The sequence below is a fragment of the Phalacrocorax carbo genome, chromosome 8, assembly GCF_963921805.1.
Source record: "Phalacrocorax carbo chromosome 8, bPhaCar2.1, whole genome shotgun sequence".
Classification (NCBI taxonomy): domain Eukaryota; kingdom Metazoa; phylum Chordata; class Aves; order Suliformes; family Phalacrocoracidae; genus Phalacrocorax; species Phalacrocorax carbo.
The window spans coordinates 1-61,695 of record NC_087520.1 but is presented as its reverse complement, the minus strand read 5'-3'; the positions used below and the strand labels follow the sequence as shown (position 1 = coordinate 61,695).

At 55.2% G+C, this 61,695-nt stretch overlaps 9 long non-coding RNA genes across 9 annotated transcripts; all 9 read left to right on the top strand.

Moving 5' to 3' along the window:
* The first annotated feature begins 7,077 nt into the window (after positions 1 to 7,077).
* LOC135314557 (uncharacterized) lies at positions 7,078 to 11,073 on the top strand. The gene is made up of 3 exons (XR_010374073.1): positions 7,078 to 7,143; positions 9,383 to 10,706; positions 10,928 to 11,073. It is a non-coding gene; the product is annotated as an uncharacterized LOC135314557 (long non-coding RNA).
* On the top strand, positions 7,388 to 8,975 carry LOC135314556 (uncharacterized). The gene is made up of 3 exons (XR_010374072.1): positions 7,388 to 8,561; positions 8,783 to 8,828; positions 8,938 to 8,975. It is a non-coding gene; the product is annotated as an uncharacterized LOC135314556 (long non-coding RNA).
* A 2,682-nt stretch (positions 11,074 to 13,755) lies between the features above and the next one.
* LOC135314555 (uncharacterized) lies at positions 13,756 to 15,558 on the top strand. The gene is made up of 4 exons (XR_010374071.1): positions 13,756 to 14,998; positions 15,220 to 15,265; positions 15,375 to 15,431; positions 15,518 to 15,558. It is a non-coding gene; the product is annotated as an uncharacterized LOC135314555 (long non-coding RNA).
* Positions 15,559 to 16,299: 741 nt separating this feature from the next.
* On the top strand, positions 16,300 to 19,850 carry LOC135314621 (uncharacterized). Its single transcript, XR_010374112.1, has 8 exons — positions 16,300 to 17,143; positions 17,365 to 17,410; positions 17,520 to 17,576; positions 17,663 to 17,702; positions 17,792 to 19,290; positions 19,512 to 19,557; positions 19,667 to 19,723; positions 19,810 to 19,850. It is a non-coding gene; the product is annotated as an uncharacterized LOC135314621 (long non-coding RNA).
* Positions 19,851 to 20,591: 741 nt separating this feature from the next.
* LOC135314620 (uncharacterized) lies at positions 20,592 to 23,117 on the top strand. Its single transcript, XR_010374111.1, has 5 exons — positions 20,592 to 21,435; positions 21,657 to 21,702; positions 21,812 to 21,868; positions 21,955 to 21,994; positions 22,084 to 23,117. It is a non-coding gene; the product is annotated as an uncharacterized LOC135314620 (long non-coding RNA).
* Positions 23,118 to 23,143: 26 nt separating this feature from the next.
* On the top strand, positions 23,144 to 24,866 carry LOC135314619 (uncharacterized). Its single transcript, XR_010374110.1, has 5 exons — positions 23,144 to 23,582; positions 23,804 to 23,849; positions 23,959 to 24,015; positions 24,102 to 24,141; positions 24,231 to 24,866. It is a non-coding gene; the product is annotated as an uncharacterized LOC135314619 (long non-coding RNA).
* A 17-nt stretch (positions 24,867 to 24,883) lies between these two features.
* On the top strand, positions 24,884 to 29,158 carry LOC135314618 (uncharacterized). The gene is made up of 9 exons (XR_010374109.1): positions 24,884 to 25,727; positions 25,949 to 25,994; positions 26,104 to 26,160; positions 26,247 to 26,286; positions 26,376 to 27,874; positions 28,096 to 28,141; positions 28,251 to 28,307; positions 28,394 to 28,433; positions 28,523 to 29,158. It is a non-coding gene; the product is annotated as an uncharacterized LOC135314618 (long non-coding RNA).
* A 2,569-nt stretch (positions 29,159 to 31,727) lies between these two features.
* On the top strand, positions 31,728 to 32,726 carry LOC135314617 (uncharacterized). Its single transcript, XR_010374108.1, has 4 exons — positions 31,728 to 32,166; positions 32,388 to 32,433; positions 32,543 to 32,599; positions 32,686 to 32,726. It is a non-coding gene; the product is annotated as an uncharacterized LOC135314617 (long non-coding RNA).
* A 12,893-nt stretch (positions 32,727 to 45,619) lies between these two features.
* On the top strand, positions 45,620 to 55,108 carry LOC135314616 (uncharacterized). Its single transcript, XR_010374107.1, has 3 exons — positions 45,620 to 46,898; positions 47,027 to 47,104; positions 54,815 to 55,108. It is a non-coding gene; the product is annotated as an uncharacterized LOC135314616 (long non-coding RNA).
* Positions 55,109 to 61,695: the final 6,587 nt, after the last annotated feature.

Below are 61,695 nucleotides of genomic sequence, written 5' to 3'. Positions count from 1 at the left end.
TATTATTAATACTGTGCTCTCGTTTTTCCTAATACCTGTCGGGTTTTTTTAGATTTCTTCCTTTAGCCCATTTGCTGTGTTTATTTTGCTGTGTTTTCTTTCAAGCACATGTATGTCTTCCTCTAACACCATCGCTTTACAGATTTTCTTTCTCCATCTGTTTGCTGTCCCTATGTGTTAATTTTTATCTTCATATCCATAATCCCCCTTGTTTTTGAAACTTTGTCAGTTTTTACTCCTTTTGCTGTCTTTTTGATTTTTTTGTTCTCTTCCCTTAGCGTCACAGCTTTTAAAATTTCCTTTCTCTATTTATTTTTGCCCTTCCTTTTCTTAGTATCTCATGGTTTATGTCTACTTTTATTCCCTTTGCCGTTTCTTAGAATTTTTTCTTGCCCTTCATTACTACCGCTGCATTTAAATTTTCTTTCTGCTCCCGTTTCAGTATGCTGTCCCTGTCTTCTCGTTTCACCCTTCAGTTTTCTAGCATCCCTCAGTTTTCAAATTTGTTTCTACGTCTCCAATTTAGCTGGCATTTGGTATTTATGTTTTCCCTATTCCTTTATTGGCTAGCCATTTTAAGATTTTCTGCCTAATTTTATCCATTGGCTGTATTAACATTTTAATTATTTCTCATCTTGCCTTAGCGTCACAGCTTTTAAAATTTATTCTTTTATGTCATTGGCCTTTTACTTCACAGTCTTACACGTTCCCCGACAGCACATTTTTGTCGCCATCGCACCTCTCTGGAGACATCTCTTCCCGAAAAAGAGCATTCTTTTTCTTTTCTGCGCCAGATAGGATGCCTCCCGAGACCTTCCTTGTGCTCTGCAGCATTGTGGTACTATTTCGTCTCCTTCTTAATCCCTTATCCCCCTGAGCCTTTCACGACCCCTCTGCTCCCAGTCGGCGTGTGTCCCGAGAGCCCCTTTCCGTCCCACAACCCTGTTTTAGCTCAGTAGCGGATTTTGGTCTTCCCTTGTTATCTGTGAACCCAGTTGTCAGGCTTGCTTGTGCCTCAGAACGCTCTTAGCATACTATCTGCTGACTACGGTACCTCCATCCAGTCCCCGGCGTCCCGAGGAGATCTGTAACCTGGTGACACCCCTCCAGAATTTAATATTGTGTCCCTGAGCATTCTTTTGTCTCTGCGCCTCATTCAGGACCTCTCTCAGGGTGCCGCAACACCTGTCTCTCCCTTTGAGGTCACAATCTGCGCACTTTTAGCTTTACCGTGGAACTCGTGCCCCTCTCTCACCATCTGAAGATGTCCTGAGTCTGTAGATGCTGCACACAGCAGTCATTCTGTCCTTCTGTTTGTGCCTCTATTTGTTCCCTGGCTTTCTGGCATTGCGTTTACTGAGCTCAGATCCCCTTTGGATTTTATTGTCACATCCCCAGATATTTTTCTGTCTCTCTGCATTCCTCGGGACATCTTTTATCCTAGTCACAGTCCTTTCTGACACTTCCCTCAGGCTCCACATCCACCTTGTAGCGCCTTTGTCACAGAGCGCTCATTTGTTCCTCTATGCTATGTAGGAATCTTCTGTTCAGTCCTTGGCCGCCTGAGACCATCTGTACTCTGCTCAGATGATCTCCCAAGTTCCTCCTTCTTGTCCAAAGCTGTTTTTCATCTGCTACCCCACCCCCACCCCCCTACCCCCATCCTCAGGGTCACAACATAACTCAGGAGCCCAATCGGAATGAGAAAGCAAGTGCCACGAGATTAACAATTACAAAATACCAGCAACTTATTTGTGCAGCTTCTTATCTCCCTTACCTTCTTTATCGTTACATCAGAGCGTCCCATACCTTTGTTACGCAGCACTCCTTTCTCTCCTCTGCCATCTCTGTTTGGTACTTTTGTCACTCAGTTGTCTGTAGTTTGCCTACATGCCCTCCTGAGATTCCAAGGGCCGGGCTGCGTCTCCAAGCATTCGTTTAGTAGCCTGCCTCTTTTTAATTCCTCTAGTCTCTATAAGTGTCATCTGAGCCATTTCTTGTACTCCATGGCACTCTTGTAGCGCTTTAGGTCCCTTTGTGGGGATTTTTGCTGGTGCTTTTCACAGCACTCTTATCTTACTCTTTGCCATTTAAGATACCTTCGTTCAGCCCCCAGCCCCCTAATAGCATCTGTACTGTGCTGAAATACTTTTGGATCTCCTAATTTTTATCTCCAAGGCTTCTTTGGTGTCTCGGGCTCCCTCGGGCTTTCTCTGCTCCTTTTGCCGAGTTCCCATGAGACATCCCCTATGGCCCAGGACTCTGTTCTAGCTCAGAAGGGCACTTTGCACCCCTCTTTACCCTTCGGCTCTCTTCCTGAGTTGGTATCTGTTACCCCGATCAATTTTTTTTCTCAACTCTGTGCCTTCCCCCCTCCCCCGAGGATATCTGTTAGTTTGTTCAAGACCCTTTTGAGCTTCTTGCATTCTCACCACTGCTTTAGCTTCTTTGGTCCCTTAGATACCATTCCTATCTGTGCTATCCCTGAGACAAAGGCTCTCGTTCAGTCAGAATCTTGCCTAAAGCCATCTTTGCACTCTGCCGTAATCACTCTGTCTTATAGTATGTTTCTATTTGGTATCTGGTGCCCCAAAAAAGTCTATAGTTGGCTCAGATCTTATCTTGAGATTCCTGGAGAGTTGATAGCGTTGATCTATTGATATCAACACATGTCTCAATGAGTTTTAGTTGCACTTCCCCATTTATTCTTAATTTAGCTACTTAGATATTATATATAGTTATATATTATATATACTGCTTATATATTAATTAAGATGCTTCTTATAACATCTGAGACAATTCCTGTATTTCCCTTTCTATTTTTTTGTCCTTTGAGACTGGTATCAGTCTCTTAAGGAAATGAGGTCGAGAGTGTCAAAGTTACTTCAAATTAGTAATAAATTACAATAAATAGTTTAATTTGAACCAGAGATTTAAATCTGCTTTGTCATTCAGTGCTATCTAGGCTATAGCTCTGCTAGTACATAGGTAGTACGCGTGCTTTTGCTAGAAAGAAACCATAACTCTAGGGTGGGCTTTTTTTCCCTTCTTTTAGAGCAAAGTAAAACACACAATTATCAGTCATAACAATGTTATTGTATTCAAGGAGCTGCTCTTCTAAGAAAAACCAGCACAACATGTTTTTTTCCTATGTACATCCTAGCAAAATGAAGTTCAGTTTCTTACCTGGTCACATTGCTGATACAATATACGTAGTTGTAGAAAAAGAAATAGTACTGCAATTGCAGTAAACCCTACTATCTTTATCTTCTTCCATGCTGTAAACATAAAGCACTTGAGAAAACTTCCTGCTGTTCCTTCAGCTGCCTTTATACTCTGCAGTGGTTCACCCCTCCCCTTTCCCAGGTGATTGTGGGAAGGATGGTGGGCGGGGGCCGGGGTATAAGAGCCACAGCCCCTAGGCAGAGAGCTCACTTCTCTCCTGGGCTTCTCTGATGTTACTTTACTTAATTGTAATTTTTAAGATGTATAATTTTTTTTTTGATAGGTGTGTTTTGCTATTTAAAGAAATGTAGATGTTTGTCAGAGGTAAGGATTTTAAAACTTGGTAAGGTTTGGTGGCATTTAAATTTGAAATATCATTAGTGTCTAAACTTACTATTTTTTTTGGTCATCTAATAGTGTATTGGAGTGGTAAGATGGCTTAACAATGTGTTGTTGTGGGTCTTTTTGCGTTTTTTCTTAATTGTAAGCTTATTTATTTTACTGTTGGAGTTCCTTATTTTATCAAAGAATAAATCTTGGGGTTATAATCATAAGCTTTCTTGTATAATCTAGAAGGTGTTGACATTAACTCTTAATGGTATTAGTAATAAGATGATGTGGTAGGGGTTAGGGTGAACATTCTGTATGCACTTGTACATGGGAGTTGATATGTGCTGTTTCTTTGTGCAAAGAGTAATACAAGTATATAGTTAATATCCATAGACTTTTGTAAAATCTTGTGTAGCCTTTTGTAGAGCCAATAGCTAAAGGCAATGTGAACGGACAGTAACTTCTATAGTATTTTGTAGATATTAAGGGGGTGACTGTAGCTGGCAGCTAGAGTGCTAGCCAAGATTACACCTTAAAGGTCCTCAGGTTTGTCCATGCATAGGGTTTAATAGTCGATTTAATGTATTTGTTCTAATGGCAGGCAGTAGTTGGGCTCTAGATGGTGTTCCTACATGGGAATGAGACCCGGGGATTGGTTAAGCTATTGCAGTGCATTCAGGTGACTTCTACCATGTTCTATTTTCCACATGCAGAGGTGGAGTTGTGCAGAGTGACAGAAGAAAACAAGGGAAATGCTATAAGAAGGTAGGCCAGTATGTGGTATATAGAGGGTAGATGTAACTGATAGCTGAATGACCCTCTGGTTTTTTAAGAGGGTTTGAAGGCAGTAAAGAATAAGCCAAGTGCAATCTGGACACGGGAGGGGACTCGGGGAAGGTGAGAGGCGATTGGTGCACTGAAGTAGGGGCTCTTTTTGAGGTGTTGTATTGATGGTGAAGTTAAAAGTGACCCGAGTTACTTGTATGTTGCAGGTGGTGGGTGAGCCTCAAGGTGACAGGTGGAACTACAAAGCCCAGGCAGGCAAGCTGTAAAAGAAAATGAGTGTGAGAATGGGACTCAGTGAGGGTAGGTTGCTGTTCTGGGCAGTATTTCAGCATGTAATTTCTTCCTTAGGTCCTTACATACACTCCATGTAGGCTTCGTGAGGGAGATAGATATGCTGTGGTGAGGAGACATTGGAGAGGGTGAGGCAGTTGAAGGCCGGGTGTTTAATAGCAAAGCCTTATCCAGCAACTCAATTGAAGCATTTGTCTCTGGTGGTTGGTTGTGTGCAGGCTGCCTTTGGGACTGGATGTGTCTTTCAGGTGGGCTGGGTCACAGAGAGGAGGGGCGTGGAGCCGGTGACCTTTCTTGGAACCGCAACGGTAACTTTGTGTATCCTGTGGTATCTCTAGGGGGCTGCAAGGGATGGCATTGTCCAGGTCCAGAATGGGCACGGAGCAGCCGGGTGCATGTGAGGTGGACGATGTTGCGGGGTAGGTCCTTTGAAACTGATGGGATGCTGACAGCACTGCTGCATGTGGATTTTTGTTGTTTTTGTTTAGATGATGAAAAGGCACCTGGCACCTGGAGGACCAATGCAGTGGGCTGAATGTGCGCTTGTCCTTCAGAAGGATGGATGGACCGAGACTCTCGCCCCCCTGAAAGCTAAGTTGAGGCAACGGTGCTGGGGAAGGGGTCGGGGGAGGGAGGGGTTTGAAAGATGGCACGGCGGAGCAGGCTGTCTGGGAAGCAGTCCCCTTTGAGCAGGGAAAAGGAGCGGGTTCCTATTCAGCATGACAGGAACGTGTGCCGGGCAGGGTGGTTCCGGGCAGTGTGTGTTATTGTGCAGCGTGTGTGTTGTGTTGGGTGTCTGCGACCTTCCTCGGGTCTTGGTCGTTCTCTTTGTTCTTTAGGAGCCAGGCAGGTGCCTTGGCAGCGTTCCCAGGGCCCAGTGAGGCCCTAGTCGTGGGCTCGGCGCCCATCGGGCGCTTCTCTTTTGGCGTCGCAAGCTTCAGGTGTCGATCGTTTTGGCGTCTCGGACAGTCGTCTTGCGCGGCGTCGTTCCCGGCTGCGTGAGCAGCGCCGCTCTGTCGCTGTGAGTTTTTTGGGACTGGCATTTCTTCCTCGTATCCTTAAGCGGTTAGGTCTTGAAGCCGGGCTGGTTGCGCACCCGTTCTCTCGGTTGTGAGAGGAAGCGCTTGTCACGGGCCATGAAGCTGTCATCATTTTCTGGTGTTGCCGTAGGGCCTGCTGATGTCACTGTCTGGGTCCCGCAGGTGGTCTTGCTGGACGGGGGTTTCTGTCTGGGTGTCGTCGTTCTCTCCGAGAGCTCCCTCAACTTTTGGGGTGCTTTGCTTGTAGCGTTCTGTGTAGCATTCTTCTGTGTTTGTCTTGGAGCCGCCCTGCCCGGGGGTGTAGGGTCTGGGCTAGGTGGCCTGGTGCTGGGAGCCTATGGTTCAGGTGTATTTGCCCCCAGGCTCTTGGGCGGGGGGGAGGTTTTGCAGCCATTCTAGTTCGAGTGGCTGTTGTCGGTGGGTGAGGGAAGTAATTCCTGTGGGTTTTGTGGGCCCCCAGGGAACAACCGTAGGTGTCTCGGAGAGGGAGCTAGTGTTCTAGCTGAGCAGATAGCATGTCAAGGGTGTTCTGGCTTGTCTGTGCGCTGGGCTTAATGTTTGATGTATTGTGCTCATGTTTAAGAGCCGCCCTAGTTGGGCTCTTGAGGGGTGTTCCTACATGCGATCGAGACCTGTGTTGTGGTTCAGCTGTCACTGTGCATGCAGGTGACATGTTTGGTATTGGTTTGGCAGATGCCGAGGGAGGAGTCGTGCAGGGGGATGGAGGACGGCGCTGTAAGCAGGTCAGTTGGTGTGTGATGTATCCAGAGGGAAGACGTGGTGGTTGGCTCTACTAGCCCATTACAGTATTTTTTCTTTGAGGGTGCATGCGAGGAGCCGAGTGGGATCTGGGCACCAGAGGGGAATTCCCCAGGGTGAGTGGTGATGGGTGGGCTGAAGTGTAGCGATATGTCCTGAGGGGTCGCCTTGCAGGCGGTCGAGAGCAACATGTGTTTGGGTCGTGCAGGTGAGGGGTGAGCCTCAAGATGGCAATGGGATCTGATGGAGTCCAGGCAGGTGAGCTGTCGAGGACCAGGTGTGTGTCTGAGATGGGGGGTCGGTGTTGGTATCCTGAGACTCCCGCAGCGTCTGAGTGGGTCCTCTTTTGCTTGGGTTCTTGCAGGTGATGCACGCAGGCTTCAGAGGGGAGGCGCCGCATGCCGACGAGAGGTCCGAGAGGTGAGGGGGTCGAAGGCCAGGCTGTTGCTTGAGAGCAAGGTGTCGTACGGCCACTCAGTTGAAGGGTTTGTCTTTGGGTTTGCAGGCTGTGCCCTGGCTGCCTTTGGGACTGGATTCACGTTTGAGGTGAGCTGGGTCGCAGGGAGGAGGGGGTGTGGGGCTGGTGGTGTTTGCTCTTCCTTTTTTGGAAAAGTGATGGTAACTTTGTGTATCCTGTGGTATCTCTAGGGGCTGCAAGGGATGGCATTCGTCCACGTCTGGAATGGGCACGGAGCAGCCGGGTGCGCGTGAGGTGGACGATGTTGCGGGGTAGGTCCTTTGAAACTGATGGGATGCTGACAGCACTGCTGCATGTGGATTTTTGTTGTTTTTGTTTAGATGATGAAAAGGCACCTGGAGGACCGATGCAGTGGGCTGAATGTGTGCTTGTCCTTCAGAAGGATGGGAAGAGGGAAACTCTTGGCCCTTGAAAGCTAAGTTGAGGCAACAGTGCTGGGGAAGGGGTTGGGGGAGCGAGGGGGGGCACGGTTGGCTGTGGCAGGAAGGGGTTCTAAAGAGAGCGTAGGGGAGAGGGTTGTCTAGGAAGCGGTCCCCTTTGAGCAGGGGAATGGAGCGGGTTCCTCTGAAATATGACAGTAGTGTGCCCTGGGCAGGGCGGTTCCAGGCTGTGCGTGTCGTTGTGTAGTGCGTCTGTGTGTTGGGTGTGTTTGACCTTCCTCGGGTCTCGGGTGTTCTTTGTTCCGCAGGATCTCGAGGCAGGTGCCTCGGCAGCGTTAGTAGGGCCCGGCGAGGCCCTAGTCGTGGGCACGGCGCCCATTGGGCGCTTCTCTTTTGGCGTCGCAAGCTTCCAGCGTGGATCGTTTTGGCGTCTCGGGTGGTTCTGGCCGGTGGTCTTGTGCCGCGCCGTTCCCGGCCACGTGAGCGGCTCTGCTCACTCCCAGTCGCTTTTAGGGACTGGCGCTTCTTCCTTGCATCTTCAGGGGCTGAGGTCTTGAAGGCGGGCTGCTTGCGCATCCGTCTCGTCAGTTTTGAGAGGAAGCGCTTGTCCCCGCCCACGAAGGTGTCGTCGTTTTCTGGCGTGGCGCTAGGAGCACGCTAGGGTCCTGCGCCTGCTCTTACCGCATGGAGGTTTTCTGTCCGTGCGTCGTCGCTCTCGCCGACCAGCTTGGCTTGTATTTTGAGGCGTGTTGTTGTTGGCGTTCTGTGTAGGGTTCGCCTGTGGTTGTGGTGTCTTGGCTTGGAGCCGCCCTGCCCGGGGGTGTCGAGTCAGGGCAAGGTGGCACAGGAACGATGAGAGGCTATGGCTTATGTGTCAAAGTGCCTTGCTTCTTTGGGGGAAATGATGTGTGGCCCTCCTAGATCGAGCGGCCGTTGTCAGTGGGTGAGAAGAAGAATTCCCATGGTGTTTTGTGGCTTCCCAGGGGCTGACGGTAGCTGTCGGGGAGAGGGAGCTCCTGCGTCAGCGGAGCAGAGAGCATCTCAAGGGCGTTCCGGCTTGGAGGTGGGTCGGGCGTAATGCTTGGTTTACGGTGCTTAGATGGCAGAGCAGGCCTAGCTGGGCTCTCGATGGGCTTGCTACCTGGGAACAAGGCCTGTGGAATGGCTAAGCTATTGCTGTTCATTGAGGGGACTTGTTTGATATTTTGGCAGATGCCGAGGGAGGAGTCGTGCAGGGCGACGGAGGAGGGCCGAGGATAGCGCTGTAAGCAGGTGAGTTGGTGCGTGGTGTATGTAGAGGGAAGTGGTGACTGATGGCTCTGTGAGTGCAATATGGCATTAATATTTGAGGGTGCATGTGGTGGGCCAAGCGGGATCCGGGCACCGGAGGGGAACTGCACGGGGTGAGCAATGTTAGGTGCGCTGAAGTAGCGATGTGTCTCTTTGGGGCTTTGCAGTTAGAGTCATGAACAACCCATGTTTGGGTCTTGCAGGTGGTGGTCGAGCTTGAACATGGCAGTTGGAACTGATGGCGTCCAGGTAGGTGAGCTGGTGAGGAAAAGGTGCGAGTCTTAAACGGGGATTGGTGTGGGTAGCTTGACGGTTCTGCAGCCTCTCAGCAGGTGCCTTTCTGCTTGGATTTTTGCAGGTGCCGCAATCAGCCTTCAGAGGGGAGACGACGCATGTCGACGAGGGGTCCGAGAAGGTGAGGCGATTGCGGTCAAGGCGGTGGTTCCGTACCAAGGTGTTGTGCGGCAAGCGGGTTGAAGCGTTTCTGTTTGGTTTTTTTAGACTGTGTGCGGCTGCCTTTGGGACTGGATGCGCGTTTGAGGTGAGCTGGGTCGCAGGGAGGAGGGGCGTGGGGCTGGGGAGATCTTCCTTTGGAAGGGCAGTGGTAACATGGTCTCCTGGTATCCCTAGGGGCCACAAGGGAGGACAACAGTGTGAGTTGGGCACGGCCACAGAGCAAGTGAGCAGAGCAGCTGGGCGCATCTGAGGTAGACGGATGCAGCGGCCTAGGTCTTTGTAGAGTGATGGGATGCTGACTGACAGGGCTGTTGTGTGGGGCTTGTGATAGTTTTTGTTTTTTTCAGATGACGAAGAGGCAGCTGGTGACTGGAGGAGTGACGTGTGCTTGTCCTCCAGAAGGAAGGGAAGAGGGAGAGACTCGGCCCCTTGAAAGCTAAGTTGAGGCAACGGTGCTGGGGAAGGGGTTGGGGGAGCGAGGGGGGGCACGGTTGGCTGTGGCAGGAAGGGGTTCTAAAGAGAGCGTAGGGGAGAGGGTTGTCTAGGAAGCGGTCCCCTTTGAGCAGGGGAATGGAGCGGGTTCCTCTGAAATATGACAGTAGTGTGCCCTGGGCAGGGCGGTTCCAGGCTGTGCGTGTCGTTGTGTAGTGCGTCTGTGTGTTGGGTGTGTTTGACCTTCCTCGGGTCTCGGGTGTTCTTTGTTCCGCAGGATCGAGGCAGGTGCCTCGGCAGCGTTAGTAGGGCCCGGCGAGGCCCTAGTCGTGGGCACGGCGCCCATCGGGCGCTTCTCTTTTGGCGTCGCAAGCTTCCAGCGTGGATCGTTTTGGCGTCTCGGGTGGTTCTGGCCGGTGGTCTTGTGCCGCGCCGTTCCCGGCCACGTGAGCGGCTCTGCTCACTCCCAGTCGCTTTTAGGGACTGGCGCTTCTTCCTTGCATCTTCAGGGGCTGAGGTCTTGAAGGCGGGCTGCTTGCGCATCCGTCTCGTCAGTTTTGAGAGGAAGCGCTTGTCCCCGCCCACGAAGGTGTCGTCGTTTTCTGGCGTGGCGCTAGGAGCACGCTAGGGTCCTGCGCCTGCTCTTACCGCATGGAGGTTTTCTGTCCGTGCGTCGTCGCTCTCGCCGACCAACTTGGCTTGTATTTTGAGGCGTGTTGTTGTTGGCGTTCTGTGTAGGGTTCGCCTGTGGTTGTGGTGTCTTGGCTTGGAGCCGCCCTGCCCGGGGGTGTCGAGTCAGGGCAAGGTGGCACAGGAACGATGAGAGGCTATGGCTTATGTGTCAAAGTGCCTTGCTTCTTTGGGGGAAATGATGTGTGGCCCTCCTAGATCGAGCGGCCGTTGTCAGTGGGTGAGAAGAAGAATTCCCATGGTGTTTTGTGGCTTCCCAGGGGCTGACGGTAGCTGTCGGGGAGAGGGAGCTCCTGCGTCAGCGGAGCAGAGAGCATCTCAAGGGCGTTCCGGCTTGGAGGTGGGTCGGGCGTAATGCTTGGTTTACGGTGCTTAGATGGCAGAGCAGGCCTAGCTGGGCTCTCGATGGGCTTGCTACCTGGGAACAAGGCCTGTGGAATGGCTAAGCTATTGCTGTTCATTGAGGGGACTTGTTTGATATTTTGGCAGATGCCGAGGGAGGAGTCGTGCAGGGCGACGGAGGAGGGCCGAGGATAGCGCTGTAAGCAGGTGAGTTGGTGCGTGGTGTATGTAGAGGGAAGTGGTGACTGATGGCTCTGTGAGTGCAATATGGCATTAATATTTGAGGGTGCATGTGGTGGGCCAAGCGGGATCCGGGCACCGGAGGGGAACTGCACGGGGTGAGCAATGTTAGGTGCGCTGAAGTAGCGATGTGTCTCTTTGGGGCTTTGCAGTTAGAGTCATGAACAACCCATGTTTGGGTCTTGCAGGTGGTGGTCGAGCTTGAACATGGCAGTTGGAACTGATGGCGTCCAGGTAGGTGAGCTGGTGAGGAAAAGGTGCGAGTCTTAAACGGGGATTGGTGTGGGTAGCTTGACGGTTCTGCAGCCTCTCAGCAGGTGCCTTTCTGCTTGGATTTTTGCAGGTGCCGCAATCAGCCTTCAGAGGGGAGACGACGCATGTCGACGAGGGGTCCGAGAAGGTGAGGCGATTGCGGTCAAGGCGGTGGTTCCGTACCAAGGTGTTGTGCGGCAAGCGGGTTGAAGCGTTTCTGTTTGGTTTTTTTAGACTGTGTGCGGCTGCCTTTGGGACTGGATGCGCGTTCGAGGTGAGCTGGGTCGCAGGGAGGAGGGGCGTGGGGCTGGGGAGATCTTCCTTTGGAAGGGCAGTGGTAACATGGTCTCCTGGTATCCCTAGGGGCCACAAGGGAGGACAACAGTGTGAGTTGGGCACGGCCACAGAGCAAGTGAGCAGAGCAGCTGGGCGCATCTGAGGTAGACGGATGCAGCGGCCTAGGTCTTTGTAGAGTGATGGGATGCTGACTGACAGGGCTGTTGTGTGGGGCTTGTGATAGTTTTTGTTTTTTTCAGATGACGAAGAGGCAGCTGGTGACTGGAGGAGTGACGTGTGCTTGTCCTCCAGAAGGAAGGGAAGAGGGAGAGACTCGGCCCCTTGAAAGCTAAGTTGAGGCAACGGTGCTGGGGAAGGGGTTGGGGGAGCGAGGGGGGGCACGGTTGGCTGTGGCAGGAAGGGGTTCTAAAGAGAGCGTAGGGGAGAGGGTTGTCTAGGAAGCGGTCCCCTTTGAGCAGGGGAATGGAGCGGGTTCCTCTGAAATATGACAGTAGTGTGCCCTGGGCAGGGCGGTTCCAGGCTGTGCGTGTCGTTGTGTAGTGCGTCTGTGTGTTGGGTGTGTTTGACCTTCCTCGGGTCTCGGGTGTTCTTTGTTCCGCAGGATCGAGGCAGGTGCCTCGGCAGCGTTAGTAGGGCCCGGCGAGGCCCTAGTCGTGGGCACGGCGCCCATCGGGCGCTTCTCTTTTGGCGTCGCAAGCTTCCAGCGTGGACCGTTTTGGCGTCTCGGGTGGTTCTGGCCGGTGGTCTTGTGCCGCGCCGTTCCCGGCCACGTGAGCGGCTCTGCTCACTCCCAGTCGCTTTTAGGGACTGGCGCTTCTTCCTTGCATCTTCAGGGGCTGAGGTCTTGAAGGCGGGCTGCTTGCGCATCCGTCTCGTCAGTTTTGAGAGGAAGCGCTTGTCCCCGCCCACGAAGGTGTCGTCGTTTTCTGGCGTGGCGCTAGGAGCACGCTAGGGTCCTGCGCCTGCTCTTACCGCATGGAGGTTTTCTGTCCGTGCGTCGTCGCTCTCGCCGACCAACTTGGCTTGTATTTTGAGGCGTGTTGTTGTTGGCGTTCTGTGTAGGGTTCGCCTGTGGTTGTGGTGTCTTGGCTTGGAGCCGCCCTGCCCGGGGGTGTCGAGTCAGGGCAAGGTGGCACAGGAACGATGAGAGGCTATGGCTTATGTGTCAAAGTGCCTTGCTTCTTTGGGGGAAATGATGTGTGGCCCTCCTAGATCGAGCGGCCGTTGTCAGTGGGTGAGAAGAAGAATTCCCATGGTGTTTTGTGGCTTCCCAGGGGCTGACGGTAGCTGTCGGGGAGAGGGAGCTCCTGCGTCAGCGGAGCAGAGAGCATCTCAAGGACATTCCGGCTTGGATGTGGGTCGGGCGTAATGCTTGGTTTACGGTGCTTAGATGGCAGAGCAGGCCTAGCTGGGCTCTCGATGGGCTTGCTACCTGGGAACAAGGCCTGTGGAATGGCTAAGCTATTGCTGTTCATTGAGGGGACTTGTTTGATATTTTGGCAGATGCCGAGGGAGGAGTCGTGCAGGGCGACGGAGGAGGGCCAAGGATAGCGCTGTAAGCAGGTGAGTTGGTGCGTGGTGTATGTAGAGGGAAGTGGTGACTGATGGCTCTGTGAGTGCAATATGGCATTAATATTTGAGGGTGCATGTGGTGGGCCAAGCGGGATCCGGGCACCGGAGGGGAACTGCACGGGGTGAGCAATGTTAGGTGCGCTGAAGTAGCGATGTGTCTCTTTGGGGCTTTGCAGTTAGAGTCATGAACAACCCATGTTTGGGTCTTGCAGGTGGTGGTCGAGCTTGAACATGGCAGTTGGAACTGATGGCGTCCAGGTAGGTGAGCTGGTGAGGAAAAGGTGCGAGTCTTAAACGGGGATTGGTGTGGGTAGCTTGACGGTTCTGCAGCCTCTCAGCAGGTGCCTTTCTGCTTGGATTTTTGCAGGTGCCGCAATCAGCCTTCAGAGGGGAGACGACGCATGTCGACGAGGGGTCCGAGAAGGTGAGGCGATTGCGGTCAAGGCGGTGGTTCCGTACCAAGGTGTTGTGCAGCAAGCGGGTTGAAGCGTTTCTGTTTGGTTTTTTTAGACTGTGTGCGGCTGCCTTTGGGACTGGATGCGCGTTTGAGGTGAGCTGGGTCGCAGGGAGGAGGGGCGTGGGGCTGGGGAGATCTTCCTTTGGAATGGCAGTGGTAACATGGTCTCCTGGTATCCCTAGGGGCCACAAGGGAGGACAACAGTGTGAGTTGGGCACGGCCACAGAGCAAGTGAGCAGAGCAGCTGGGCGCATCTGAGGTAGACGGATGCAGCGGCCTAGGTCTTTGTAGAGTGATGGGATGCTGACTGACAGGGCTGTTGTGTGGGGCTTGTGATAGTTTTTGTTTTTTTCAGATGACGAAGAGGCAGCTGGTGACTGGAGGAGTGACGTGTGCTTGTCCTCCAGAAGGAAGCGAAGAGGGAGAGACTCGGCCCCTTGAAAGCTAAGTTGAGGCAACGGTGCTGGGGAAGGGGTTGGGGGAGCGAGGGGGGGCACGGTTGGCTGTGGCAGGAAGGGGTTCTAAAGAGAGCGTAGGGGAGAGGGTTGTCTAGGAAGCGGTCCCCTTTGAGCAGGGGAATGGAGCGGGTTCCTCTGAAATATGACAGTAGTGTGCCCTGGGCAGGGCGGTTCCAGGCTGTGCGTGTCGTTGTGTAGTGCGTCTGTGTGTTGGGTGTGTTTGACCTTCCTCGGGTCTCGGGTGTTCTTTGTTCCGCAGGATCTCGAGGCAGGTGCCTCGGCAGCGTTAGTAGGGCCCGGCGAGGCCCTAGTCGTGGGCACGGCGCCCATCGGGCGCTTCTCTTTTGGCGTCGCAAGCTTCCGGCGTGGATCGTTTTGGCGTCTCGGGTGGTTCTGGCCGGTGGTCTTGTGCCGCGCCGTTCCCGGCCACGTGAGCGGCTCTGCTCACTCCCAGTCGCTTTTAGGGACTGGCGCTTCTTCCTTGCATCTTCAGGGGCTGAGGTCTTGAAGGCGGGCTGCTTGCGCATCCGTCTCGTCAGTTTTGAGAGGAAGCGCTTGTCCCCGCCCACGAAGGTGTCGTCGTTTTCTGGCGTGGCGCTAGGAGCACGCTAGGGTCCTGCGCCTGCTCTTACCGCATGGAGGTTTTCTGTCCGTGCGTCGTCGCTCTCGCCGACCAACTTGGCTTGTATTTTGAGGCGTGTTGTTGTTGGCGTTCTGTGTAGGGTTCGCCTGTGGTTGTGGTGTCTTGGCTTGGAGCCGCCCTGCCCGGGGGTGTCGAGTCAGGGCAAGGTGGCACAGGAACGATGAGAGGCTATGGCTTATGTGTCAAAGTGCCTTGCTTCTTTGGGGGAAATGATGTGTGGCCCTCCTAGATCGAGCGGCCGTTGTCAGTGGGTGAGAAGAAGAATTCCCATGGTGTTTTGTGGCTTCCCAGGGGCTGACGGTAGCTGTCGGGGAGAGGGAGCTCCTGCGTCAGCGGAGCAGAGAGCATCTCAAGGGCGTTCCGGCTTGGATGTGGGTCGGGCGTAATGCTTGGTTTACGGTGCTTAGATGGCAGAGCAGGCCTAGCTGGGCTCTCGATGGGCTTGCTACCTGGGAACAAGGCCTGTGGAATGGCTAAGCTATTGCTGTTCATTGAGGGGACTTGTTTGATATTTTGGCAGATGCCGAGGGAGGAGTCGTGCAGGGCGACGGAGGAGGGCCGAGGATAGCGCTGTAAGCAGGTGAGTTGGTGCGTGGTGTATGTAGAGGGAAGTGGTGACTGATGGCTCTGTGAGTGCAATATGGCATTAATATTTGAGGGTGCATGTGGTGGGCCAAGCGGGATCCGGGCACCGGAGGGGAACTGCACAGGGTGAGCAATGTTAGGTGCGCTGAAGTAGCGATGTGTCTTTTTGGGGCTTTGCAGTTAGAGTCATGAACAACCCATGTTTGGGTCTTGCAGGTGGTGGTCGAGCTTGAACATGGCAGTTGGAACTGATGGCGTCCAGGTAGGTGAGCTGGTGAGGAAAAGGTGGGAGTCTTAAACGGGGATTGGTGTGGGTAGCTTGACGGTTCTGCAGCCTCTCAGCAGGTGCCTTTCTGCTTGGATTTTTGCAGGTGCCGCAATCAGCCTTCAGAGGGGAGACGACGCATGGCGACGAGGGGTCCGAGAAGGTGAGGCGATTGCGGTCAAGGCGGTGGTTCCGTACCAAGGTGTTGTGCGGCAAGCGGGTTGAAGCGTTTCTGTTTGGTTTTTTTAGACTGTGTGCGGCTGCCTTTGGGACTGGATGCGCGTTCGAGGTGAGCTGGGTCGCAGGGAGGAGGGGCGTGGGGCTGGGGAGATCTTCCTTTGGAAGGGCAGTGGTAACATGGTCTCCTGGTATCCCTAGGGGCCACAAGGGAGGACAACAGTGTGAGTTGGGCACGGCCACAGAGCAAGTGAGCAGAGCAGCTGGGTGCATCTGAGGTAGACGGATGCAGCGGCCTAGGTCTTTGTAGAGTGATGGGATGCTGACTGACAGGGCTGTTGTGTGGGGCTTGTGATAGTTTTTGTTTTTTTCAGATGACGAAGAGGCAGCTGGTGACTGGAGGAGTGACGTGTGCTTGTCCTCCAGAAGGAAGGGAAGAGGGAGAGACTCGGCCCCTTGAAAGCTAAGTTGAGGCAACGGTGCTGGGGAAGGGGTTGGGGGAGCGAGGGGGGGCACGGTTGGCTGTGGCAGGAAGGGGTTCTAAAGAGAGCGTAGGGGAGAGGGTTGTCTAGGAAGCGGTCCCCTTTGAGCAGGGGAATGGAGCGGGTTCCTCTGAAATATGACAGTAGTGTGCCCTGGGCAGGGCGGTTCCAGGCTGTGCGTGTCGTTGTGTAGTGCGTCTGTGTGTTGGGTGTGTTTGACCTTCCTCGGGTCTCGGGTGTTCTTTGTTCCGCAGGATCGAGGCAGGTGCCTCGGCAGCGTTAGTAGGGCCCGGCGAGGCCCTAGTCGTGGGCACGGCGCCCATCGGGCGCTTCTCTTTTGGCGTCGCAAGCTTCCAGCGTGGACCGTTTTGGCGTCTCGGGTGGTTCTGGCCGGTGGTCTTGTGCCGCGCCGTTCCCGGCCACGTGAGCGGCTCTGCTCACTCCCAGTCGCTTTTAGGGACTGGCGCTTCTTCCTTGCATCTTCAGGGGCTGAGGTCTTGAAGGCGGGCTGCTTGCGCATCCGTCTCGTCAGTTTTGAGAGGAAGCGCTTGTCCCCGCCCACGAAGGTGTCGTCGTTTTCTGGCGTGGCGCTAGGAGCACGCTAGGGTCCTGCGCCTGCTCTTACCGCATGGAGGTTTTCTGTCCGTGCGTCGTCGCTCTCGCCGACCAACTTGGCTTGTATTTTGAGGCGTGTTGTTGTTGGCGTTCTGTGTAGGGTTCGCCTGTGGTTGTGGTGTCTTGGCTTGGAGCCGCCCTGCCCGGGGGTGTCGAGTCAGGGCAAGGTGGCACAGGAACGATGAGAGGCTATGGCTTATGTGTCAAAGTGCCTTGCTTCTTTGGGGGAAATGATGTGTGGCCCTCCTAGATCGAGCGGCCGTTGTCAGTGGGTGAGAAGAAGAATTCCCATGGTGTTTTGTGGCTTCCCAGGGGCTGACGGTAGCTGTCGGGGAGAGGGAGCTCCTGCGTCAGCGGAGCAGAGAGCATCTCAAGGACATTCCGGCTTGGATGTGGGTCGGGCGTAATGCTTGGTTTACGGTGCTTAGATGGCAGAGCAGGCCTAGCTGGGCTCTCGATGGGCTTGCTACCTGGGAACAAGGCCTGTGGAATGGCTAAGCTATTGCTGTTCATTGAGGGGACTTGTTTGATATTTTGGCAGATGCCGAGGGAGGAGTCGTGCAGGGCGACGGAGGAGGGCCGAGGATAGCGCTGTAAGCAGGTGAGTTGGTGCGTGGTGTATGTAGAGGGAAGTGGTGACTGATGGCTCTGTGAGTGCAATATGGCATTAATATTTGAGGGTGCATGTGGTGGGCCAAGCGGGATCCGGGCACCGGAGGGGAACTGCACGGGGTGAGCAATGTTAGGTGCGCTGAAGTAGCGATGTGTCTCTTTGGGGCTTTGCAGTTAGAGTCATGAACAACCCATGTTTGGGTCTTGCAGGTGGTGGTCGAGCTTGAACATGGCAGTTGGAACTGATGGCGTCCAGGTAGGTGAGCTGGTGAGGAAAAGGTGCGAGTCTTAAACGGGGATTGGTGTGGGTAGCTTGACGGTTCTGCAGCCTCTCAGCAGGTGCCTTTCTGCTTGGATTTTTGCAGGTGCCGCAATCAGCCTTCAGAGGGGAGACGACGCATGGCGACGAGGGGTCCGAGAAGGTGAGGCGATTGCGGTCAAGGCGGTGGTTCCGTACCAAGGTGTTGTGCAGCAAGCGGGTTGAAGCGTTTCTGTTTGGTTTTTTTAGACTGTGTGCGGCTGCCTTTGGGACTGGATGCGCGTTTGAGGTGAGCTGGGTCGCAGGGAGGAGGGGCGTGGGGCTGGGGAGATCTTCCTTTGGAATGGCAGTGGTAACATGGTCTCCTGGTATCCCTAGGGGCCACAAGGGAGGACAACAGTGTGAGTTGGGCACGGCCACAGAGCAAGTGAGCAGAGCAGCTGGGCGCATCTGAGGTAGACGGATGCAGCGGCCTAGGTCTTTGTAGAGTGATGGGATGCTGACTGACAGGGCTGTTGTGTGGGGCTTGTGATAGTTTTTGTTTTTTTCAGATGACGAAGAGGCAGCTGGTGACTGGAGGAGTGACGTGTGCTTGTCCTCCAGAAGGAAGGGAAGAGGGAGAGACTCGGCCCCTTGAAAGCTAAGTTGAGGCAACGGTGCTGGGGAAGGGGTTGGGGGAGCGAGGGGGGGCACGGTTGGCTGTGGCAGGAAGGGGTTCTAAAGAGAGCGTAGGGGAGAGGGTTGTCTAGGAAGCGGTCCCCTTTGAGCAGGGGAATGGAGCGGGTTCCTCTGAAATATGACAGTAGTGTGCCCTGGGCAGGGCGGTTCCAGGCTGTGCGTGTCGTTGTGTAGTGCGTCTGTGTGTTGGGTGTGTTTGACCTTCCTCGGGTCTCGGGTGTTCTTTGTTCCGCAGGATCTCGAGGCAGGTGCCTCGGCAGCGTTAGTAGGGCCCGGCGAGGCCCTAGTCGTGGGCACGGCGCCCATCGGGCGCTTCTCTTTTGGCGTCGCAAGCTTCCGGCGTGGATCGTTTTGGCGTCTCGGGTGGTTCTGGCCGGTGGTCTTGTGCCGCGCCGTTCCCGGCCACGTGAGCGGCTCTGCTCACTCCCAGTCGCTTTTAGGGACTGGCGCTTCTTCCTTGCATCTTCAGGGGCTGAGGTCTTGAAGGCGGGCTGCTTGCGCATCCGTCTCGTCAGTTTTGAGAGGAAGCGCTTGTCCCCGCCCACGAAGGTGTCGTCGTTTTCTGGCGTGGCGCTAGGAGCACGCTAGGGTCCTGCGCCTGCTCTTACCGCATGGAGGTTTTCTGTCCGTGCGTCGTCGCTCTCGCCGACCAACTTGGCTTGTATTTTGAGGCGTGTTGTTGTTGGCGTTCTGTGTAGGGTTCGCCTGTGGTTGTGGTGTCTTGGCTTGGAGCCGCCCTGCCCGGGGGTGTCGAGTCAGGGCAAGGTGGCACAGGAACGATGAGAGGCTATGGCTTATGTGTCAAAGTGCCTTGCTTCTTTGGGGGAAATGATGTGTGGCCCTCCTAGATCGAGCGGCCGTTGTCAGTGGGTGAGAAGAAGAATTCCCATGGTGTTTTGTGGCTTCCCAGGGGCTGACGGTAGCTGTCGGGGAGAGGGAGCTCCTGCGTCAGCGGAGCAGAGAGCATCTCAAGGGCGTTCCGGCTTGGATGTGGGTCGGGCGTAATGCTTGGTTTACGGTGCTTAGATGGCAGAGCAGGCCTAGCTGGGCTCTCGATGGGCTTGCTACCTGGGAACAAGGCCTGTGGAATGGCTAAGCTATTGCTGTTCATTGAGGGGACTTGTTTGATATTTTGGCAGATGCCGAGGGAGGAGTCGTGCAGGGCGACGGAGGAGGGCCGAGGATAGCGCTGTAAGCAGGTGAGTTGGTGCGTGGTGTATGTAGAGGGAAGTGGTGACTGATGGCTCTGTGAGTGCGATATGGCATTAATATTTGAGGGTGCATGTGGTGGGCCAAGCGGGATCCGGGCACCGGAGGGGAACTGCACAGGGTGAGCAATGTTAGGTGCGCTGAAGTAGCGATGTGTCTTTTTGGGGCTTTGCAGTTAGAGTCATGAACAACCCATGTTTGGGTCTTGCAGGTGGTGGTCGAGCTTGAACATGGCAGTTGGAACTGATGGCGTCCAGGTAGGTGAGCTGGTGAGGAAAAGGTGGGAGTCTTAAACGGGGATTGGTGTGGGTAGCTTGACGGTTCTGCAGCCTCTCAGCAGGTGCCTTTCTGCTTGGATTTTTGCAGGTGCCGCAATCAGCCTTCAGAGGGGAGACGACGCATGGCGACGAGGGGTCCGAGAAGGTGAGGCGATTGCGGTCAAGGCGGTGGTTCCGTACCAAGGTGTTGTGCGGCAAGCGGGTTGAAGCGTTTCTGTTTGGTTTTTTTAGACTGTGTGCGGCTGCCTTTGGGACTGGATGCGCGTTCGAGGTGAGCTGGGTCGCAGGGAGGAGGGGCGTGGGGCTGGGGAGATCTTCCTTTGGAAGGGCAGTGGTAACATGGTCTCCTGGTATCCCTAGGGGCCACAAGGGAGGACAACAGTGTGAGTTGGGCACGGCCACAGAGCAAGTGAGCAGAGCAGCTGGGCGCATCTGAGGTAGACGGATGCAGCGGCCTAGGTCTTTGTAGAGTGATGGGATGCTGACTGACAGGGCTGTTGTGTGGGGCTTGTGATAGTTTTTGTTTTTTTCAGATGACGAAGAGGCAGCTGGTGACTGGAGGAGTGACGTGTGCTTGTCCTCCAGAAGGAAGGGAAGAGGGAGAGACTCGGCCCCTTGAAAGCTAAGTTGAGGCAACGGTGCTGGGGAAGGGGTTGGGGGAGCGAGGGGGGGCACGGTTGGCTGTGGCAGGAAGGGGTTCTAAAGAGAGCGTAGGGGAGAGGGTTGTCTAGGAAGCGGTCCCCTTTGAGCAGGGGAATGGAGCGGGTTCCTCTGAAATATGACAGTAGTGTGCCCTGGGCAGGGCGGTTCCAGGCTGTGCGTGTCGTTGTGTAGTGCGTCTGTGTGTTGGGTGTGTTTGACCTTCCTCGGGTCTCGGGTGTTCTTTGTTCCGCAGGATCGAGGCAGGTGCCTCGGCAGCGTTAGTAGGGCCCGGCGAGGCCCTAGTCGTGGGCACGGCGCCCATCGGGCGCTTCTCTTTTGGCGTCGCAAGCTTCCAGCGTGGACCGTTTTGGCGTCTCGGGTGGTTCTGGCCGGTGGTCTTGTGCCGCGCCGTTCCCGGCCACGTGAGCGGCTCTGCTCACTCCCAGTCGCTTTTAGGGACTGGCGCTTCTTCCTTGCATCTTCAGGGGCTGAGGTCTTGAAGGCGGGCTGCTTGCGCATCCGTCTCGTCAGTTTTGAGAGGAAGCGCTTGTCCCCGCCCACGAAGGTGTCGTCGTTTTCTGGCGTGGCGCTAGGAGCACGCTAGGGTCCTGCGCCTGCTCTTACCGCATGGAGGTTTTCTGTCCGTGCGTCGTCGCTCTCGCCGACCAACTTGGCTTGTATTTTGAGGCGTGTTGTTGTTGGCGTTCTGTGTAGGGTTCGCCTGTGGTTGTGGTGTCTTGGCTTGGAGCCGCCCTGCCCGGGGGTGTCGAGTCAGGGCAAGGTGGCACAGGAACGATGAGAGGCTATGGCTTATGTGTCAAAGTGCCTTGCTTCTTTGGGGGAAATGATGTGTGGCCCTCCTAGATCGAGCGGCCGTTGTCAGTGGGTGAGAAGAAGAATTCCCATGGTGTTTTGTGGCTTCCCAGGGGCTGACGGTAGCTGTCGGGGAGAGGGAGCTCCTGCGTCAGCGGAGCAGAGAGCATCTCAAGGACATTCCGGCTTGGATGTGGGTCGGGCGTAATGCTTGGTTTACGGTGCTTAGATGGCAGAGCAGGCCTAGCTGGGCTCTCGATGGGCTTGCTACCTGGGAACAAGGCCTGTGGAATGGCTAAGCTATTGCTGTTCATTGAGGGGACTTGTTTGATATTTTGGCAGATGCCGAGGGAGGAGTCGTGCAGGGCGACGGAGGAGGGCCGAGGATAGCGCTGTAAGCAGGTGAGTTGGTGCGTGGTGTATGTAGAGGGAAGTGGTGACTGATGGCTCTGTGAGTGCGATATGGCATTAATATTTGAGGGTGCATGTGGTGGGCCAAGCGGGATCCGGGCACCGGAGGGGAACTGCACGGGGTGAGCAATGTTAGGTGCGCTGAAGTAGCGATGTGTCTCTTTGGGGCTTTGCAGTTAGAGTCATGAACAACCCATGTTTGGGTCTTGCAGGTGGTGGTCGAGCTTGAACATGGCAGTTGGAACTGATGGCGTCCAGGTAGGTGAGCTGGTGAGGAAAAGGTGCGAGTCTTAAACGGGGATTGGTGTGGGTAGCTTGACGGTTCTGCAGCCTCTCAGCAGGTGCCTTTCTGCTTGGATTTTTGCAGGTGCCGCAATCAGCCTTCAGAGGGGAGACGACGCATGGCGACGAGGGGTCCGAGAAGGTGAGGCGATTGCGGTCAAGGCGGTGGTTCCGTACCAAGGTGTTGTGCAGCAAGCGGGTTGAAGCGTTTCTGTTTGGTTTTTTTAGACTGTGTGCGGCTGCCTTTGGGACTGGATGCGCGTTTGAGGTGAGCTGGGTCGCAGGGAGGAGGGGCGTGGGGCTGGGGAGATCTTCCTTTGGAAGGGCAGTGGTAACATGGTCTCCTGGTATCCCTAGGGGCCACAAGGGAGGACAACAGTGTGAGTTGGGCACGGCCACAGAGCAAGTGAGCAGAGCAGCTGGGCGCATCTGAGGTAGACGGATGCAGCGGCCTAGGTCTTTGTAGAGTGATGGGATGCTGACTGACAGGGCTGTTGTGTGGGGCTTGTGATAGTTTTTGTTTTTTTCAGATGACGAAGAGGCAGCTGGTGACTGGAGGAGTGACGTGTGCTTGTCCTCCAGAAGGAAGGGAAGAGGGAGAGACTCGGCCCCTTGAAAGCTAAGTTGAGGCAACGGTGCTGGGGAAGGGGTTGGGGGAGCGAGGGGGGGCACGGTTGGCTGTGGCAGGAAGGGGTTCTAAAGAGAGCGTAGGGGAGAGGGTTGTCTAGGAAGCGGTCCCCTTTGAGCAGGGGAATGGAGCGGGTTCCTCTGAAATATGACAGTAGTGTGCCCTGGGCAGGGCGGTTCCAGGCTGTGCGTGTCGTTGTGTAGTGCGTCTGTGTGTTGGGTGTGTTTGACCTTCCTCGGGTCTCGGGTGTTCTTTGTTCCGCAGGATCTCGAGGCAGGTGCCTCGGCAGCGTTAGTAGGGCCCGGCGAGGCCCTAGTCGTGGGCACGGCGCCCATCGGGCGCTTCTCTTTTGGCGTCGCAAGCTTCCGGCGTGGATCGTTTTGGCGTCTCGGGTGGTTCTGGCCGGTGGTCTTGTGCCGCGCCGTTCCCGGCCACGTGAGCGGCTCTGCTCACTCCCAGTCGCTTTTAGGGACTGGCGCTTCTTCCTTGCATCTTCAGGGGCTGAGGTCTTGAAGGCGGGCTGCTTGCGCATCCGTCTCGTCAGTTTTGAGAGGAAGCGCTTGTCCCCGCCCACGAAGGTGTCGTCGTTTTCTGGCGTGGCGCTAGGAGCACGCTAGGGTCCTGCGCCTGCTCTTACCGCATGGAGGTTTTCTGTCCGTGCGTCGTCGCTCTCGCCGACCAACTTGGCTTGTATTTTGAGGCGTGTTGTTGTTGGCGTTCTGTGTAGGGTTCGCCTGTGGTTGTGGTGTCTTGGCTTGGAGCCGCCCTGCCCGGGGGTGCCGAGTCAGGGCAAGGTGGCACAGGAACGATGAGAGGCTATGGCTTATGTGTCAAAGTGCCTTGCTTCTTTGGGGGAAATGATGTGTGGCCCTCCTAGATCGAGCGGCCGTTGTCAGTGGGTGAGAAGAAGAATTCCCATGGTGTTTTGTGGCTTCCCAGGGGCTGACGGTAGCTGTCGGGGAGAGGGAGCTCCTGCGTCAGCGGAGCAGAGAGCATCTCAAGGGCGTTCCGGCTTGGATGTGGGTCGGGCGTAATGCTTGGTTTACGGTGCTTAGATGGCAGAGCAGGCCTAGCTGGGCTCTCGATGGGCTTGCTACCTGGGAACAAGGCCTGTGGAATGGCTAAGCTATTGCTGTTCATTGAGGGGACTTGTTTGATATTTTGGCAGATGCCGAGGGAGGAGTCGTGCAGGGCGACGGAGGAGGGCCGAGGATAGCGCTGTAAGCAGGTGAGTTGGTGCGTGGTGTATGTAGAGGGAAGTGGTGACTGATGGCTCTGTGAGTGCAATATGGCATTAATATTTGAGGGTGCATGTGGTGGGCCAAGCGGGATCCGGGCACCGGAGGGGAACTGCACGGGGTGAGCAATGTTAGGTGCGCTGAAGTAGCGATGTGTCTCTTTGGGGCTTTGCAGTTAGAGTCATGAACAACCCATGTTTGGGTCTTGCAGGTGGTGGTCGAGCTTGAACATGGCAGTTGGAACTGATGGCGTCCAGGTAGGTGAGCTGGTGAGGAAAAGGTGGGAGTCTTAAACGGGGATTGGTGTGGGTAGCTTGACGGTTCTGCAGCCTCTCAGCAGGTGCCTTTCTGCTTGGATTTTTGCAGGTGCCGCAATCAGCCTTCAGAGGGGAGACGACGCATGGCGACGAGGGGTCCGAGAAGGTGAGGCGATTGCGGTCAAGGCGGTGGTTCCGTACCAAGGTGTTGTGCGGCAAGCGGGTTGAAGCGTTTCTGTTTGGTTTTTTTAGACTGTGTGCGGCTGCCTTTGGGACTGGATGCGCGTTTGAGGTGAGCTGGGTCGCAGGGAGGAGGGGCGTGGGGCTGGGGAGATCTTCCTTTGGAAGGGCAGTGGTAACATGGTCTCCTGGTATCCCTAGGGGCCACAAGGGAGGACAACAGTGTGAGTTGGGCACGGCCACAGAGCAAGTGAGCAGAGCAGCTGGGCGCATCTGAGGTAGACGGATGCAGCGGCCTAGGTCTTTGTAGAGTGATGGGATGCTGACTGACAGGGCTGTTGTGTGGGGCTTGTGATAGTTTTTGTTTTTTTCAGATGACGAAGAGGCAGCTGGTGACTGGAGGAGTGACGTGTGCTTGTCCTCCAGAAGGAAGGGAAGAGGGAGAGACTCGGCCCCTTGAAAGCTAAGTTGAGGCAACGGTGCTGGGGAAGGGGTTGGGGGAGCGAGGGGGGGCACGGTTGGCTGTGGCAGGAAGGGGTTCTAAAGAGAGCGTAGGGGAGAGGGTTGTCTAGGAAGCGGTCCCCTTTGAGCAGGGGAATGGAGCGGGTTCCTCTGAAATATGACAGTAGTGTGCCCTGGGCAGGGCGGTTCCAGGCTGTGCGTGTCGTTGTGTAGTGCGTCTGTGTGTTGGGTGTGTTTGACCTTCCTCGGGTCTCGGGTGTTCTTTGTTCCGCAGGATCGAGGCAGGTGCCTCGGCAGCGTTAGTAGGGCCCGGCGAGGCCCTAGTCGTGGGCACGGCGCCCATCGGGCGCTTCTCTTTTGGCGTCGCAAGCTTCCAGCGTGGACCGTTTTGGCGTCTCGGGTGGTTCTGGCCGGTGGTCTTGTGCCGCGCCGTTCCCGGCCACGTGAGCGGCTCTGCTCACTCCCAGTCGCTTTTAGGGACTGGCGCTTCTTCCTTGCATCTTCAGGGGCTGAGGTCTTGAAGGCGGGCTGCTTGCGCATCCGTCTCGTCAGTTTTGAGAGGAAGCGCTTGTCCCCGCCCACGAAGGTGTCGTCGTTTTCTGGCGTGGCGCTAGGAGCACGCTAGGGTCCTGCGCCTGCTCTTACCGCATGGAGGTTTTCTGTCCGTGCGTCGTCGCTCTCGCCGACCAACTTGGCTTGTATTTTGAGGCGTGTTGTTGTTGGCGTTCTGTGTAGGGTTCGCCTGTGGTTGTGGTGTCTTGGCTTGGAGCCGCCCTGCCCGGGGGTGTCGAGTCAGGGCAAGGTGGCACAGGAACGATGAGAGGCTATGGCTTATGTGTCAAAGTGCCTTGCTTCTTTGGGGGAAATGATGTGTGGCCCTCCTAGATCGAGCGGCCGTTGTCAGTGGGTGAGAAGAAGAATTCCCATGGTGTTTTGTGGCTTCCCAGGGGCTGACGGTAGCTGTCGGGGAGAGGGAGCTCCTGCGTCAGCGGAGCAGAGAGCATCTCAAGGACATTCCGGCTTGGATGTGGGTCGGGCGTAATGCTTGGTTTACGGTGCTTAGATGGCAGAGCAGGCCTAGCTGGGCTCTCGATGGGCTTGCTACCTGGGAACAAGGCCTGTGGAATGGCTAAGCTATTGCTGTTCATTGAGGGGACTTGTTTGATATTTTGGCAGATGCCGAGGGAGGAGTCGTGCAGGGCGACGGAGGAGGGCCGAGGATAGCGCTGTAAGCAGGTGAGTTGGTGCGTGGTGTATGTAGAGGGAAGTGGTGACTGATGGCTCTGTGAGTGCAATATGGCATTAATATTTGAGGGTGCATGTGGTGGGCCAAGCGGGATCCGGGCACCGGAGGGGAACTGCACGGGGTGAGCAATGTTAGGTGCGCTGAAGTAGCGATGTGTCTCTTTGGGGCTTTGCAGTTAGAGTCATGAACAACCCATGTTTGGGTCTTGCAGGTGGTGGTCGAGCTTGAACATGGCAGTTGGAACTGATGGCGTCCAGGTAGGTGAGCTGGTGAGGAAAAGGTGCGAGTCTTAAACGGGGATTGGTGTGGGTAGCTTGACGGTTCTGCAGCCTCTCAGCAGGTGCCTTTCTGCTTGGATTTTTGCAGGTGCCGCAATCAGCCTTCAGAGGGGAGACGACGCATGGCGACGAGGGGTCCGAGAAGGTGAGGCGATTGCGGTCAAGGCGGTGGTTCCGTACCAAGGTGTTGTGCAGCAAGCGGGTTGAAGCGTTTCTGTTTGGTTTTTTTAGACTGTGTGCGGCTGCCTTTGGGACTGGATGCGCGTTTGAGGTGAGCTGGGTCGCAGGGAGGAGGGGCGTGGGGCTGGGGAGATCTTCCTTTGGAATGGCAGTGGTAACATGGTCTCCTGGTATCCCTAGGGGCCACAAGGGAGGACAACAGTGTGAGTTGGGCACGGCCACAGAGCAAGTGAGCAGAGCAGCTGGGCGCATCTGAGGTAGACGGATGCAGCGGCCTAGGTCTTTGTAGAGTGATGGGATGCTGACTGACAGGGCTGTTGTGTGGGGCTTGTGATAGTTTTTGTTTTTTTCAGATGACGAAGAGGCAGCTGGTGACTGGAGGAGTGACGTGTGCTTGTCCTCCAGAAGGAAGGGAAGAGGGAGAGACTCGGCCCCTTGAAAGCTAAGTTGAGGCAACGGTGCTGGGGAAGGGGTTGGGGGAGCGAGGGGGGGCACGGTTGGCTGTGGCAGGAAGGGGTTCTAAAGAGAGCGTAGGGGAGAGGGTTGTCTAGGAAGCGGTCCCCTTTGAGCAGGGGAATGGAGCGGGTTCCTCTGAAATATGACAGTAGTGTGCCCTGGGCAGGGCGGTTCCAGGCTGTGCGTGTCGTTGTGTAGTGCGTCTGTGTGTTGGGTGTGTTTGACCTTCCTCGGGTCTCGGGTGTTCTTTGTTCCGCAGGATCTCGAGGCAGGTGCCTCGGCAGCGTTAGTAGGGCCCGGCGAGGCCCTAGTCGTGGGCACGGCGCCCATCGGGCGCTTCTCTTTTGGCGTCGCAAGCTTCCGGCGTGGATCGTTTTGGCGTCTCGGGTGGTTCTGGCCGGTGGTCTTGTGCCGCGCCGTTCCCGGCCACGTGAGCGGCTCTGCTCACTCCCAGTCGCTTTTAGGGACTGGCGCTTCTTCCTTGCATCTTCAGGGGCTGAGGTCTTGAAGGCGGGCTGCTTGCGCATCCGTCTCGTCAGTTTTGAGAGGAAGCGCTTGTCCCCGCCCACGAAGGTGTCGTCGTTTTCTGGCGTGGCGCTAGGAGCACGCTAGGGTCCTGCGCCTGCTCTTACCGCATGGAGGTTTTCTGTCCGTGCGTCGTCGCTCTCGCCGACCAACTTGGCTTGTATTTTGAGGCGTGTTGTTGTTGGCGTTCTGTGTAGGGTTCGCCTGTGGTTGTGGTGTCTTGGCTTGGAGCCGCCCTGCCCGGGGGTGTCGAGTCAGGGCAAGGTGGCACAGGAACGATGAGAGGCTATGGCTTATGTGTCAAAGTGCCTTGCTTCTTTGGGGGAAATGATGTGTGGCCCTCCTAGATCGAGCGGCCGTTGTCAGTGGGTGAGAAGAAGAATTCCCATGGTGTTTTGTGGCTTCCCAGGGGCTGACGGTAGCTGTCGGGGAGAGGGAGCTCCTGCGTCAGCGGAGCAGAGAGCATCTCAAGGGCGTTCCGGCTTGGATGTGGGTCGGGCGTAATGCTTGGTTTACGGTGCTTAGATGGCAGAGCAGGCCTAGCTGGGCTCTCGATGGGCTTGCTACCTGGGAACAAGGCCTGTGGAATGGCTAAGCTATTGCTGTTCATTGAGGGGACTTGTTTGATATTTTGGCAGATGCCGAGGGAGGAGTCGTGCAGGGCGACGGAGGAGGGCCGAGGATAGCGCTGTAAGCAGGTGAGTTGGTGCGTGGTGTATGTAGAGGGAAGTGGTGACTGATGGCTCTGTGAGTGCGATATGGCATTAATATTTGAGGGTGCATGTGGTGGGCCAAGCGGGATCCGGGCACCGGAGGGGAACTGCACAGGGTGAGCAATGTTAGGTGCGCTGAAGTAGCGATGTGTCTTTTTGGGGCTTTGCAGTTAGAGTCATGAACAACCCATGTTTGGGTCTTGCAGGTGGTGGTCGAGCTTGAACATGGCAGTTGGAACTGATGGCGTCCAGGTAGGTGAGCTGGTGAGGAAAAGGTGGGAGTCTTAAACGGGGATTGGTGTGGGTAGCTTGACGGTTCTGCAGCCTCTCAGCAGGTGCCTTTCTGCTTGGATTTTTGCAGGTGCCGCAATCAGCCTTCAGAGGGGAGACGACGCATGGCGACGAGGGGTCCGAGAAGGTGAGGCGATTGCGGTCAAGGCGGTGGTTCCGTACCAAGGTGTTGTGCGGCAAGCGGGTTGAAGCGTTTCTGTTTGGTTTTTTTAGACTGTGTGCGGCTGCCTTTGGGACTGGATGCGCGTTTGAGGTGAGCTGGGTCGCAGGGAGGAGGGGCGTGGGGCTGGGGAGATCTTCCTTTGGAAGGGCAGTGGTAACATGGTCTCCTGGTATCCCTAGGGGCCACAAGGGAGGACAACAGTGTGAGTTGGGCACGGCCACAGAGCAAGTGAGCAGAGCAGCTGGGCGCATCTGAGGTAGACGGATGCAGCGGCCTAGGTCTTTGTAGAGTGATGGGATGCTGACTGACAGGGCTGTTGTGTGGGGCTTGTGATAGTTTTTGTTTTTTTCAGATGACGAAGAGGCAGCTGGTGACTGGAGGAGTGACGTGTGCTTGTCCTCCAGAAGGAAGGGAAGAGGGAGAGACTCGGCCCCTTGAAAGCTAAGTTGAGGCAACGGTGCTGGGGAAGGGGTTGGGGGAGCGAGGGGGGGCACGGTTGGCTGTGGCAGGAAGGGGTTCTAAAGAGAGCGTAGGGGAGAGGGTTGTCTAGGAAGCGGTCCCCTTTGAGCAGGGGAATGGAGCGGGTTCCTCTGAAATATGACAGTAGTGTGCCCTGGGCAGGGCGGTTCCAGGCTGTGCGTGTCGTTGTGTAGTGCGTCTGTGTGTTGGGTGTGTTTGACCTTCCTCGGGTCTCGGGTGTTCTTTGTTCCGCAGGATCGAGGCAGGTGCCTCGGCAGCGTTAGTAGGGCCCGGCGAGGCCCTAGTCGTGGGCACGGCGCCCATCGGGCGCTTCTCTTTTGGCGTCGCAAGCTTCCAGCGTGGACCGTTTTGGCGTCTCGGGTGGTTCTGGCCGGTGGTCTTGTGCCGCGCCGTTCCCGGCCACGTGAGCGGCTCTGCTCACTCCCAGTCGCTTTTAGGGACTGGCGCTTCTTCCTTGCATCTTCAGGGGCTGAGGTCTTGAAGGCGGGCTGCTTGCGCATCCGTCTCGTCAGTTTTGAGAGGAAGCGCTTGTCCCCGCCCACGAAGGTGTCGTCGTTTTCTGGCGTGGCGCTAGGAGCACGCTAGGGTCCTGCGCCTGCTCTTACCGCATGGAGGTTTTCTGTCCGTGCGTCGTCGCTCTCGCCGACCAACTTGGCTTGTATTTTGAGGCGTGTTGTTGTTGGCGTTCTGTGTAGGGTTCGCCTGTGGTTGTGGTGTCTTGGCTTGGAGCCGCCCTGCCCGGGGGTGTCGAGTCAGGGCAAGGTGGCACAGGAACGATGAGAGGCTATGGCTTATGTGTCAAAGTGCCTTGCTTCTTTGGGGGAAATGATGTGTGGCCCTCCTAGATCGAGCGGCCGTTGTCAGTGGGTGAGAAGAAGAATTCCCATGGTGTTTTGTGGCTTCCCAGGGGCTGACGGTAGCTGTCGGGGAGAGGGAGCTCCTGCGTCAGCGGAGCAGAGAGCATCTCAAGGACATTCCGGCTTGGATGTGGGTCGGGCGTAATGCTTGGTTTACGGTGCTTAGATGGCAGAGCAGCCTAGCTGGGCTCTCGATGGGCTTGCTACCTGGGAACAAGGCCTGTGGAATGGCTAAGCTATTGCTGTTCATTGAGGGGACTTGTTTGATATTTTGGCAGGATGCCCGGAGGGAGGAGTCGTGCAGGGCGACGGAGGAGGGCCGAGGATAGCGCTGTAAGCAGGTGAGTTGGTGCGTGGTGTATGTAGAGGGAAGTGGTGACTGATGGCTCTGTGAGTGCGATATGGCATTAATATTTGAGGGTGCATGTGGGTGGGCCAAGCGGGATCCGGGCACCGGAGGGGAACTGCACGGGGTGAGCAATGTTAGGTGCGCTGAAGTAGCGATGTGTCTCTTTGGGGCTTTGCAGTTAGAGTCATGAACAACCCATGTTTGGGTCTTGCAGGTGGTGGTCGAGCTTGAACATGGCAGTTGGAACTGATGGCGTCCAGGTAGGTGAGCTGGTGAGGAAAAGGTGCGAGTCTTAACGGGGATTGGTGTGGGTAGCTTGACGGTTCTGCAGCCTCTCAGCAGGTGCCTTTCTGCTTGGATTTTTGCAGGTGCCGCAAATCAGCCTCAGAGGGGAGACGACGCATGGCGACGAGGGGTCCGAGAAGGTGAGGCGATTGCGGTCAAGGCGGTGGTTCCGTACCAAGGTGTTGTGCAGCAAGCGGGTTGAAGCGTTTCTGTTTGGTTTTTTTAGACTGTGTGCGGCTGCCTGGGACTGGATGCGCGTTTGAGGTGAGCTGGGTCGCAGGGAGGAGGGGCGTGGGGCTGGGGAGATCTTCCTTTGGAAGGGCAGTGGTAACATGGTCTCCTGGTATCCCTAGGGGCCACAAGGGAGGACAACAGTGTGAGTTGGGCACGGCCACAGAGCAAGTGAGCAGAGCAGCTGGGCGCATCTGAGGTAGACGGATGCAGCGGCCTAGGTCTTTGTAGAGTGATGGGATGCTGACTGACAGGGCTGTTGTGTGGGGCTTGTGATAGTTTTTGTTTTTTTCAGATGACGAAGAGGCAGCTGGTGACTGGAGGAGTGACGTGTGCTTGTCCTCCAGAAGGAAGGGAAGAGGGAGAGACTCGGCCCCTTGAAAGCTAAGTTGAGGCAACGGTGCTGGGGAAGGGGTTGGGGGAGCGAGGGGGGGCACGGTTGGCTGTGGCAGGAAGGGGTTCTAAAGAGAGCGTAGGGGAGAGGGTTGTCTAGGAAGCGGTCCCCTTTGAGCAGGGGAATGGAGCGGGTTCCTCTGAAATATGACAGTAGTGTGCCCTGGGCAGGGCGGTTCCAGGCTGTGCGTGTCGTTGTGTAGTGCGTCTGTGTGTTGGGTGTGTTTGACCTTCCTCGGGTCTCGGGTGTTCTTTGTTCCGCAGGATCTCGAGGCAGGTGCCTCGGCAGCGTTAGTAGGGCCCGGCGAGGCCCTAGTCGTGGGCACGGCGCCCATCGGGCGCTTCTCTTTTGGCGTCGCAAGCTTCCGGCGTGGATCGTTTTGGCGTCTCGGGTGGTTCTGGCCGGTGGTCTTGTGCCGCGCCGTTCCCGGCCACGTGAGCGGCTCTGCTCACTCCCAGTCGCTTTTAGGGACTGGCGCTTCTTCCTTGCATCTTCAGGGGCTGAGGTCTTGAAGGCGGGCTGCTTGCGCATCCGTCTCGTCAGTTTTGAGAGGAAGCGCTTGTCCCCGCCCACGAAGGTGTCGTCGTTTTCTGGCGTGGCGCTAGGAGCACGCTAGGGTCCTGCGCCTGCTCTTACCGCATGGAGGTTTTCTGTCCGTGCGTCGTCGCTCTCGCCGACCAACTTGGCTTGTATTTTGAGGCGTGTTGTTGTTGGCGTTCTGTGTAGGGTTCGCCTGTGGTTGTGGTGTCTTGGCTTGGAGCCGCCCTGCCCGGGGGTGCCGAGTCAGGGCAAGGTGGCACAGGAACGATGAGAGGCTATGGCTTATGTGTCAAAGTGCCTTGCTTCTTTGGGGGAAATGATGTGTGGCCCTCCTAGATCGAGCGGCCGTTGTCAGTGGGTGAGAAGAAGAATTCCCATGGTGTTTTGTGGCTTCCCAGGGGCTGACGGTAGCTGTCGGGGAGAGGGAGCTCCTGCGTCAGCGGAGCAGAGAGCATCTCAAGGGCGTTCCGGCTTGGAGGTGGGTCGGGCGTAATGCTTGGTTTACGGTGCTTAGATGGCAGAGCAGGCCTAGCTGGGCTCTCGATGGGCTTGCTACCTGGGAACAAGGCCTGTGGAATGGCTAAGCTATTGCTGTTCATTGAGGGGACTTGTTTGATATTTTGGCAGATGCCGAGGGAGGAGTCGTGCAGGGCGACGGAGGAGGGCCGAGGATAGCGCTGTAAGCAGGTGAGTTGGTGCGTGGTGTATGTAGAGGGAAGTGGTGACTGATGGCTCTGTGAGTGCAATATGGCATTAATATTTGAGGGTGCATGTGGTGGGCCAAGCGGGATCCGGGCACCGGAGGGGAACTGCACGGGGTGAGCAATGTTAGGTGCGCTGAAGTAGCGATGTGTCTCTTTGGGGCTTTGCAGTTAGAGTCATGAACAACCCATGTTTGGGTCTTGCAGGTGGTGGTCGAGCTTGAACATGGCAGTTGGAACTGATGGCGTCCAGGTAGGTGAGCTGGTGAGGAAAAGGTGGGAGTCTTAAACGGGGATTGGTGTGGGTAGCTTGACGGTTCTGCAGCCTCTCAGCAGGTGCCTTTCTGCTTGGATTTTTGCAGGTGCCGCAATCAGCCTTCAGAGGGGAGACGACGCATGGCGACGAGGGGTCCGAGAAGGTGAGGCGATTGCGGTCAAGGCGGTGGTTCCGTACCAAGGTGTTGTGCGGCAAGCGGGTTGAAGCGTTTCTGTTTGGTTTTTTTAGACTGTGTGCGGCTGCCTTTGGGACTGGATGCGCGTTCGAGGTGAGCTGGGTCGCAGGGAGGAGGGGCGTGGGGCTGGGGAGATCTTCCTTTGGAAGGGCAGTGGTAACATGGTCTCCTGGTATCCCTAGGGGCCACAAGGGAGGACAACAGTGTGAGTTGGGCACGGCCACAGAGCAAGTGAGCAGAGCAGCTGGGCGCATCTGAGGTAGACGGATGCAGCGGCCTAGGTCTTTGTAGAGTGATGGGATGCTGACTGACAGGGCTGTTGTGTGGGGCTTGTGATAGTTTTTGTTTTTTTCAGATGACGAAGAGGCAGCTGGTGACTGGAGGAGTGACGTGTGCTTGTCCTCCAGAAGGAAGGGAAGAGGGAGAGACTCGGCCCCTTGAAAGCTAAGTTGAGGCAACGGTGCTGGGGAAGGGGTTGGGGGAGCGAGGGGGGGCACGGTTGGCTGTGGCAGGAAGGGGTTCTAAAGAGAGCGTAGGGGAGAGGGTTGTCTAGGAAGCGGTCCCCTTTGAGCAGGGGAATGGAGCGGGTTCCTCTGAAATATGACAGTAGTGTGCCCTGGGCAGGGCGGTTCCAGGCTGTGCGTGTCGTTGTGTAGTGCGTCTGTGTGTTGGGTGTGTTTGACCTTCCTCGGGTCTCGGGTGTTCTTTGTTCCGCAGGATCTCGAGGCAGGTGCCTCGGCAGCGTTAGTAGGGCCCGGCGAGGCCCTAGTCGTGGGCACGGCGCCCATCGGGCGCTTCTCTTTTGGCGTCGCAAGCTTCCAGCGTGGATCGTTTTGGCGTCTCGGGTGGTTCTGGCCGGTGGTCTTGTGCCGCGCCGTTCCCGGCCACGTGAGCGGCTCTGCTCACTCCCAGTCGCTTTTAGGGACTGGCGCTTCTTCCTTGCATCTTCAGGGGCTGAGGTCTTGAAGGCGGGCTGCTTGCGCATCCGTCTCGTCAGTTTTGAGAGGAAGCGCTTGTCCCCGCCCACGAAGGTGTCGTCGTTTTCTGGCGTGGCGCTAGGAGCACGCTAGGGTCCTGCGCCTGCTCTTACCGCATGGAGGTTTTCTGTCCGTGCGTCGTCGCTCTCGCCGACCAACTTGGCTTGTATTTTGAGGCGTGTTGTTGTTGGCGTTCTGTGTAGGGTTCGCCTGTGGTTGTGGTGTCTTGGCTTGGAGCCGCCCTGCCCGGGGGTGTCGAGTCAGGGCAAGGTGGCACAGGAACGATGAGAGGCTATGGCTTATGTGTCAAAGTGCCTTGCTTCTTTGGGGGAAATGATGTGTGGCCCTCCTAGATCGAGCGGCCGTTGTCAGTGGGTGAGAAGAAGAATTCCCATGGTGTTTTGTGGCTTCCCAGGGGCTGACGGTAGCTGTCGGGGAGAGGGAGCTCCTGCGTCAGCGGAGCAGAGAGCATCTCAAGGGCGTTCCGGCTTGGAGGTGGGTCGGGCGTAATGCTTGGTTTACGGTGCTTAGATGGCAGAGCAGGCCTAGCTGGGCTCTCGATGGGCTTGCTACCTGGGAACAAGGCCTGTGGAATGGCTAAGCTATTGCTGTTCATTGAGGGGACTTGTTTGATATTTTGGCAGATGCCGAGGGAGGAGTCGTGCAGGGCGACGGAGGAGGGCCGAGGATAGCGCTGTAAGCAGGTGAGTTGGTGCGTGGTGTATGTAGAGGGAAGTGGTGACTGATGGCTCTGTGAGTGCGATATGGCATTAATATTTGAGGGTGCATGTGGTGGGCCAAGCGGGATCCGGGCACCGGAGGGGAACTGCACGGGGTGAGCAATGTTAGGTGCGCTGAAGTAGCGATGTGTCTCTTTGGGGCTTTGCAGTTAGAGTCATGAACAACCCATGTTTGGGTCTTGCAGGTGGTGGTCGAGCTTGAACATGGCAGTTGGATCTGATGGCGTCCAGGTAGGTGAGCTGGTGAGGAAAAGGTGGGAGTCTTAAACGGGGATTGGTGTGGGTAGCTTGACGGTTCTGCAGCCTCTCAGCAGGTGCCTTTCTGCTTGGATTTTTGCAGGTGCCGCAATCAGCCTTCAGAGGGGAGACGACGCATGGCGACGAGGGGTCCGAGAAGGTGAGGCGATTGCGGTCAAGGCGGTGGTTCCGTACCAAGGTGTTGTGCGGCAAGCGGGTTGAAGCGTTTCTGTTTGGTTTTTTTAGACTGTGTGCGGCTGCCTTTGGGACTGGATGCGCGTTCGAGGTGAGCTGGGTCGCAGGGAGGAGGGGCGTGGGGCTGGGGAGATCTTCCTTTGGAAGGGCAGTGGTAACATGGTCTCCTGGTATCCCTAGGGGCCACAAGGGAGGACAACAGTGTGAGTTGGGCACGGCCACAGAGCAAGTGAGCAGAGCAGCTGGGCGCATCTGAGGTAGACGGATGCAGCGGCCTAGGTCTTTGTAGAGTGATGGGATGCTGACTGACAGGGCTGTTGTGTGGGGCTTGTGATAGTTTTTGTTTTTTTCAGATGACGAAGAGGCAGCTGGTGACTGGAGGAGTGACGTGTGCTTGTCCTCCAGAAGGAAGGGAAGAGGGAGAGACTCGGCCCCTTGAAAGCTAAGTTGAGGCAACGGTGCTGGGGAAGGGGTTGGGGGAGCGAGGGGGGGCACGGTTGGCTGTGGCAGGAAGGGGTTCTAAAGAGAGCGTAGGGGAGAGGGTTGTCTAGGAAGCGGTCCCCTTTGAGCAGGGGAATGGAGCGGGTTCCTCTGAAATGACAGTAGTGTGCCCTGGGCAGGGCGGTTCCAGGCTGTGCGTGTCGTTGTGTAGTGCGTCTGTGTGTTGGGTGTGTTTGACCTTCCTCGGGTCTCGGGTGTTCTTTGTTCCGCAGGATCGAGGCAGGTGCCTCGGCAGCGTTAGTAGGGCCCGGCGAGGCCCTAGTCGTGGGCACGGCGCCCATCGGGCGCTTCTCTTTTGGCGTCGCAAGCTTCCAGCGTGGATCGTTTTGGCGTCTCGGGTGGTTCTGGCCGGTGGTCTTGTGCCGCGCCGTTCCCGGCCACGTGAGCGGCTCTGCTCACTCCCAGTCGCTTTTAGGGACTGGCGCTTCTTCCTTGCATCTTCAGGGGCTGAGGTCTTGAAGGCGGGCTGCTTGCGCATCCGTCTCGTCAGTTTTGAGAGGAAGCGCTTGTCCCCGCCCACGAAGGTGTCGTCGTTTTCTGGCGTGGCGCTAGGAGCACGCTAGGGTCCTGCGCCTGCTCTTACCGCATGGAGGTTTTCTGTCCGTGCGTCGTCGCTCTCGCCGACCAACTTGGCTTGTATTTTGAGGCGTGTTGTTGTTGGCGTTCTGTGTAGGGTTCGCCTGTGGTTGTGGTGTCTTGGCTTGGAGCCGCCCTGCCCGGGGGTGTCGAGTCAGGGCAAGGTGGCACAGGAACGATGAGAGGCTATGGCTTATGTGTCAAAGTGCCTTGCTTCTTTGGGGGAAATGATGTGTGGCCCTCCTAGATCGAGCGGCCGTTGTCAGTGGGTGAGAAGAAGAATTCCCATGGTGTTTTGTGGCTTCCCAGGGGCTGACGGTAGCTGTCGGGGAGAGGGAGCTCCTGCGTCAGCGGAGCAGAGAGCATCTCAAGGACATTCCGGCTTGGATGTGGGTCGGGCGTAATGCTTGGTTTACGGTGCTTAGATGGCAGAGCAGGCCTAGCTGGGCTCTCGATGGGCTTGCTACCTGGGAACAAGGCCTGTGGAATGGCTAAGCTATTGCTGTTCATTGAGGGGACTTGTTTGATATTTTGGCAGATGCCGAGGGAGGAGTCGTGCAGGGCGACGGAGGAGGGCCGAGGATAGCGCTGTAAGCAGGTGAGTTGGTGCGTGGTGTATGTAGAGGGAAGTGGTGACTGATGGCTCTGTGAGTGCGATATGGCATTAATATTTGAGGGTGCATGTGGTGGGCCAAGCGGGATCCGGGCACCGGAGGGGAACTGCACGGGGTGAGCAATGTTAGGTGCGCTGAAGTAGCGATGTGTCTCTTTGGGGCTTTGCAGTTAGAGTCATGAACAACCCATGTTTGGGTCTTGCAGGTGGTGGTCGAGCTTGAACATGGCAGTTGGATCTGATGGCGTCCAGGTAGGTGAGCTGGTGAGGAAAAGGTGGGAGTCTTAAACGGGGATTGGTGTGGGTAGCTTGACGGTTCTGCAGCCTCTCAGCAGGTGCCTTTCTGCTTGGATTTTTGCAGGTGCCGCAATCAGCCTTCAGAGGGGAGACGACGCATGGCGACGAGGGGTCCGAGAAGGTGAGGCGATTGCGGTCAAGGCGGTGGTTCCGTACCAAGGTGTTGTGCGGCAAGCGGGTTGAAGCGTTTCTGTTTGGTTTTTTTAGACTGTGTGCGGCTGCCTTTGGGACTGGATGCGCGTTCGAGGTGAGCTGGGTCGCAGGGAGGAGGGGCGTGGGGCTGGGGAGATCTTCCTTTGGAAGGGCAGTGGTAACATGGTCTCCTGGTATCCCTAGGGGCCACAAGGGAGGACAACAGTGTGAGTTGGGCACGGCCACAGAGCAAGTGAGCAGAGCAGCTGGGCGCATCTGAGGTAGACGGATGCAGCGGCCTAGGTCTTTGTAGAGTGATGGGATGCTGACTGACAGGGCTGTTGTGTGGGGCTTGTGATAGTTTTTGTTTTTTTCAGATGACGAAGAGGCAGCTGGTGACTGGAGGAGTGACGTGTGCTTGTCCTCCAGAAGGAAGGGAAGAGGGAGAGACTCGGCCCCTTGAAAGCTAAGTTGAGGCAACGGTGCTGGGGAAGGGGTTGGGGGAGCGAGGGGGGGCACGGTTGGCTGTGGCAGGAAGGGGTTCTAAAGAGAGCGTAGGGGAGAGGGTTGTCTAGGAAGCGGTCCCCTTTGAGCAGGGGAATGGAGCGGGTTCCTCTGAAATATGACAGTAGTGTGCCCTGGGCAGGGCGGTTCCAGGCTGTGCGTGTCGTTGTGTAGTGCGTCTGTGTGTTGGGTGTGTTTGACCTTCCTCGGGTCTCGGGTGTTCTTTGTTCCGCAGGATCTCGAGGCAGGTGCCTCGGCAGCGTTAGTAGGGCCCGGCGAGGCCCTAGTCGTGGGCACGGCGCCCATCGGGCGCTTCTCTTTTGGCGTCGCAAGCTTCCAGCGTGGATCGTTTTGGCGTCTCGGGTGGTTCTGGCCGGTGGTCTTGTGCCGCGCCGTTCCCGGCCACGTGAGCGGCTCTGCTCACTCCCAGTCGCTTTTAGGGACTGGCGCTTCTTCCTTGCATCTTCAGGGGCTGAGGTCTTGAAGGCGGGCTGCTTGCGCATCCGTCTCGTCAGTTTTGAGAGGAAGCGCTTGTCCCCGCCCACGAAGGTGTCGTCGTTTTCTGGCGTGGCGCTAGGAGCACGCTAGGGTCCTGCGCCTGCTCTTACCGCATGGAGGTTTTCTGTCCGTGCGTCGTCGCTCTCGCCGACCAACTTGGCTTGTATTTTGAGGCGTGTTGTTGTTGGCGTTCTGTGTAGGGTTCGCCTGTGGTTGTGGTGTCTTGGCTTGGAGCCGCCCTGCCCGGGGGTGTCGAGTCAGGGCAAGGTGGCACAGGAACGATGAGAGGCTATGGCTTATGTGTCAAAGTGCCTTGCTTCTTTGGGGGAAATGATGTGTGGCCCTCCTAGATCGAGCGGCCGTTGTCAGTGGGTGAGAAGAAGAATTCCCATGGTGTTTTGTGGCTTCCCAGGGGCTGACGGTAGCTGTCGGGGAGAGGGAGCTCCTGCGTCAGCGGAGCAGAGAGCATCTCAAGGACATTCCGGCTTGGATGTGGGTCGGGCGTAATGCTTGGTTTACGGTGCTTAGATGGCAGAGCAGGCCTAGCTGGGCTCTCGATGGGCTTGCTACCTGGGAACAAGGCCTGTGGAATGGCTAAGCTATTGCTGTTCATTGAGGGGACTTGTTTGATATTTTGGCAGATGCCGAGGGAGGAGTCGTGCAGGGCGACGGAGGAGGGCCGAGGATAGCGCTGTAAGCAGGTGAGTTGGTGCGTGGTGTATGTAGAGGGAAGTGGTGACTGATGGCTCTGTGAGTGCGATATGGCATTAATATTTGAGGGTGCATGTGGTGGGCCAAGCGGGATCCGGGCACCGGAGGGGAACTGCACGGGGTGAGCAATGTTAGGTGCGCTGAAGTAGCGATGTGTCTCTTTGGGGCTTTGCAGTTAGAGTCATGAACAACCCATGTTTGGGTCTTGCAGGTGGTGGTCGAGCTTGAACATGGCAGTTGGATCTGATGGCGTCCAGGTAGGTGAGCTGGTGAGGAAAAGGTGGGAGTCTTAAACGGGGATTGGTGTGGGTAGCTTGACGGTTCTGCAGCCTCTCAGCAGGTGCCTTTCTGCTTGGATTTTTGCAGGTGCCGCAATCAGCCTTCAGAGGGGAGACGACGCATGGCGACGAGGGGTCCGAGAAGGTGAGGCGATTGCGGTCAAGGCGGTGGTTCCGTACCAAGGTGTTGTGCGGCAAGCGGGTTGAAGCGTTTCTGTTTGGTTTTTTTAGACTGTGTGCGGCTGCCTTTGGGACTGGATGCGCGTTCGAGGTGAGCTGGGTCGCAGGGAGGAGGGGCGTGGGGCTGGGGAGATCTTCCTTTGGAAGGGCAGTGGTAACATGGTCTCCTGGTATCCCTAGGGGCCACAAGGGAGGACAACAGTGTGAGTTGGGCACGGCCACAGAGCAAGTGAGCAGAGCAGCTGGGCGCATCTGAGGTAGACGGATGCAGCGGCCTAGGTCTTTGTAGAGTGATGGGATGCTGACTGACAGGGCTGTTGTGTGGGGCTTGTGATAGTTTTTGTTTTTTTCAGATGACGAAGAGGCAGCTGGTGACTGGAGGAGTGACGTGTGCTTGTCCTCCAGAAGGAAGGGAAGAGGGAGAGACTCGGCCCCTTGAAAGCTAAGTTGAGGCAACGGTGCTGGGGAAGGGGTTGGGGGAGCGAGGGGGGGCACGGTTGGCTGTGGCAGGAAGGGGTTCTAAAGAGAGCGTAGGGGAGAGGGTTGTCTAGGAAGCGGTCCCCTTTGAGCAGGGGAATGGAGCGGGTTCCTCTGAAATATGACAGTAGTGTGCCCTGGGCAGGGCGGTTCCAGGCTGTGCGTGTCGTTGTGTAGTGCGTCTGTGTGTTGGGTGTGTTTGACCTTCCTCGGGTCTCGGGTGTTCTTTGTTCCGCAGGATCGAGGCAGGTGCCTCGGCAGCGTTAGTAGGGCCCGGCGAGGCCCTAGTCGTGGGCACGGCGCCCATCGGGCGCTTCTCTTTTGGCGTCGCAAGCTTCCAGCGTGGATCGTTTTGGCGTCTCGGGTGGTTCTGGCCGGTGGTCTTGTGCCGCGCCGTTCCCGGCCACGTGAGCGGCTCTGCTCACTCCCAGTCGCTTTTAGGGACTGGCGCTTCTTCCTTGCATCTTCAGGGGCTGAGGTCTTGAAGGCGGGCTGCTTGCGCATCCGTCTCGTCAGTTTTGAGAGGAAGCGCTTGTCCCCGCCCACGAAGGTGTCGTCGTTTTCTGGCGTGGCGCTAGGAGCACGCTAGGGTCCTGCGCCTGCTCTTACCGCATGGAGGTTTTCTGTCCGTGCGTCGTCGCTCTCGCCGACCAACTTGGCTTGTATTTTGAGGCGTGTTGTTGTTGGCGTTCTGTGTAGGGTTCGCCTGTGGTTGTGGTGTCTTGGCTTGGAGCCGCCCTGCCCGGGGGTGTCGAGTCAGGGCAAGGTGGCACAGGAACGATGAGAGGCTATGGCTTATGTGTCAAAGTGCCTTGCTTCTTTGGGGGAAATGATGTGTGGCCCTCCTAGATCGAGCGGCCGTTGTCAGTGGGTGAGAAGAAGAATTCCCATGGTGTTTTGTGGCTTCCCAGGGGCTGACGGTAGCTGTCGGGGAGAGGGAGCTCCTGCGTCAGCGGAGCAGAGAGCATCTCAAGGACATTCCGGCTTGGATGTGGGTCGGGCGTAATGCTTGGTTTACGGTGCTTAGATGGCAGAGCAGGCCTAGCTGGGCTCTCGATGGGCTTGCTACCTGGGAACAAGGCCTGTGGAATGGCTAAGCTATTGCTGTTCATTGAGGGGACTTGTTTGATATTTTGGCAGATGCCGAGGGAGGAGTCGTGCAGGGCGACGGAGGAGGGCCGAGGATAGCGCTGTAAGCAGGTGAGTTGGTGCGTGGTGTATGTAGAGGGAAGTGGTGACTGATGGCTCTGTGAGTGCGATATGGCATTAATATTTGAGGGTGCATGTGGTGGGCCAAGCGGGATCCGGGCACCGGAGGGGAACTGCACGGGGTGAGCAATGTTAGGTGCGCTGAAGTAGCGATGTGTCTCTTTGGGGCTTTGCAGTTAGAGTCATGAACAACCCATGTTTGGGTCTTGCAGGTGGTGGTCGAGCTTGAACATGGCAGTTGGATCTGATGGCGTCCAGGTAGGTGAGCTGGTGAGGAAAAGGTGGGAGTCTTAAACGGGGATTGGTGTGGGTAGCTTGACGGTTCTGCAGCCTCTCAGCAGGTGCCTTTCTGCTTGGATTTTTGCAGGTGCCGCAATCAGCCTTCAGAGGGGAGACGACGCATGGCGACGAGGGGTCCGAGAAGGTGAGGCGATTGCGGTCAAGGCGGTGGTTCCGTACCAAGGTGTTGTGCGGCAAGCGGGTTGAAGCGTTTCTGTTTGGTTTTTTTAGACTGTGTGCGGCTGCCTTTGGGACTGGATGCGCGTTCGAGGTGAGCTGGGTCGCAGGGAGGAGGGGCGTGGGGCTGGGGAGATCTTCCTTTGGAAGGGCAGTGGTAACATGGTCTCCTGGTATCCCTAGGGGCCACAAGGGAGGACAACAGTGTGAGTTGGGCACGGCCACAGAGCAAGTGAGCAGAGCAGCTGGGCGCATCTGAGGTAGACGGATGCAGCGGCCTAGGTCTTTGTAGAGTGATGGGATGCTGACTGACAGGGCTGTTGTGTGGGGCTTGTGATAGTTTTTGTTTTTTTCAGATGACGAAGAGGCAGCTGGTGACTGGAGGAGTGACGTGTGCTTGTCCTCCAGAAGGAAGGGAAGAGGGAGAGACTCGGCCCCTTGAAAGCTAAGTTGAGGCAACGGTGCTGGGGAAGGGGTTGGGGGAGCGAGGGGGGGCACGGTTGGCTGTGGCAGGAAGGGGTTCTAAAGAGAGCGTAGGGGAGAGGGTTGTCTAGGAAGCGGTCCCCTTTGAGCAGGGGAATGGAGCGGGTTCCTCTGAAATATGACAGTAGTGTGCCCTGGGCAGGGCGGTTCCAGGCTGTGCGTGTCGTTGTGTAGTGCGTCTGTGTGTTGGGTGTGTTTGACCTTCCTCGGGTCTCGGGTGTTCTTTGTTCCGCAGGATCTCGAGGCAGGTGCCTCGGCAGCGTTAGTAGGGCCCGGCGAGGCCCTAGTCGTGGGCACGGCGCCCATCGGGCGCTTCTCTTTTGGCGTCGCAAGCTTCCAGCGTGGATCGTTTTGGCGTCTCGGGTGGTTCTGGCCGGTGGTCTTGTGCCGCGCCGTTCCCGGCCACGTGAGCGGCTCTGCTCACTCCCAGTCGCTTTTAGGGACTGGCGCTTCTTCCTTGCATCTTCAGGGGCTGAGGTCTTGAAGGCGGGCTGCTTGCGCATCCGTCTCGTCAGTTTTGAGAGGAAGCGCTTGTCCCCGCCCACGAAGGTGTCGTCGTTTTCTGGCGTGGCGCTAGGAGCACGCTAGGGTCCTGCGCCTGCTCTTACCGCATGGAGGTTTTCTGTCCGTGCGTCGTCGCTCTCGCCGACCAACTTGGCTTGTATTTTGAGGCGTGTTGTTGTTGGCGTTCTGTGTAGGGTTCGCCTGTGGTTGTGGTGTCTTGGCTTGGAGCCGCCCTGCCCGGGGGTGTCGAGTCAGGGCAAGGTGGCACAGGAACGATGAGAGGCTATGGCTTATGTGTCAAAGTGCCTTGCTTCTTTGGGGGAAATGATGTGTGGCCCTCCTAGATCGAGCGGCCGTTGTCAGTGGGTGAGAAGAAGAATTCCCATGGTGTTTTGTGGCTTCCCAGGGGCTGACGGTAGCTGTCGGGGAGAGGGAGCTCCTGCGTCAGCGGAGCAGAGAGCATCTCAAGGACATTCCGGCTTGGATGTGGGTCGGGCGTAATGCTTGGTTTACGGTGCTTAGATGGCAGAGCAGGCCTAGCTGGGCTCTCGATGGGCTTGCTACCTGGGAACAAGGCCTGTGGAATGGCTAAGCTATTGCTGTTCATTGAGGGGACTTGTTTGATATTTTGGCAGATGCCGAGGGAGGAGTCGTGCAGGGCGACGGAGGAGGGCCGAGGATAGCGCTGTAAGCAGGTGAGTTGGTGCGTGGTGTATGTAGAGGGAAGTGGTGACTGATGGCTCTGTGAGTGCGATATGGCATTAATATTTGAGGGTGCATGTGGTGGGCCAAGCGGGATCCGGGCACCGGAGGGGAACTGCACGGGGTGAGCAATGTTAGGTGCGCTGAAGTAGCGATGTGTCTCTTTGGGGCTTTGCAGTTAGAGTCATGAACAACCCATGTTTGGGTCTTGCAGGTGGTGGTCGAGCTTGAACATGGCAGTTGGATCTGATGGCGTCCAGGTAGGTGAGCTGGTGAGGAAAAGGTGGGAGTCTTAAACGGGGATTGGTGTGGGTAGCTTGACGGTTCTGCAGCCTCTCAGCAGGTGCCTTTCTGCTTGGATTTTTGCAGGTGCCGCAATCAGCCTTCAGAGGGGAGACGACGCATGGCGACGAGGGGTCCGAGAAGGTGAGGCGATTGCGGTCAAGGCGGTGGTTCCGTACCAAGGTGTTGTGCGGCAAGCGGGTTGAAGCGTTTCTGTTTGGTTTTTTTAGACTGTGTGCGGCTGCCTTTGGGACTGGATGCGCGTTCGAGGTGAGCTGGGTCGCAGGGAGGAGGGGCGTGGGGCTGGGGAGATCTTCCTTTGGAAGGGCAGTGGTAACATGGTCTCCTGGTATCCCTAGGGGCCACAAGGGAGGACAACAGTGTGAGTTGGGCACGGCCACAGAGCAAGTGAGCAGAGCAGCTGGGCGCATCTGAGGTAGACGGATGCAGCGGCCTAGGTCTTTGTAGAGTGATGGGATGCTGACTGACAGGGCTGTTGTGTGGGGCTTGTGATAGTTTTTGTTTTTTTCAGATGACGAAGAGGCAGCTGGTGACTGGAGGAGTGACGTGTGCTTGTCCTCCAGAAGGAAGGGAAGAGGGAGAGACTCGGCCCCTTGAAAGCTAAGTTGAGGCAACGGTGCTGGGGAAGGGGTTGGGGGAGCGAGGGGGGGCACGGTTGGCTGTGGCAGGAAGGGGTTCTAAAGAGAGCGTAGGGGAGAGGGTTGTCTAGGAAGCGGTCCCCTTTGAGCAGGGGAATGGAGCGGGTTCCTCTGAAATATGACAGTAGTGTGCCCTGGGCAGGGCGGTTCCAGGCTGTGCGTGTCGTTGTGTAGTGCGTCTGTGTGTTGGGTGTGTTTGACCTTCCTCGGGTCTCGGGTGTTCTTTGTTCCGCAGGATCTCGAGGCAGGTGCCTCGGCAGCGTTAGTAGGGCCCGGCGAGGCCCTAGTCGTGGGCACGGCGCCCATCGGGCGCTTCTCTTTTGGCGTCGCAAGCTTCCAGCGTGGATCGTTTTGGCGTCTCGGGTGGTTCTGGCCGGTGGTCTTGTGCCGCGCCGTTCCCGGCCACGTGAGCGGCTCTGCTCACTCCCAGTCGCTTTTAGGGACTGGCGCTTCTTCCTTGCATCTTCAGGGGCTGAGGTCTTGAAGGCGGGCTGCTTGCGCATCCGTCTCGTCAGTTTTGAGAGGAAGCGCTTGTCCCCGCCCACGAAGGTGTCGTCGTTTTCTGGCGTGGCGCTAGGAGCACGCTAGGGTCCTGCGCCTGCTCTTACCGCATGGAGGTTTTCTGTCCGTGCGTCGTCGCTCTCGCCGACCAACTTGGCTTGTATTTTGAGGCGTGTTGTTGTTGGCGTTCTGTGTAGGGTTCGCCTGTGGTTGTGGTGTCTTGGCTTGGAGCCGCCCTGCCCGGGGGTGTCGAGTCAGGGCAAGGTGGCACAGGAACGATGAGAGGCTATGGCTTATGTGTCAAAGTGCCTTGCTTCTTTGGGGGAAATGATGTGTGGCCCTCCTAGATCGAGCGGCCGTTGTCAGTGGGTGAGAAGAAGAATTCCCATGGTGTTTTGTGGCTTCCCAGGGGCTGACGGTAGCTGTCGGGGAGAGGGAGCTCCTGCGTCAGCGGAGCAGAGAGCATCTCAAGGACATTCCGGCTTGGATGTGGGTCGGGCGTAATGCTTGGTTTACGGTGCTTAGATGGCAGAGCAGGCCTAGCTGGGCTCTCGATGGGCTTGCTACCTGGGAACAAGGCCTGTGGAATGGCTAAGCTATTGCTGTTCATTGAGGGGACTTGTTTGATATTTTGGCAGATGCCGAGGGAGGAGTCGTGCAGGGCGACGGAGGAGGGCCGAGGATAGCGCTGTAAGCAGGTGAGTTGGTGCGTGGTGTATGTAGAGGGAAGTGGTGACTGATGGCTCTGTGAGTGCGATATGGCATTAATATTTGAGGGTGCATGTGGTGGGCCAAGCGGGATCCGGGCACCGGAGGGGAACTGCACGGGGTGAGCAATGTTAGGTGCGCTGAAGTAGCGATGTGTCTCTTTGGGGCTTTGCAGTTAGAGTCATGAACAACCCATGTTTGGGTCTTGCAGGTGGTGGTCGAGCTTGAACATGGCAGTTGGATCTGATGGCGTCCAGGTAGGTGAGCTGGTGAGGAAAAGGTGGGAGTCTTAAACGGGGATTGGTGTGGGTAGCTTGACGGTTCTGCAGCCTCTCAGCAGGTGCCTTTCTGCTTGGATTTTTGCAGGTGCCGCAATCAGCCTTCAGAGGGGAGACGACGCATGGCGACGAGGGGTCCGAGAAGGTGAGGCGATTGCGGTCAAGGCGGTGGTTCCGTACCAAGGTGTTGTGCGGCAAGCGGGTTGAAGCGTTTCTGTTTGGTTTTTTTAGACTGTGTGCGGCTGCCTTTGGGACTGGATGCGCGTTCGAGGTGAGCTGGGTCGCAGGGAGGAGGGGCGTGGGGCTGGGGAGATCTTCCTTTGGAAGGGCAGTGGTAACATGGTCTCCTGGTATCCCTAGGGGCCACAAGGGAGGACAACAGTGTGAGTTGGGCACGGCCACAGAGCAAGTGAGCAGAGCAGCTGGGCGCATCTGAGGTAGACGGATGCAGCGGCCTAGGTCTTTGTAGAGTGATGGGATGCTGACTGACAGGGCTGTTGTGTGGGGCTTGTGATAGTTTTTGTTTTTTTCAGATGACGAAGAGGCAGCTGGTGACTGGAGGAGTGACGTGTGCTTGTCCTCCAGAAGGAAGGGAAGAGGGAGAGACTCGGCCCCTTGAAAGCTAAGTTGAGGCAACGGTGCTGGGGAAGGGGTTGGGGGAGCGAGGGGGGGCACGGTTGGCTGTGGCAGGAAGGGGTTCTAAAGAGAGCGTAGGGGAGAGGGTTGTCTAGGAAGCGGTCCCCTTTGAGCAGGGGAATGGAGCGGGTTCCTCTGAAATATGACAGTAGTGTGCCCTGGGCAGGGCGGTTCCAGGCTGTGCGTGTCGTTGTGTAGTGCGTCTGTGTGTTGGGTGTGTTTGACCTTCCTCGGGTCTCGGGTGTTCTTTGTTCCGCAGGATCTCGAGGCAGGTGCCTCGGCAGCGTTAGTAGGGCCCGGCGAGGCCCTAGTCGTGGGCACGGCGCCCATCGGGCGCTTCTCTTTTGGCGTCGCAAGCTTCCAGCGTGGATCGTTTTGGCGTCTCGGGTGGTTCTGGCCGGTGGTCTTGTGCCGCGCCGTTCCCGGCCACGTGAGCGGCTCTGCTCACTCCCAGTCGCTTTTAGGGACTGGCGCTTCTTCCTTGCATCTTCAGGGGCTGAGGTCTTGAAGGCGGGCTGCTTGCGCATCCGTCTCGTCAGTTTTGAGAGGAAGCGCTTGTCCCCGCCCACGAAGGTGTCGTCGTTTTCTGGCGTGGCGCTAGGAGCACGCTAGGGTCCTGCGCCTGCTCTTACCGCATGGAGGTTTTCTGTCCGTGCGTCGTCGCTCTCGCCGACCAACTTGGCTTGTATTTTGAGGCGTGTTGTTGTTGGCGTTCTGTGTAGGGTTCGCCTGTGGTTGTGGTGTCTTGGCTTGGAGCCGCCCTGCCCGGGGGTGTCGAGTCAGGGCAAGGTGGCACAGGAGCGTTTGAGGTGAACTGGGTTGCAGAGAAGAGGGGGGTGTAGCTGGTGATTTTTTTAGGAATTGCAGTGGCAACTCTGTGCTTGTATCTCCAGGGGGCCGCAAAGGATGGTGACCATCCAAGTCCAGCACGGGTAAGGAGCAAGTGAGAGGAGAAGCCACGTGTATGTGAGGTGGGGGATGTTGCGGGGTAGGTCCTTGTGGAGCGATGTGATTGTGACAACGCTATTGAGTATGGATTGTTGTGGTCTTTTTTTTTTAGGTGAAGGAATATATGTTCCTCCCTCTGGTCACCATCATCTTTGGGTGACTGCACGCTACTAAATTTCCTCCGACACTTGTACGTTTGAATGCACGTACTGTTGTATTGGTGTATGTATATGTCTGCACAGATTCCTCCAGCTCTTGTTTGTTGGAACATATCTATGTAGTTTCTATTGTGCAGTTCTTTATTGTTGTGTATCTGTATAGCTGTCCTGTGTGACGCGTGTGGCTGAGTGTGTGTACCTAGGCAGTTACCTCCGCTGTCTTGTACGGTTGCACATATGTAGTGCTTGTTGTACCCTGTTTGCCTGTTGTAGGTGAGTGAATGTCCATAGTTAATCTACCACTGCGGCGTGGTGGAAGTATCCGCCCGTGTACATCATTGCTGCGTGTGATCGATTAGAGCTGGTGTGGTATCATTGGATGTACATTCACACATCCTTGTGTAGTGAGGTTGAGTGAATGCGGAAGTCAATATTGGCTGCCTGTGTTCTATGGGTGAATGTAGTTTGAAATGAACCAGGGATATGGATAGTTACATATATTTTGTAGAAACTGTCTTTGATAGGGTTGTGCCGTGTGGGGTGTTCACGGTGTTTTGAGGGTTGGGTTTGGTGGTGGTAACTAACAGCAAACTTTTTCCACAGGAGTAAAAACAAAAATCAGAATAAAAAAACCCCAGCTGGGGGATTTTTTTTTCTCCCCCGGCTGGGGTTTTTTTTCCCCGGTCCCGGCCGCTCTGCGAGGCGACGTTCATCGCCAATGTTTGGGCGGAGGTCAGGCTCTGGGACGGGGTTTTGTGAGGCAGGGCAATTTTTTGAGGTGCCTGGGAGCGGAGTTCCCAGGGAGTGCTGGAGGAGCAGGGCGACAGGCGGCGGAACGGCTCGGTGGAGAGGAAGGGGCGATGGACCCGGTGGGCGGATGAGCGGTCTGTTTGAAACCTTTGTGAGGTTGCCGGGTTGAATGTGTGCTTCGGTAGGGTTGTGAGGCTTGGTGATATGGGTTTTTTGCAGGCAGGGCCCTTTTTTGAGGCCCTGGGTTGTGCGGGTGAATGTAGGTATGGGACTACATGTGTCCCTGGTATGTGGCAGTCCTTTGCATCTACCTCCTTTGATAGGGTTGTGTGGCGTGGGGTGTTCATGGTGTTTTGAGGGTTGGGTTTGGTGGTGGTAACTAACAACAAACTTTTTCCACAGGTGTAAAAATAAAATTAGAATAAAAAAACCCCAGCTGGGGGATTTTTTTTTTTTCTCCCCCGGCTGGGGTTTTTTTTCCCCGGTCCCGGCCGCTCTGCGAGGCGACGTTCATCGCCAATGTTTGGGCGGAGGTCAGGCTCTGGGACGGGGTTTTGTGAGGCAGGGCAATTTTTTGAGGTGCCTGGGAGCGGAGTTCCCAGGGAGTGCTGGAGGAGCAGGGCGACAGGCGGCGGAACGGCTCGGTGGAGAGGAAGGGGCGATGGACCCGGTGGGCGGATGAGCGGTCTGTTTGAAACCTTTGTGAGGTTGCCGGGTTGAATGCGTGCTTCGGTAGGGTTGTGAGGCTTGGTGATATGGGTTTTTTGCAGGCAGGGCCCTTTTTTGAGGCCCTGGGTTGTGCGGGTGAATGTAGGTATGGGACTACATGTGTCCCTGGTATGTGGCAGTCCTTTGCATCTACCTCCTTTGATAGGGTTGTGTGGCGTGGGGTGTTCATGGTGTTTTGAGGGTTGGGTTTGGTGGTGGTAGCTAACAACAAACTTTTTCCACAGGTGTAAAAATAAAATTAGAATAAAAAAACCCCAGCTGGGGGATTTTTTTTTTTCTCCCCCGGCTGGGGTTTTTTTTCCCCGGTCCCGGCCGCTCTGCGAGGCGACGTTCATCGCCAATGTTTGGGCGGAGGTCAGGCTCTGGGACGGGGTTTTGTGAGGCAGGGCAATTTTTTGAGGTGCCTGGGAGCGGAGTTCCCAGGGAGTGCTGGAGGAGCAGGGCGACAGGCGGCGGAACGGCTCGGTGGAGAGGAAGGGGCGATGGACCCGGTGGGCGGATGAGCGGTCTGTTTGAAACCTTTGTGAGGTTGCCGGGTTGAATGCGTGCTTCGGTAGGGTTGTGAGGCTTGGTGATATGGGTTTTTTGCAGGCAGGGCCCTTTTTTGAGGCCCTGGGTTGTGCGGGTGAATGTAGGTATGGGACTACATGTGTCCCTGGTATGTGGCAGTCCTTTGCATCTACCTCCTTTGATAGGGTTGTGTGGCGTGGGGTGTTCACGGTGTTTTGAGGGTTGGGTTTGGTGGTGGTAGCTAACAACAAACTTTTTCCACAGGTGTAAAAATAAAATTAGAATAAAAAAACCCCAGCTGGGGGATTTTTTTTTTTCTCCCCTGGCTGGGGTTTTTTTTTCCCCGGTCCCGGCCGCTCTGCGAGGGGACGTTCATCGCCAATGTTTGGGCGGAGGTCAGGCTCTGGGACGGGGTTTTGTGAGGCAGGGCAATTTTTTGAGGTGCCTGGGAGCGGAGTTCCCAGGGAGTGCTGGAGGAGCAGGGCGACAGGCGGCGGAACGGCTCGGTGGAGAGGAAGGGGCGATGGACCCGGTGGGCGGATGAGCGGTCTGTTTGAAACCTTTGTGAGGTTGCCGGGTTGAATGTGTGCTTCGGTAGGGTTGTGAGGCTTGGTGATATGGGTTTTTTGCAGGCAGGGCCCTTTTTTGAGGCCCTGGGTTGTGCGGGTGAATGTAGGTATGGGACTACATGTGTCCCTGGTATGTGGCAGTCCTTTGCATCTACCTCCTTTGATAGGGTTGTGTGGCGTGGGGTGTTCACGGTGTTTTGAGGGTTGGGTTTGGTGGTGGTAGCTAACAACAAACTTTTTCCACAGGTGTAAAAATAAAATTAGAATAAAAAAACCCCAGCTGGGGGATTTTTTTTTTTCTCCCCCGGCTGGGGTTTTTTTTCCCCGGTCCCGGCCGCTCTGCGAGGCGACGTTCATCGCCAATGTTTGGGCGGAGGTCAGGCTCTGGGACGGGGTTTTGTGAGGCAGGGCAATTTTTTGAGGTGCCTGGGAGCGGAGTTCCCAGGGAGTGCTGGAGGAGCAGGGCGACAGGCGGCGGAACGGCTCGGTGGAGAGGAAGGGGCGATGGACCCGGTGGGCGGATGAGCGGTCTGTTTGAAACCTTTGTGAGGTTGCCGGGTTGAATGCGTGCTTCGGTAGGGTTGTGAGGCTTGGTGATATGGGTTTTTTGCAGGCAGGGCCCTTTTTTGAGGCCCTGGGTTGTGCGGGTGAATGTAGGTATGGGACTACATGTGTCCCTGGTATGTGGCAGTCCTTTGCATCTACCTCCTTTGATAGGGTTGTGTGGCGTGGGGTGTTCATGGTGTTTTGAGGGTTGGGTTTGGTGGTGGTAACTAACAACAAACTTTTTCCACAGGTGTAAAAATAAAATTAGAATAAAAAAACCCCAGCTGGGGGATTTTTTTTTTTCTCCCCCGGCTGGGGTTTTTTTTCCCCGGTCCCGGCCGCTCTGCGAGGGGACGTTCATCGCCAATGTTTGGGCGGAGGTCAGGCTCTGGGACGGGGTTTTGTGAGGCAGGGCAATTTTTTGAGGTGCCTGGGAGCGGAGTTCCCAGGGAGTGCTGGAGGAGCAGGGCGACAGGCGGCGGAACGGCTCGGTGGAGAGGAAGGGGCGATGGACCCGGTGGGCGGATGAGCGGTCTGTTTGAAACCTTTGTGAGGTTGCCGGGTTGAATGCGTGCTTCGGTAGGGTTGTGAGGCTTGGTGATATGGGTTTTTTGCAGGCAGGGCCCTTTTTTGAGGCCCTGGGTTGTGCGGGTGAATGTAGGTATGGGACTACATGTGTCCCTGGTATGTGGCAGTCCTTTGCATCTACCTCCTTTGATAGGGTTGTGTGGCGTGGGGTGTTCACGGTGTTTTGAGGGTTGGGTTTGGTGGTGGTAACTAACAACAAACTTTTTCCACAGGTGTAAAAATAAAATTAGAATAAAAAAACCCCAGCTGGGGGATTTTTTTTTTTCTCCCCCGGCTGGGGTTTTTTTTCCCCGGTCCCGGCCGCTCTGCGAGGCGACGTTCATCGCCAATGTTTGGGCGGAGGTCAGGCTCTGGGACGGGGTTTTGTGAGGCAGGGCAATTTTTTGAGGTGCCTGGGAGCGGAGTTCCCAGGGAGTGCTGGAGGAGCAGGGCGACAGGCGGCGGAACGGCTCGGTGGAGAGGAAGGGGCGATGGACCCGGTGGGCGGATGAGCGGTCTGTTTGAAACCTTTGTGAGGTTGCCGGGTTGAATGTGTGCTTCGGTAGGGTTGTGAGGCTTGGTGATATGGGTTTTTTGCAGGCAGGGCCCTTTTTTGAGGCCCTGGGTTGTGCGGGTGAATGTAGGTATGGGACTACATGTGTCCCTGGTATGTGGCAGTCCTTTGCATCTACCTCCTTTGATAGGGTTGTGTGGCGTGGGGTGTTCACGGTGTTTTGAGGGTTGGGTTTGGTGGTGGTAACTAACAACAAACTTTTTCCACAGGTGTAAAAATAAAATTAGAATAAAAAAACCCCAGCTGGGGGATTTTTTTTTTTCTCCCCCGGCTGGGGTTTTTTTTCCCCGGTCCCGGCCGCTCTGCGAGGCGACGTTCATCGCCAATGTTTGGGCGGAGGTCAGGCTCTGGGACGGGGTTTTGTGAGGCAGGGCAATTTTTTGAGGTGCCTGGGAGCGGAGTTCCCAGGGAGTGCTGGAGGAGCAGGGCGACAGGCGGCGGAACGGCTCGGTGGAGAGGAAGGGGCGATGGACCCGGTGGGCGGATGAGCGGTCTGTTTGAAACCTTTGTGAGGTTGCCGGGTTGAATGTGTGCTTCGGTAGGGTTGTGAGGCTTGGTGATATGGGTTTTTTGCAGGCAGGGCCCTTTTTTGAGGCCCTGGGTTGTGCGGGTGAATGTAGGTATGGGACTACATGTGTCCCTGGTATGTGGCAGTCCTTTGCATCTACCTCCTTTGATAGGGTTGTGTGGCGTGGGGTGTTCACGGTGTTTTGAGGGTTGGGTTTGGTGGTGGTAGCTAACAACAAACTTTTTCCACAGGTGTAAAAATAAAATTAGAATAAAAAAACCCCAGCTGGGGGATTTTTTTTTTTCTCCCCCGGCTGGGGTTTTTTTTCCCCGGTCCCGGCCGCTCTGCGAGGCGACGTTCATCGCCAATGTTTGGGCGGAGGTCAGGCTCTGGGACGGGGTTTTGTGAGGCAGGGCAATTTTTTGAGGTGCCTGGGAGCGGAGTTCCCAGGGAGTGCTGGAGGAGCAGGGCGACAGGCGGCGGAACGGCTCGGTGGAGAGGAAGGGGCGATGGACCCGGTGGGCGGATGAGCGGTCTGTTTGAAACCTTTGTGAGGTTGCCGGGTTGAATGCGTGCTTCGGTAGGGTTGTGAGGCTTGGTGATATGGGTTTTTTGCAGGCAGGGCCCTTTTTTGAGGCCCTGGGTTGTGCGGGTGAATGTAGGTATGGGACTACATGTGTCCCTGGTATGTGGCAGTCCTTTGCATCTACCTCCTTTGATAGGGTTGTGTGGCGTGGGGTGTTCACGGTGTTTTGAGGGTTGGGTTTGGTGGTGGTAACTAACAACAAACTTTTTCCACAGGTGTAAAAATAAAATTAGAATAAAAAAACCCCAGCTGGGGGATTTTTTTTTTTCTCCCCCGGCTGGGGTTTTTTTTCCCCGGTCCCGGCCGCTCTGCGAGGCGACGTTCATCGCCAATGTTTGGGCGGAGGTCAGGCTCTGGGACGGGGTTTTGTGAGGCAGGGCAATTTTTTGAGGTGCCTGGGAGCGGAGTTCCCAGGGAGTGCTGGAGGAGCAGGGCGACAGGCGGCGGAACGGCTCGGTGGAGAGGAAGGGGCGATGGACCCGGTGGGCGGATGAGCGGTCTGTTTGAAACCTTTGTGAGGTTGCCGGGTTGAATGTGTGCTTCGGTAGGGTTGTGAGGCTTGGTGATATGGGTTTTTTGCAGGCAGGGCCCTTTTTTGAGGCCCTGGGTTGTGCGGGTGAATGTAGGTATGGGACTACATGTGTCCCTGGTATGTGGCAGTCCTTTGCATCTACCTCCTTTGATAGGGTTGTGTGGCGTGGGGTGTTCACGGTGTTTTGAGGGTTGGGTTTGGTGGTGGTAACTAACAACAAACTTTTTCCACAGGTGTAAAAATAAAATTAGAATAAAAAAACCCCAGCTGGGGGATTTTTTTTTTTCTCCCCCGGCTGGGGTTTTTTTTCCCCGGTCCCGGCCGCTCTGCGAGGCGACGTTCATCGCCAATGTTTGGGCGGAGGTCAGGCTCTGGGACGGGGTTTTGTGAGGCAGGGCAATTTTTTGAGGTGCCTGGGAGCGGAGTTCCCAGGGAGTGCTGGAGGAGCAGGGCGACAGGCGGCGGAACGGCTCGGTGGAGAGGAAGGGGCGATGGACCCGGTGGGCGGATGAGCGGTCTGTTTGAAACCTTTGTGAGGTTGCCGGGTTGAATGTGTGTGTCAGTAGAGGTCTGATGTTTGGTGGTGTGGGGTGTTGTTGGAGATGTTCTTGTGGGGCTGAGATGCAGTCTTTGAAGAGGCTTAGAGATGGGGGATTTCTGAATCTAGGTTTTGCCTTCCATGGCTGGTGCTGGTTTCCTGAAGTGTTTATAGGCATTCTACAGCCAGTGTGTCAGGCAATGTGTAACAGGCATGTTTGGGTGGCTGTCCCGCTAGGCATAGGGTTTTGTGTGCTGTCTGGGTATATGGCATTGAAGGGTTGATGTTGGGATGTATGATATGATAGGTCTGGCTCGGTGTTGATGAAATTGCATACGGTGGGTTTTGGGTATGGGGAGTTGGAGTAGGTGGCCATTGTTTAGGTGGGGCAGCTTGAGAATGATGTGGGTTTATGGTAATTGTGTATGCCTAGGGTGTAGGGAAGTACCTTTGGTGTCGTTAGCGTATGTTATAAGGATGCTGGTTTGTCTGTCATAGGGGCATTGAAGTCTAAGGTCTGCAGAGATGCGAGGAGGCATGTCGTCATCACAGAGGCGGTGTGGTTTGGGAGAGGAAAAGGTATATTAGCAGAGCAGTAAGTGGACTACATAATGAGAGTGAGCTTTGTGCCTAAGGTAACAGGGTCTGAGGCTCGGGTGGTAAGCGCTTGCTAGGAGCCTAAAGGAGTTACAGTTGTAGTACAATTAGAGGACTATTGAGTAAGAGTTGACCCAATTAGTAGGGATGGGAAGTGTTGGACCTAGGGAGGTAATGTTATCCTTGCAGGAGAAGTGAATTATGGCATGAGAGGAGACAGGTACTGCTCGGTAGATGAATGAACGGTGGAAATGGATTTATCCAGGGGGAAAAAGGGGTTTAAGCGTAGGAGATGTTGTCTAGTACAGTGATTGTATTAGTAACAGCAAATAACTGCATGGGCCTAAGTGCTACCACTTGGCCTCAGTGCAAGGATGAGATTGAAGCGTGGATGTGGAGATGTGTACAAGCATGTAGAGGTGTTGCTGGGGAGCTAGGTAAGGAATGACTCAATGCATAAAGGTAATGATGAAGCTGGTATTGGAGGGAGAGGAGTGAGGCAGGCCGAGTAAATGTAGTTGTGTGAGGAGGAAAAGAAATGTTGCCGTAGTAGGTATTGTAAGTATTGTAAGTTGTGGAAACACATATGTTGTTTACATGCAGTGAGGGGGGTTAGGTGTGGGGAGGCAGGGCACTTTGTTACCATATCATTAGCATGGGAAAACCTCAATGTGGTGTAGTAACAGAAATGAAGGCTGTTAGGAGTTGTGCTTATCATGCCTCTGTTACATTGCAGGTGGAGAGGTCCTAGAGGAATGCGACAGGTGGAAAAGCACGCTTTATGTCCAGTGTTTCCCAAAACTGGAGGCATAATAAAGGAGCATTACTAATACAATAATAAAGGAAATGAAAACATGTGTGTCATTGTTTTATTCAGGCCTCCTGTGTGTTATTTGTGGGTGGGGTGTAATTTCCAGTGGGTGGGATTTAATCACAGGGCTCTATGTAGCCCTTAAACTCTATGGGAGGTAATTAAAGGAAAAAAAGCAGCAGTAGGGAATGGCTTTTGGCTCTTTGAGTAAATAAGAAAAATAAAACCTAAACGTTATCAATGAAAAGAAAAAAATTTACTCCCAGAGCCAAAAGCCATTCCCTACTGCTGCACCACTCTTATTATTTTTAAATTTTTTTTCCTCTTCCTGATGACACTACTACCAAAAAAAAGTAACCACCCCCAACCTGAAACACAAATAAACACCTGACACAACACACAACCAGCAAAAAACAAAAACCACAAATACAAAAACACCCACCAGAGACACACTAACAAAAACAAAAAAACTGCACATAAAAATAACCATTCACAAACCAAAACCACAACACAAAACCTAAAACAAACCTCCACACAAAACAATCACCACCCACCACAAGCAACCCTGTAACCACTGCACAGACCACAATCAGCAATACACACCCCTCACAAATAACACCCCGTACCAGAACTCAACCAGAGACACATCAAGGCAGTAAACACAAAACCAAAAACAACAAAATGAACACCATTTTCTCTTGAACCCAATACCAGAAGTACCCAGCACAACAGAGCAACCACAACACAGCCTACAAGACACAGAGCACCCCAGAAACTAATTACAACATACAAAACAACAAACACCCTAACCAGCCAACCAGTACAACACCCACAACCTAGAAACCTCAATACACAGTTACAGTTTACAATTACAATTTCACACACTACAGATGGGCTAGGAGTTACCATTTCACCCTCCACAGTCAGCAGTCACTGCAGTCACAGCCCAAGCATAGGGCCTTACGGACCTACAGCTTAGGGATGACACGTTACAGGTTAGAGTGACAATCACAGTCACACCATCCAGTCATCACCATCTAACAGGGTTGGGGTTAGGGGTTAGGGGTTAGGGGTTAGGGGTTAGGGGTTAGGGGTTAGGGGTTAGGGGTTAGGGGTTAGGGTTAGGGGTTAGGGGTTAGGGGTTAGGGTTAGGGTTAGGGTTAGGGGTTAGGGTTAGGGTTAGGGTTAGGGTTAGGGTTAGGGTTAGGGTTAGGGTTAGGGTTAGGGTTAGGGTTAGGGTTAGGGTTAGGGTTAGGGTTAGGGTTAGGGTTAGGGTTAGGGTTAGGGTTAGGGTTAGGGTTAGGGTTAGGGTTAGGGTTAGGGTTAGGGTTAGGGTTAGGGTTAGGGTTAGGGTTAGGGTTAGGGTTAGGGTTAGGGTTAGGGTTAGGGTTAGGGTTAGGGTTAGGGTTAGGGTTAGGGTTAGGGTTAGGGTTAGGGTTAGGGTTAGGGTTAGGGTTAGGGTTAGGGTTAGGGTTAGGGTTAGGGTTAGGGTTAGGGTTAGGGTTAGGGTTAGGGTTAGGGTTAGGGTTAGGGTTAGGGTTAGGGTTAGGGTTAGGGTTAGGGTTAGGGTTAGGGTTAGGGTTAGGGTTAGGGTTAGGGTTAGGGTTAGGGTTAGGGTTAGGGTTAGGGTTAGGGTTAGGGTTAGGGTTAGGGTTAGGGTTAGGGTTAGGGTTAGGGTTAGGGTTAGGGTTAGGGTTAGGGTTAGGGTTAGGGTTAGGGTTAGGGTTAGGGTTAGGGTTAGGGTTAGGGTTAGGGTTAGGGTTAGGGTTAGGGTTAGGGTTAGGGTTAGGGTTAGGGTTAGGGTTAGGGTTAGGGTTAGGGTTAGGGTTAGGGTTAGGGTTAGGGTTAGGGTTAGGGTTAGGGTTAGGGTTAGGGTTAGGGTTAGGGTTAGGGTTAGGGTTAGGGTTAGGGTTAGGGTTAGGGTTAGGGTTAGGGTTAGGGTTAGGGTTAGGGTTAGGGTTAGGGTTAGGGTTAGGGTTAGGGTTAGGGTTAGGGTTAGGGTTAGGGTTAGGGTTAGGGTTAGGGTTAGGGTTAGGGTTAGGGTTAGGGTTAGGGTTAGGGTTAGGGTTAGGGTTAGGGTTAGGGTTAGGGTTAGGGTTAGGGTTAGGGTTAGGGTTAGGGTTAGGGTTAGGGTTAGGGTTAGGGTTAGGGTTAGGGTTAGGGTTAGGGTTAGGGTTAGGGTTAGGGTTAGGGTTAGGGTTAGGGTTAGGGTTAGGGTTAGGGTTAGGGTTAGGGTTAGGGTTAGGGTTAGGGTTAGGGTTAGGGTTAGGGTTAGGGTTAGGGTTAGGGTTAGGGTTAGGGTTAGGGTTAGGGTTAGGGTTAGGGTTAGGGTTAGGGTTAGGGTTAGGGTTAGGGTTAGGGTTAGGGTTAGGGTTAGGGTTAGGGTTAGGGTTAGGGTTAGGGTTAGGGTTAGGGTTAGGGTTAGGGTTAGGGTTAGGGTTAGGGTTAGGGTTAGGGTTAGGGTTAGGGTTAGGGTTAGGGTTAGGGTTAGGGTTAGGGTTAGGGTTAGGGTTAGGGTTAGGGTTAGGGTTAGGGTTAGGGTTAGGGTTAGGGTTAGGGTTAGGGTTAGGGTTAGGGTTAGGGTTAGGGTTAGGGTTAGGGTTAGGGTTAGGGTTAGGGTTAGGGTTAGGGTTAGGGTTAGGGTTAGGGTTAGGGTTAGGGTTAGGGTTAGGGTTAGGGTTAGGGTTAGGGTTAGGGTTAGGGTTAGGGTTAGGGTTAGGGTTAGGGTTAGGGTTAGGGTTAGGGTTAGGGTTAGGGTTAGGGTTAGGGTTAGGGTTAGGGTTAGGGTTAGGGTTAGGGTTAGGGTTAGGGTTAGGGTTAGGGTTAGGGTTAGGGTTAGGGTTAGGGTTAGGGTTAGGGTTAGGGTTAGGGTTAGGGTTAGGGTTAGGGTTAGGGTTAGGGTTAGGGTTAGGGTTAGGGTTAGGGTTAGGGTTAGGGTTAGGGTTAGGGTTAGGGTTAGGGTTAGGGTTAGGGTTAGGGTTAGGGTTAGGGTTAGGGTTAGGGTTAGGGTTAGGGTTAGGGTTAGGGTTAGGGTTAGGGTTAGGGTTAGGGTTAGGGTTAGGGTTAGGGTTAGGGTTAGGGTTAGGGTTAGGGTTAGGGTTAGGGTTAGGGTTAGGGTTAGGGTTAGGGTTAGGGTTAGGGTTAGGGTTAGGGTTAGGGTTAGGGTTAGGGTTAGGGTTAGGGTTAGGGTTAGGGTTAGGGTTAGGGTTAGGGTTAGGGTTAGGGTTAGGGTTAGGGTTAGGGTTAGGGTTAGGGTTAGGGTTAGGGTTAGGGTTAGGGTTAGGGTTAGGGTTAGGGTTAGGGTTAGGGTTAGGGTTAGGGTTAGGGTTAGGGTTAGGGTTAGGGTTAGGGTTAGGGTTAGGGTTAGGGTTAGGGTTAGGGTTAGGGTTAGGGTTAGGGTTAGGGTTAGGGTTAGGGTTAGGGTTAGGGTTAGGGTTAGGGTTAGGGTTAGGGTTAGGGTTAGGGTTAGGGTTAGGGTTAGGGTTAGGGTTAGGGTTAGGGTTAGGGTTAGGGTTAGGGTTAGGGTTAGGGTTAGGGTTAGGGTTAGGGTTAGGGTTAGGGTTAGGGTTAGGGTTAGGGTTAGGGTTAGGGTTAGGGTTAGGGTTAGGGTTAGGGTTAGGGTTAGGGTTAGGGTTAGGGTTAGGGTTAGGGTTAGGGTTAGGGTTAGGGTTAGGGTTAGGGTTAGGGTTAGGGTTAGGGTTAGGGTTAGGGTTAGGGTTAGGGTTAGGGTTAGGGTTAGGGTTAGGGTTAGGGTTAGGGTTAGGGTTAGGGTTAGGGTTAGGGTTAGGGTTAGGGTTAGGGTTAGGGTTAGGGTTAGGGTTAGGGTTAGGGTTAGGGTTAGGGTTAGGGTTAGGGTTAGGGTTAGGGTTAGGGTTAGGGTTAGGGTTAGGGTTAGGGTTAGGGTTAGGGTTAGGGTTAGGGTTAGGGTTAGGGTTAGGGTTAGGGTTAGGGTTAGGGTTAGGGTTAGGGTTAGGGTTAGGGTTAGGGTTAGGGTTAGGGTTAGGGTTAGGGTTAGGGTTAGGGTTAGGGTTAGGGTTAGGGTTAGGGTTAGGGTTAGGGTTAGGGTTAGGGTTAGGGTTAGGGTTAGGGTTAGGGTTAGGGTTAGGGTTAGGGTTAGGGTTAGGGTTAGGGTTAGGGTTAGGGTTAGGGTTAGGGTTAGGGTTAGGGTTAGGGTTAGGGTTAGGGTTAGGGTTAGGGTTAGGGTTAGGGTTAGGGTTAGGGTTAGGGTTAGGGTTAGGGTTAGGGTTAGGGTTAGGGTTAGGGTTAGGGTTAGGGTTAGGGTTAGGGTTAGGGTTAGGGTTAGGGTTAGGGTTAGGGTTAGGGTTAGGGTTAGGGTTAGGGTTAGGGTTAGGGTTAGGGTTAGGGTTAGGGTTAGGGTTAGGGTTAGGGTTAGGGTTAGGGTTAGGGTTAGGGTTAGGGTTAGGGTTAGGGTTAGGGTTAGGGTTAGGGTTAGGGTTAGGGTTAGGGTTAGGGTTAGGGTTAGGGTTAGGGTTAGGGTTAGGGTTAGGGTTAGGGTTAGGGTTAGGGTTAGGGTTAGGGTTAGGGTTAGGGTTAGGGTTAGGGTTAGGGTTAGGGTTAGGGTTAGGGTTAGGGTTAGGGTTAGGGTTAGGGTTAGGGTTAGGGTTAGGGTTAGGGTTAGGGTTAGGGTTAGGGTTAGGGTTAGGGTTAGGGTTAGGGTTAGGGTTAGGGTTAGGGTTAGGGTTAGGGTTAGGGTTAGGGTTAGGGTTAGGGTTAGGGTTAGGGTTAGGGTTAGGGTTAGGGTTAGGGTTAGGGTTAGGGTTAGGGTTAGGGTTAGGGTTAGGGTTAGGGTTAGGGTTAGGGTTAGGGTTAGGGTTAGGGTTAGGGTTAGGGTTAGGGTTAGGGTTAGGGTTAGGGTTAGGGTTAGGGTTAGGGTTAGGGTTAGGGTTAGGGTTAGGGTTAGGGTTAGGGTTAGGGTTAGGGTTAGGGTTAGGGTTAGGGTTAGGGTTAGGGTTAGGGTTAGGGTTAGGGTTAGGGTTAGGGTTAGGGTTAGGGTTAGGGTTAGGGTTAGGGTTAGGGTTAGGGTTAGGGTTAGGGTTAGGGTTAGGGTTAGGGTTAGGGTTAGGGGTTAGGGTTAGGGTTAGGGTTAGGGTTAGGGTTAGGGTTAGGGTTAGGGTTAGGGTTAGGGTTAGGGTTAGGGTTAGGGTTAGGGTTAGGGTTAGGGTTAGGGTTAGGGTTAGGGTTAGGGTTAGGGTTAGGGTTAGGGTTAGGGTTAGGGTTAGGGTTAGGGTTAGGGTTAGGGTTAGGGTTAGGGTTAGGGTTAGGGTTAGGGTTAGGGTTAGGGTTAGGGTTAGGGTTAGGGTTAGGGTTAGGGTTAGGGTTAGGGTTAGGGTTAGGGTTAGGGTTAGGGTTAGGGTTAGGGTTAGGGTTAGGGTTAGGGTTAGGGTTAGGGTTAGGGTTAGGGTTAGGGTTAGGGTTAGGGTTAGGGTTAGGGTTAGGGTTAGGGTTAGGGTTAGGGTTAGGGTTAGGGTTAGGGTTAGGGTTAGGGTTAGGGTTAGGGTTAGGGTTAGGGTTAGGGTTAGGGTTAGGGTTAGGGGTTAGGGTTAGGGTTAGGGTTAGGGTTAGGGTTAGGGTTAGGGTTAGGGTTAGGGTTAGGGTTAGGGTTAGGGTTAGGGTTAGGGTTAGGGTTAGGGTTAGGGTTAGGGTTAGGGTTAGGGTTAGGGTTAGGGTTAGGGTTAGGGTTAGGGTTAGGGTTAGGGTTAGGGTTAGGGTTAGGGTTAGGGTTAGGGTTAGGGTTAGGGTTAGGGTTAGGGTTAGGGTTAGGGTTAGGGTTAGGGTTAGGGTTAGGGTTAGGGTTAGGGTTAGGGTTAGGGTTAGGGTTAGGGTTAGGGTTAGGGTTAGGGTTAGGGTTAGGGTTAGGGTTAGGGTTAGGGTTAGGGTTAGGGTTAGGGTTAGGGTTAGGGTTAGGGTTAGGGTTAGGGTTAGGGTTAGGGTTAGGGTTAGGGTTAGGGTTAGGGTTAGGGTTAGGGTTAGGGTTAGGGTTAGGGTTAGGGTTAGGGTTAGGGTTAGGGTTAGGGTTAGGGTTAGGGTTAGGGTTAGGGTTAGGGTTAGGGTTAGGTTAGGGTTAGGGTTAGGGTTAGGGTTAGGGTTAGGGTTAGGGTTAGGGTTAGGGTTAGGGTTAGGGTTAGGGTTAGGGTTAGGGTTAGGGTTAGGGTTAGGGTTAGGGTTAGGGTTAGGGTTAGGGTTAGGGTTAGGGTTAGGGTTAGGGTTAGGGTTAGGGTTAGGGTTAGGGTTAGGGTTAGGGTTAGGGTTAGGGTTAGGGTTAGGGTTAGGGTTAGGGTTAGGGTTAGGGTTAGGGTTAGGGTTAGGGTTAGGGTTAGGGTTAGGGTTAGGGTTAGGGTTAGGGTTAGGGTTAGGGTTAGGGTTAGGGTTAGGGTTAGGGTTAGGGTTAGGGTTAGGGTTAGGGTTAGGGTTAGGGTTAGGGTTAGGGTTAGGGTTAGGGTTAGGGTTAGGGTTAGGGTTAGGGTTAGGGTTAGGGTTAGGGTTAGGGTTAGGGTTAGGGTTAGGGTTAGGGTTAGGGTTAGGGTTAGGGTTAGGGTTAGGGTTAGGGTTAGGGTTAGGGTTAGGGTTAGGGTTAGGGTTAGGGTTAGGGTTAGGGTTAGGGTTAGGGTTAGGGTTAGGGTTAGGGTTAGGGTTAGGGTTAGGGTTAGGGTTAGGGTTAGGGTTAGGGTTAGGGTTAGGGTTAGGGTTAGGGTTAGGGTTAGGGTTAGGGTTAGGGTTAGGGTTAGGGTTAGGGTTAGGGTTAGGGTTAGGGTTAGGGTTAGGGTTAGGGTTAGGGTTAGGGTTAG